General features: G+C 41.1%; 3 protein-coding genes and 1 long non-coding RNA gene across 6 annotated transcripts; 2 read left to right on the forward strand and 2 right to left on the reverse strand.

Moving 5' to 3' along the window:
• Positions 1-3,489: 3,489 nt before the first annotated feature.
• On the reverse strand, positions 3,490-5,876 carry LOC141008089 (uncharacterized). Of its 3 annotated transcripts, none has more exons than XR_012180052.1 (4): positions 5,541-5,876; positions 4,624-4,752; positions 4,391-4,529; positions 3,490-4,241 (listed from the first exon to the last, which is right to left on the reverse strand). It is a non-coding gene; the product is annotated as an uncharacterized lncRNA (long non-coding RNA). The 3 variants fall into 3 exon arrangements; XR_012180053.1 differs by having other exon boundaries at positions 3,490-3,996; positions 4,094-4,241; positions 4,391-4,752; XR_012180051.1 differs by having other exon boundaries at positions 4,391-4,752.
• Positions 5,877-9,559: 3,683 nt separating this feature from the next.
• Positions 9,560-25,530, reverse strand: tmbim4 (transmembrane BAX inhibitor motif containing 4). Its single transcript, XM_073480289.1, has 7 exons — positions 25,365-25,530; positions 24,652-24,760; positions 20,183-20,288; positions 19,132-19,165; positions 18,925-19,042; positions 17,505-17,550; positions 9,560-11,894 (listed from the first exon to the last, which is right to left on the reverse strand). Exons 1-7 carry the CDS (start codon positions 25,453-25,455, stop codon positions 11,688-11,690), a joined length of 711 nt encoding a protein of 236 aa, XP_073336390.1. The 5' UTR covers positions 25,456-25,530; the 3' UTR covers positions 9,560-11,687.
• A 2,832-nt stretch (positions 25,531-28,362) lies between these two features.
• Positions 28,363-30,826, forward strand: b2m (beta-2-microglobulin). The gene is made up of 3 exons (XM_073480292.1): positions 28,363-28,511; positions 29,656-29,928; positions 30,303-30,826. The coding sequence occupies exons 1-3, from the start codon at positions 28,448-28,450 to the stop codon at positions 30,314-30,316; spliced, it is 351 nt and encodes a 116-aa protein (XP_073336393.1). The 5' UTR covers positions 28,363-28,447; the 3' UTR covers positions 30,317-30,826.
• A 3,793-nt stretch (positions 30,827-34,619) lies between these two features.
• LOC141008246 (beta-2-microglobulin-like) lies at positions 34,620-43,213 on the forward strand. The gene is made up of 4 exons (XM_073480509.1): positions 34,620-34,894; positions 39,829-40,101; positions 41,580-41,612; positions 41,726-43,213. Exons 1-3 carry the CDS (start codon positions 34,825-34,827, stop codon positions 41,591-41,593), a joined length of 357 nt encoding a protein of 118 aa, XP_073336610.1. The 5' UTR covers positions 34,620-34,824; the 3' UTR covers positions 41,594-41,612; positions 41,726-43,213.
• The last annotated feature ends 19,222 nt before the right edge of the window (positions 43,214-62,435 follow it).

Below are 62,435 nucleotides of genomic sequence, written 5' to 3' on the forward strand. Positions count from 1 at the left end.
AAAAAAGTCAGTGCATTGGTCTTTTCGATTTGCTTCAGTAGTTGTAGTATATTTTTACCTCATATTTAAGGAGCCATTATTTTGTTAAACCTGATCATTTCCTGTAAGGCAATTACCAAAAACTTCAAAAATATATTTGCAATATTATTTCATTTGTGTATGGTTGGTAATTTAGTGAAATGTATAACTGCTCAAAAGTATAAAGAACTATTGCAGTCATAAAAATAACATAATAAATAAATGTGTAAAATATAATTGTATTAATCATTAAACATTCATTATTTCACTGTTAACAAACAATGAAATGCTTTATAAACCCTTCATTAAGCAGTACAAACTCAGAAATATTTAACTTTTTCATAATTGAATAAACAAGCTGTTCTCAGAGGAAAATAAGGTCCCCAGAACAGTTTGAAGCTAGAAAGGTGGCAGGGTCCAGCAAATATAAACAAAGTAAAACAGTATGAAACTGAGTTGTTCTTTAAGGACAGTTTGTTTAGGCGTAAAAAAAATAAATCTTTCTTTTCTGATTAAAATTTCTTCCCCAAAACTACATAGACGACAAACCTTTAAGGGGTCCCAATAATTCTGGAATCTGCTCAATCTTTTTGTCTAGATTCTGACTTTCACATAAGTTTGTATAATATGCTGCAAATGCATCTGCAATTTCTGTTGGTTGTGATACTAATTGATTGGATATGGGATATGTGGGAATCTAGGTCATGAGTGTACACAGGGTCATGATTAGCGGCCAGTTGACAGGAAGTGATAAAAAGTTTGCCGGGCTCAGTAGAGACCCCTTTTACTTTTGCTCAGCGCACCTTTTTGTGGTGGAATCTCCCTCTTGTACCGGGGAATAGCCAGAGGAAAGCATTCCGCCCTTCAAGAGGGAAACTGGAACTGACGTTTATGACTGTCGTAACCACCAGTAAGCTACTGTGGTTAAAGAGACCAGGAAATACTGCCATGGAACTCTCCCTCCTGCATTTCTGTGCTGGGAGTGTGTCCATTCAGGCGAAGGTCCAGGCCAGCAACTGATTTCTATTGTGATTTTACCTTTTTAGATTTTAAGTGTGTGAGCCTTGACCCTATTTCACTGCTATTGGTCTTCAAGAGTTAACTGTAGTAGGCCAGGTTTTAATTGCTATTTACCTACCTTGTGTTATATTTGTTGGATGATAACCTCCCAGCTGACATCAGACAATCTGGCTCTATTTACACCTTTAAATATAAACTCAAAACCTACTTCTTTGACTTAGCCTTTAATTAGTCCTTGACTTTGATTGCTAGCTTCTTCAGTGGGTCGGTCTCAGTCTCAATGAGTTACCTATAGAATTAGAATTTACATTGTCCTGCTGACGAGAAACAATCTGCTTATTCTGATTAACATTGCATTTTTCTAACTTTTGTTTTAGTTTTCTGTCCCCACAAGCTGCAAGCTGTGTCGCTCTCTCACTCTCTATAGCTTCCTCCTCCTCCTCCTCTTCCTCCTCTTCCTCCTCCTCTCTTTTCATTCAGGCTCCCTTCTGATGGACCACGGGCCCCTGGGAACATCTTCCTCTCCTGGCTCCTGCTGTCCCACGTATTGATGGCTCTGGATCATCATACCCTGGGCTCCACTGGATCATTGCTCTCCTCTGTTTTACTATCTCCTTATATCTGTATTTCTGTAAAATTTGATGCCTCATCACTCTGATCTCTCTGTTTTACTGCTAATTATCTTGTGTGGCCTGCCCTCTTACAGGTCACCATGGTGGAGAGGATGTCGTGTGGCTTGGGCACCACTTGGCGATGCCTCGTCCTGCTCAGTCATCTCCTGCATCCACACCCTTGACATATATTACAATTTGTATCAGATATTCTGTCAATGCAACTTGTAAACTGTGATTTTGTTGTTCATTTCTGTACATGCAAAATCTGTTGCATGTCTCTCCATCCTGGGAGAGGGATCCCTCCTCTGTAGCTCTTCCTGAGGTTTCTTCCATCTTTTTTCCCCCCTGTTAAAAGGTTTTATTTTTCCTGGCAAGTTTTTCCTCACTCAAATCAAGAGTCTAAGGACAGAGGATGTTGTTCACTGTACAGATTGTAAAGCCCATTGAGGCAATGTGATTGTGATTTTGGGCTATATAAATAAAATTGATTTGATTTGATTTGATGATAATTTAATTTAATGAAGGTCTTTCTTCCTCTTTTCTGTACAGCAACAGCCTGCGTCCATACACGGCCTCCTCCCTGTGGTGGGACTGCAGTGGGTGACATTTTGGTGTGTATACATAACTCTGACACAGCATGATATTAGAGCAGCATAAGCATAAGATTGTAAAGATTGTGTTGTGCATGCTTCTTTTGGTGCTGGGCCTGCTGTCTCCCATGGGCCCTCTTGGTGGTGTGTGTGCAAGGGCAGGCCCGACCTTCCTACTCGAGGATAGTGAATTCTATTTTCTACCATCCTAGTATTTATAGTCTTGTGTATCTACCTGATGCCTCTAGTATTTAAATTGGGGTTTAATTTAACATATATATATATATATATACAGTCAAGCCCAAAATTATTCATACCCCTGGCAAATTTTGACTTAAACTTACTTTTATTCAACCAGCAAGTTTGTTTTTTTTTGACCGGAAATGACACAGGCTTCTCCCAAAAGATAATAAGACAATGTACAAGAGGCATCATTGTGGAAAAAAATATTTCTCAGCTTTTATTTGCATTTGAACAAAAAGTGGCATGTCCAAAATTATTCATACCCTTTGCAAACTGTCACAGTCTATGGGAAAATCCAAAGTTCTATACCATTCCAAATAGTCCAGGCTGTTCTAAAGCATCCTAATTACCCTGATTTATTGGGAACAGCTGTTTTAATCAACTCAACAGGTGAAAAACAGCAGCTCTCTGCAGTTGGTTTGTGGACAGTCATGGCTAAGACAAAGGAGCTCACTGAGGACCTGCGGCTGCGCATTGTGGCTGCTCACAAGTCAGGACAGGACTATAAGACCAATCTAACTGTTTTCAAGTTCCAGTGGCTACAGTGCAAAGTATTATTAAAAAATACAAGATGTTCCGCACTGTCGAAAATCTCAGAGGACGTGGTCGGAAGCCAAAACTGACACCTGTGCTGGCCAGGAGGATAGTGAGAGAGGTGAAAAAGAATCCAAGGACCACCACCAAGGCCATCCTGGTGAATCTGGGCTCTGCTGGTGGCAACGCCTCAAGGCAGACAGTCCAACGGACACTGCACACTGCTGGGTTCCACGGACACAGACCAAGGAGGATGCCACTTCTCCAGATAAGGCACACAAAAGCCCGCTTGACCTTTGCAAATGATCATCTGGACAAAGAAGAAGACTTCTGGTCTTCGGTTTTATGGTCAGATGAAACAAAAATTGAATTGTTTGGCCACAATGATGTATCCTTCATTTGGCGTAAAAAAGGAGAAGCCTTCAACCCTAAGAACACCATCCCCACTGTCAAACATGGTGGTGGGAACCTAATGCTTTGGGGGTGTTTTTCAGCCAATGGACCAGGGAACCTAATCACAGTAAACGGCACTATGAAAAAAGAGCAATACTTCAAGATTCTCAACAACATCAGGCAGTCTGCAGAGAAACTTGGCCTTGGGCACCAGTGGACATTTCAGCACAACAATGACCCAAAACACACAGCAAAAGTGGTGAAGAAATGCAGTTTTGCAGTGGCCCAGCCAGAGTCCCGACTTGAATCCAATTGAGAATCTGTGGAGGGAGCTAAAGATCAGGGTGATTGCAAGGAGACTCTCCCACCTGAAAGGGTTGGAGCTCATCGCTAAAGATGAATGGGCAAAAATACCAGTGGGGACATGCAAAAAGCTGGTCAGCATTTGCATTTGCAAGCGACAGAAAAACAAGCCCAAAGTCGCTTATAACAAGCAGACTTGGCAACACTGCTAGTGATGTGCGGTCTTCGGGGGGAAATTTACTCTTGTTTACTTCTGACCACATCCTTTGAATTACACGATTCTGTGTAGGTTAAAAGATTACAAGGACATTGTCATGCTGCAGTCCCCCGAATACAAACAAGCATCAATTGTATTTTTATTTATGATGTGTATTTTACCCTGGTAGATGGAGTTTGGAGGTATGGCTGCCTTTCTTTGTGGTGGAGGTATGCAGAGCTATGCCAGCTTCTCCTGGATATACAGGGTCAGGAAAAATCCCTTCCATAGTCCACTTGGTCCCATATCCTGTAGGACATCCCAGCTGGTCTGAAGATAATACACAAACAGAAGGAAAACTTTCAACTCAAATAGAATTACTAATTCTGTTATTTTGACATTACAGATACATGTAACCCTCTAACATCTGTAATGTTGCAGTAAAGCATGTTTTTTTTATTTCTTTTTTTTTTCCTCACCTGTCGCTTCATCATAAAATACAATGTTGTTTTTGATGGGCATGGTGGAGTGCCCAACAATCTTCTTACCAACTTTTCATTTTGGTCAATGTGGAGCTTGTGACCCATGTACAGGCACCGGGTTAAGGTTTCTGGGACCCTGTAGAAAATTGTAAAAACTCAATCATCCCTCATTGGTATGAATAAATTCTCAATATTTTTATGATGAAATGCACAGACGCTGCATATGATACCTGCTGCCCTGCTGCATGATAAGGGTGATGAATGGTCCATAGGACTTTCCCCACTCTGCCCTCAGAAGCTTTGACCCCTTTTGCCGCAAGATAGCCAGTCATCATTTTTCTTCCATACGAAGACCCAGTCTGAGGAAAGGATTTTATTTATGATGTTATTGAAATGAATTCATATGTGTTTAAATGTCCAAATACTGTGCATGTTGATCGATTACACATTACATAATCATGTGTCATAGTAGAAGACTAAGACCTATTGTACTTGCAAAGGGGAGAGCCAGTAAACACAGACTGTCTGTCTGTCTGTCTGTCTGTCTGTCTGTCTGTCTGTCTGTCTATCTATCTATTCAGTGCATCTTATACCAGAGTATTTCTGTGGAGGCTATGTGACAATAAAAACACTATGTTATGCCCTGGTTGCACAAATGTCAGTGGAAGACTTGTGTCTTTATTTGTAATTATTTGTCTCATACACGAAAATACAATAACACTGGGCACAAGTATGTTTACCTGCTCTTACTGCTTATTATGAGGAAAAAATCATGTTGAGATGTAAGACACCCCTTTATGTACACCGGCACCCCTTTAAGTTGCCTTACACTTTTGGTGACGACACATTGCACTTTCGCTCACTACTGGTTCTATCTACTGTCAATCAACAGGCTATAAGTCTATAAGAAAACCGGACCCTTGCCCCTCCCCCTGTATGTATAAACAATGGATGTTGCATTTGCATATGTCCTTATGATTATGATAATTACTTTTTTTAATGGCATAGGAGGCAACGATGTCGGCAACGATGCCGTAGCCCATGTGTCAGTGTTTATGTTCCAAAGTAAATAAACAGAACACTGTGAAGAATGTATCATCCTTTATTGCATAACCACTCAATCTTTCTGTGACAATGACTGACCTACCTAGTTTCGCCTTCCAGACGGCTGTCAGGGCAGAAATCCTTCGCACCCAGTCCCTGCTCAGAGCACCACCGCTGCACATTCCTCTCAGAAAAGCCTCGTAGGAGGCCAAAGTGGTCAGTCAGTGCTGCGGCTATGCTGCCACAGGACATCCCACTTGACCTCCTGGCTGTAATAAATTCAGAATATTCATTAGCCTCACGAACAACACTGGTCTAAGGATCAGATCAAGTGTTTTGGCGGCATACGGTGCCTTTCGGTTCATTAAAAAAAGACCTACGGCAAAATCTGAAATGAAAAATATCATTATTATCATGTTATCATAATTCCTAATTTCCATTCATGAGCACAGCACCTACAATCAGTTAATGAGTCGTTTCCCATTTTTTCAGTTTCTGGTTTTAAAACAAAAAACGGGATAGGAGACCTTTTCTGTTTTCCGTTTTCTGATTTTGAAGCCAAATATGGGAAACAAGTCGTTTTCTGTTTTTCATGTTTTAACTTCAAAACGGAAATCGAATGGACGCAAAGTACACAGACCTGCCTTTTCTCTGGGTCCGGAATAAAGAAATACACACTATTATTTCAAGTCTTTTGTCACTACATTTGGTAAGTACATGTAAAAAAAAAAAGAAAAGAAAATGTGCACTTTTTGATATAGTTGGTAACTTACAGTTGGAGTAAGTGTGGCACAAACTAGTCAGGTTCAGATTAATATAAACAGTTATTTCATGGATGTACTGTAAGTTTAGAGGGTTCTGATTATTTGTTTGTATGTGTTTATGTGGGTGAATAGGAAAGAAAGTGTAAAATTAAGCAAGAATTTCGGGGTACAGTGTCAATCATTGCTAGTGTTATTGTCAGTCAGCAGCACCTGTGGATCGTCAGTAGGTGTCAGTATTGCTACACGAGTGAATCAACAAGACAATCACATTTTTCAAAACTGATAGCTGACAACCGGAACAACCTCAAAATCCTATTCACAACAATTGACCATCTTATTAACCCTGTTTTTATGAAGTCTAGCAGTGAGTCGTCCATTTCTAAATGTGAAGATTTTGCAGATCACTTCAGAAGTAAAATAGATGATATTAGATCACTTTTATCCAAAGACCAGAATTTCAATTTTATCACTACAGAATCTTTGCTTTTACATGAGGAAACACTAGAGAAGTTTGTCCTGGTTGATGCTGAGATGCTTGGCAAAGTATGTTCCCAACTATAACCAGCAACCTGCATTTTAGATCCCATTATTAAAACATTTTATAGCTCTTTTAAGGATGAGTTACTTAACATTGTAAATTACTCTCTTCAGATGGGTGTTTTTCCTACAGCACTTAAGACTGCCACAGTGAAACCCCTTCTGAAGAGAAACAATTTAGATCCCTCCATACTTAATAATTACAGACCAGTATCCAATCTACCATTTTTAAGCAAAATTTTTGAGAAACTTGTTTTTAATCAGTTAAATGATTTTATGATAACCCGTAAAATCTATGAAATGTACCAATCAGGTTTTAGGACAAACCATAGTACTGAGACCGCACTAGTTAAAATTGTAAATGACCTCAGGTTAAATCTGGACAGGACAAAACCATCTATTTTAGTACTTCTTGATTTAAGTGCAGCCTTTGATGCAGTAGACCATTCAATTCTTTTAGACAGACTTCACAACCAGGTTGGAATCTCTGGTACTGTTTTTAACTGGTTTAAATCTTATCTCACTGACAGAACATTTTTCGTGAGTATGGAGGGATACTCATCAAAGAGCTACAAAATTATCTGTGGTGTCCCCCAAAGCTCAATTTTAGGTCCAACACTTTTTAACCTATACATGCTGCCACTTGGGAATGTCATGAGGAAGCACGGCATCAACTTCCACAGTTATGCTGATGACACACAGCTGTATATCGCCTTGTCTCCTGATGACCCAGGGCCAATCGATGCCCTTTTTAACTGTATTTTAGATATCAAGTCATGGATGGCAAAACATTTTCTTCAGCTCAACCAGGACAAATCCGAGGTCTTATTTATTGGTTCTGAAGCTGAGTTATTTTTGATTCAGCCCTCAGTTTTAACCCACACATCAGAAACATAACTAAGACAGCTTTTTATCATCTAAAAAACATTGCCAGAGTGAGACCGTTCCTTTCCAAAGCCAGTACAGAGACATTAATGCATGCTTTTATCACCTGCCGCATTGATTATTGCAACGCTCTACTTTCTGGTCTCCCAAAAAAGAACTTAGCTCAGTTACAACTACTCCAAAACTCTGCAGCACGGGTGTTGACTAAGACCAGAAAGAGAGCACACATCACACCCATTTTAAAGTCTCTGCACTGGCTACCTGTCCATCCAACCATTCCAAAAGTTAGAACAAAAACTCACGGCGAGGTCGCCTTTCAATACCGCGGTCCACGTTTGGGGAACAGCCTTCCAGAGGACCTGAGGGCACTGGAGAATGTTGATACTTTTAAGAGCAACCTTAAGACCTTACTTTTTAGGCTGGCTTTTAGGTGAATTCTATTTATTTATTTATTGGTTTTTATCCTGCTTAAACCTGGTTTTATTCGATTTATCTATTCACTTTCTATTCATTTATTTATTTTAATTATCTTGTTTTATCTTGTTTTACTTTATTTATGATTATTTTTTATTTTTTCGCTTATAAACAGTTATAGACTTTTAAACCTTTTTTAGTATTTTATCATTCTTAGTTAGTTTTAGAGTTTTATTATTTTATCTTTATTTTATTTATTTTACTGCCTCTAGTGTCTCCTCAGTGAAATACATCGACGATAGCGTTTCCTCAGTTCCGCAATACCTGTTGTTAGTGCCCTGTTTCATTTATCACTATTTAGTTATTTATTATTACTCACTTTTTAATTTTCCTCTTGGGTTTTAAGTAGCTGGGTGTGGGTGTGGGGGTGTATGTGTGTGTGTGTGTGTGTGTGTGTGCGTGTGTGCGTGCGTGCGTGTGGTGGGGTGGGTTGGGGGGGTGGAGGGGGGGCTGTTGTTTTAATTGTTGCTGCTGCTGTTTTTAATTTCTGTAAAGCACTTTGCTCTACATTACCATGTATGAAAAGCGCTCTACAAATAAAGTTTGATTGATTGATTGATTACTGTTTTTCACAGGAAACACGTAACTATGCACCTTGTGCCACAGCTTGGCACGGGCTTCATTGAATGTCGTTGTTGAAATTAATGTTTATCTCTTTGCAGACTCTCGTTTCCATTGATTCTTCCATACTTCTTCATGAACATTGTGCATAGCAAACCAAATAATTACCGGAGTCATTCCTCCAGCCCAAGCAATGCACTGTGTCACTGTCTTGTGAAGGTTATCCAGCAGCATAATCACCTGGTTAAAGAATCCAATCACCGTCTTTCTTGTATCTTAATTTTCTTTTTCTTGTACCTGGCTTACTCCAAACACAGCTGCAACAGTGAAGCGTTTTTGTCTTTTCTGCCACATTATTTCCTCTTTCATTTTGAAGATTTCTTCTCTATTTTCTTTCACGGTTTCTGTATTGACTTCCATCTGACTGAGCTGGCGAATCTCCTAATCAGGACTTGATTCACATCAAAAATTGCCTAATTTGTAATCTCACCTAGCTGCTTACTTTTGTCTTTATATTTGCTTTTTGGGGGTTGGGACAGGGCAATGATGTGTGCTCATGGTATATTACACATTTAAACTACTTTTAATCAGAGCCTGCAAAGGTGTTGGCGCTTACTCTGCCGCAGCTTAACCATATGCATTTCCTAAATTAATGCTATATCTTGTGTTCAACGACAACACTACATCTGATAATCACTTAATTAAAAACTATAAACTATGTTATAAAACTATCAAACTCAATCAAGAAAATAAAACACCTGAACAATAGCAAAGACAGACCAATTAATCAACAGAACAAAATGACAGAAAGACCTAGCAGCTGTTATTTGAATGCAAAACCAATAGTCAATTTTGAACTTGCAGTACTTATTTTTTATAAAAAGAAAAACATTACATGTAGTCTTTTTTATTACACATTTATTAAGAACAGTTTAACAGTACACCAGACACCATAAAAGTATGTACAACCACAGATATTAATAAGCCCAGACATGCATTTTAACTTTATTTAAATTAACATCTTCTTGCTATTGAACACCATTAACAGATGTGGGACATCAGAGGAGTTCAGTGATACTAAGGAGGGCAGCTCACTGATGGAATACAAACTATTATTTTTGACAACATTGAAAACAACAATAATTCAGTCTGAGAGAGTTACTGCTGGAAAAATACATTGAAAACATACTACCAACTTAATCTGTTACAGTGTCCACTAATGCCTAAAATCATGCCCTACCAGCTCACTGTTTCTGTTAGTTAATGTTGTTTTAACAAGCACAAAACTTGTCCAGACCAGGGCATGTGTGCCCCACAATTCCCTCAAGTGTATTGTACCAAACTGGTGAACCTGGGCAATACCACTATAAGGCTGTGTAAACAAATAAAACAGAATGTGATAATTTGCCAATTCTTCTTGACATACACATTGAGGAGGCAAAACAGTAGAAAGAAAATATATTTAATGTTTTACCTAATCAACCTTATTATTTTTGTAAATACTATATGCTTATTCTGAATTTGCTGCCAGCAAAACAAACATTCCATAGATAAACGGGTTAATTGGTCTCATAATAGGTGATAGTATCATGACTGGGTATGAAAGGCTCTTGTTCACAAGCAAGGATGGGGCGAAGTTCACCACTTTGTGAAAGATATTGTCAACAAACCCCATGAAAAGATAAAAAACAAGCCTGATATATGTAATTACTCCAATAGAGCTCCATTGTAGTTTATTTTTGACTAAATCTCACATTCACTGTCCTGCCTGAAATACTCCCTCGGATTAATCTGATGGAAAGTGTCGGGTTGGGACCAAAAACGAGACGCCCTAAAAACTCGGTATTTCGCCCGGTTGTGAGTCGTTTGGCAGGATGTAGCAGCACACACTTCAGCAAGCTTTGTGACCGCCTCAGCCCGTGCACGTTGTTTTTCAATATATTGTGCATCTATGAGCATGGGATATTCTGTGTTGTAAGACCATTTAGGTGGTTTATCATAAGTTTTCTGGTGGAAAGCTGTTTGGAAAGGTAGGTCTTAAGGTGATATAGTATGAAAATGTTTCATTACGTGGTATTTAGAATGATGAGCTGATCAAGTGGATTGTGGAGTTCACATCCTTCATGTACACTTTTTTATGGTGTTTTACTATTAGACTTAGTGAATGTAGTTCCACTTTTCAGTTGCAGTTTGGTTAGGTTTAGGCAATGGAAATAATCGTTCAGGTTAAGAAAATGATAATGGCCTGGATTAGAATAATAAGCAAATGTTCACTTGTGGTTTCACTTGGAAGAGGAGCTGCTATGATCACCAAAAATACAAATCACCTCTGGATGAAGTTACAAGTGACGAGACACTCGTCTTGAGCCAACGAAAAGTGAATCAGGCAAACAACAATGTGTGTGGCGCAGGACGTAAGGCACTGCCCTTGGGCAAAATACCACGTTTTTAGGTAGTCCTGACAGAAAACATATGGTAAGCTTAAATTAGGCTATTTGGGGGTGCAAGGGGGCACGATATCAAATCAGGTAGTTAACTCCCTGAGCTGTGTCATAACATGACGAATATATTTTGTTTTGATATATATCTTAATACAACAGCAATCTGGTACAAACAAAAGTTGAGTGAAATAAACACAAGCATGGAGTATATGTACATGTAGTACCTATAAAGAGAGTTCACCAAGCTCAGATAGGTTTTTTTCAATATTGGACTGGTGTACCTGGTATACCGGCCAGTCAAAGCGCTTTACAACACTTGTTACATTCACCACAAGCACATTCATACAGGATAAACCACTTCCTAACGAAAGCGCCCTGTGATATTTCTATGCTTAGGCATTCACACATCCACCATGTCTTGCCCAAGGACACTTCGACATGCAGCTAAAGCCACTTCTAAGGCCATTAACACTCACATGAACACAGGGTAATCAATACAAAGTAATTTCTGAGGGTTTCCAGTGGGGCTATTACGATTGACAACAGCTGCTATAGCGGAATAGAGAAATTTAAATTGGTATTGGCGCTTCAGTGTTTCTTCAAGGAGTCGAGGAGACGCAGAGTGTGCAGGAAAAGGTTTACAATGTCCAGGTAGAGGTTGATGGAGGCCAGGATGTGTTCCTCAGGAGAGAGCTGTTTCATAAGCAGGTTGGTGTCATAGATGATGAAACCGCAGAAGATGAGAGCCCCGGCACCAGCCAGGACCAGCTCTGTGCTGTCATTGTTGAAGAAGAACTGTAGACAGACCAGAGTCAGCATGATGCAAGATAAAGACGAAGGCCTCTCTTTACAGTTTTACTGTTGTGTGTAATGTGCACAGTGTTTTGGTGTCAGATAAACCTGGAGACTCATGAATCTGTAACTCACATCTAGGGGTGCAACAGTACATATCAGTACGGACGCAAAGGTCCGGTACATGCAGTCAAATGACAAATACGTCTATCTGACTGTCATATGGCTAGAGTACATATCAGTGGGAGAGACAATAACTGGTCTGATCCACACTCCAATCCAGTAAGTGGCCCCAATGCCCCTTAAAACTGCTTTCCAGCTGCCATAACACAACAAAAGCAGCAGCAGAAGAAATGAAATTAAGAAGACTGTGGGTACATCCTATTTCACATAAATTGCATCCATGTTTCCCTCACTTGCAACGTTTCCTTGCATCTTAGTCCCTCCCACCAAGGATTTGGGGAGAGGTGTGAGGAAACCATGGGAGGAGAGAGAAAAGGAAGAAGCATGTTTAAAAGAGAAATTGGGACATCCTTTCCTCTGAAGCGTCACATGAAGCGACGTCCATTTCTGATGATAGCTGCAGCTGATCATAGCTGATCCAGCTCTGTTGACTTTAACAGCTTTAGAGACTTTAGATGAATTTGTCTGTACACAGCCCCTTGCCAGATTTAAACATTAGCTAGGCCTACATTTGTTGTGATAAAAGCAAACGTGTGTCTTGCAGGTTATAGTGTAATCAGTTATTTAAGTTATAGGCAACATAGTTTAGGCCTACACTTGGAAATAAGACTGTGATTAACTTGGATTTACAGATGGGTTAAAATAAAGATATGATTTCTTTTGCAATTATCCTATGAGTCTGCAATATTTTACCTGCTGACTGTGTCCTAGATTATAACTAATCCAATACTCTTTACCAGTTTAAATTTATTTAAAGTGGAAGGCAAACAGTTTTGCTGGATGATCACCTTTTTTTTTTCAAAGGCTCGTCTCTGGAGAAACTCTAAAAGCTTGGATCTGCTTTGCTGTCCAGTATTGCGGTTTGTGCAAGTTCAGCTCTTATTTCATTGGCACAATTTTACTCAATTTCACTCTTTTCACATATTAGTAGGGATATTATGCACCTGCTGAAATCCTGGTTATTATTTTTCCTGCAAACCAAGCTTCTGTTACACACATTAAATTTCCTCTAGCTTTGTATTGTGAACCCACAACCATAAAGTTCAAACTGTGCTTGTGATTTTCTCTGTTGCACACCTGCTCATGAATAACAAGTATTCTGTACTGTGACCTTTGTCTGCTCAGAGGCACAGTAACCATTATAACTTGCAGAAAGCATTTATATTATTTATTCATTATTTGCCTCTGCATTCATTGATATTCTGATTGTGAATGAATCATTTAATAACACTGAAGACTATTTTAAGAGAGAGCTAGTGGTGGTTTGGATGAGGACAGTATGTCAGCATTGTTTGACAGTTATATGTGAGTAGAGTATGCTGAACACACTCACAGACAGCATAATCCAGATATGTCAATGCTGAGGCAAAAAATAAATAAATGAATAAACACAACAACATCCCTGCTGTGTTAAAGCAGCCTCTAGATGTGAAAGCAGACAGGGCCAAAGACATTAACAAATTAATTAGCATTTACCTTATGTTTACATTTGTTTTTTCGGCCCTGCATAACAATATGACTTATGTTAGAGTATATGTTCACTATTTACTGCTTAATACACTAATAAGCAAGGTGGCATCTTTTGGTTTTTGTGCTCTGCACCTATGGAACAAGTTTCGTGAATACCTGAGGTCTGCTAATCATCATCTTATTTAAAGGTCCCATATTATGAAAAAATCACTTTTTCTGGGATTTGGGGTGTTATTTTGGGTCTATGGTGCTGCCACACGCATAAAAACTTTGAAAAAAGACCATCTGTGCTTTTTTGAGTGAGATACAGATTTCTGACGGTGTCTTGCCTGCAGTTTCCAGATGAGCGAGTCAAATTCGGCGACGGTCACCGATGTCATTGACCGATCATTTGAATATTCCCACCCACAGTGTCCACCCACCAGGTACAGCATTACCATCTCAGAGATCCGCCATTACGGTATCGAAAGCACCATGTCAAAGCGCAACGAGAGGTGTTCTATTGTTGGTTGTAAAAATCAACATAAGTGCCTATATTCTGTCCCAGCTACAGAAGAACAGAAGAGACAGTGGTTGCATTTTATTTTTAACAACAACGTGCCGGCTACAGTTCCTGTAAGTTTGTTTGTGTTGGCTAACCACTTCACATCGGACTGCTTCAGTAACGCGGGTCAGTACAAAGCTGGCTTTGCCTCGACACTGACCCTCGTAAAAGGATCAGTCCCAACCATACGGGACCCAGCAACTGCACCCGAGCCACAGGTAAGTGTCGCCACGTTTTCATAGTATTTACAGTTGCCTACGAGTAGGGCTGTGTATCGACCCTCTGTACTTTTTGAGCACCGACCGAATCACGTCCGTAGCAGCTCATTTTATATACGATCAACCAGGAGAAATACCTGTTTCTTCCGTTCAACCAATCCAAAATGTAATAAAGCCTCTGATTGTCTCATTATTTAATTACCTATCTATCTATCTATCTATCTATCTATCTATCTATCTATCTATCTATCTATCTAGCCAGCCTTATAGGCAGGGATGGAGCGGACTCGAGCAGCACGTGCACGGAGTGCTTCTCAGTGCACGTGCTGCTCGAAAGGTGAGGATTCGGTGTGAATAATAATAATAATATCGCAGAAACGTTCAAAAGTGTGGCTGCACTTTACTAGAGAGGGGGCAGCACCTGCTTATGCACGGTGTAAACCTAAGAGCGGAAAGTTGCCATGCGTGGAGAAACACGTTGCCAACTTCAGAAGTTAGCCCAAGCCCAGGTAACGTTGCACCAGCCGCCGCATCCATGGTCTCCACTGCCCCAGACCCAAGCTCATCTACCCGAGAGTGCAGCAGCTGCACCTGTAAGACCTAAACCTGCAAACTGATATTCTTACTTTATTAGCATAATAAGCCTAATACTTGATGAATGATGAGTCTTTTGTTTGTATATTCAGCTCCCACAAAAGAGGCACAAACTCTCTGCTCTGGGGGAGCTATTTGAGGATGAAGACCGGGCCCTGACAGAAAGCATGGTGGACAGCAGCACAAGTGCCATCACCCCCAGTGAGAACGTCTAGAGAGAAATGGATTTGTACAGAAGCCTCCCTGCTGTACTATCTTCAGTGGACCCAGTGACATGGTGGTGGGAAAAGAGGGACCTGATGCCAGTGCTTGCAAACACTGCCCCTAAATATCTGTGTGTACAGGCATCCTCTACACCCTCTGAGCATATGTTTTCCACAGCTGGGGATACCATAAGCACCGAGCGTGCATCTTTTTCACCTGAGAAAGTAGACATGCTTCTCTTTTTAAAAAATTATTAAGTCTGCTTTTTTCTTAGTCCACAGACCATCACTCCCTCCCAATGGGTAGTTTAATGTTAATGTTCTTGCAAAGTTGGTCTATCAGCAGTTCACAAATTTACCAACAGATGGTGGGGCTTTAAGTCTCTTAATCTTGTTTATTATTTGATACGATTTTTCTTTTTCTGAGACATCCGCCAGGAGGCCAGTTTTTGGCGACAGGTGCTGGATATTTATTTAAATCACAATTGTTTTTAATTTTATACTGTATTTTATTTATACAACTTTTTGTGAGCCATCCACCAGGAGGCCAGTTTTTGGCGACAGGTTTTTCATTTAATATTGTATTTTATTTATACTGAATTGTATTTAAACAGAGTTCTTAGTACAGCTGTTTGAGTTAAGATAACATTAAACACAACACTGAAGCATTTAAGAAGTTTTGGCTTATTTTGTTGAATGAAAAAAAAAGGGTTATTGAAAAACAGTCATCCAAGTAAGGTATCGAAAAAAGTACCGTTTTGGTATCGGTATCGAATCCCAGGTATCGGTATCGGCACCGGTATCAAAAAATTTCAAACGATACCCAGCCCTACCTACGAGTATGGTGAAGTCAGCTTGAAATTGGCTAACTAGTTAGCTCCGCTTCGGTCCGCTATGCAATGGCGTTTGAAGCGAGTTTAATGTTAATAATATTACGAGGGCGCTTGGTTGTCACAGTAAAAAGTCTGGAAATATGTGCAGACTGGAGACAGCGACTATGCGAACAGTTTCCAAGAGTTTGGAGACTGTGTTGGAGACAAACACAGCTTTCGCTAGCTGTTTTTAGATGTTACCTGTTGCAGGTCAGTGGGGGATGGGAGCCGGGTGGTTGTGTTGGGGAGATCTGCTGCAGCTGCAGAGTCTGTATTTTTCTGAGCCTCTCCTTCTGGGTCCGATTCTGGGTCAAACTGGTATGGTTGAACGACAGCATCTCGGCGAGCCATAGCGATACATCCACCGTAAACATTAGCGCATGCTACCACTAGCGTAAGCGGCATCCTCTCCCTGAGAGGGGCGTGTAGCAGGACGGAGCTCATTAGCATTAAAGGTGCAGGCACAGAAACAGCCTGCTCTCAGTAGAGCTCACTTGAGCAACTTTTAGACAGCTGAAAATCAGGACCACGGATGGGTTTGGGGCAATACATTTCAAATACAGTGTTGTTGGACCTCTGACAGCTGTGTGAAATTGATGAAAAACAGTATAATATGGGACCTTTAAATCAGGGCTTAAAAACACAACAGCTCACTTTAGCTTTAAAACATGTTAGATACACAACCTATTCATTATCTGCAAATACTCATTTGCTTGCTTTTGTTATTATCTTTTTCAGACAATTTAAAAAAAATCTAAATTAATGAAAAGAAACCTAGCCTTATGCATTTGGGATTTTTTGTCACTTTTTTTTGTACCAAAAATGGTACCAAACAGTGACCCCCCGTAGCGATGTACCTACCAAGCCGCGACATCTTTGTACGGTTACACCCCTACTCACACCTGACTTCCTGGATCACATTTTACCTGTGGCAACAGGCCTGCAGTTACACAGCCCCTTAAGTGCTGTTTTCTGTCTGAATTAGGTCTGCACCATATTGGAAAGAACTGATATAGGGATATTTAAATTTTCTGCACCATAAATTGCAAAAAAAACCAACAAAAAAACAAGACAGGTCGTTCCTCCAGATTCAAAAATGATGCAGACGATTTTGAAGGGGAGTGCATTTTATCATACAACCAAAGATCCTGTTTTGTTTGATAAATTGATCAAGAATGATTGTGGTTGACTTTGTATGCAGCGTGTGCATGTCATTCACAAACACAAAATTCACAGCAACAAACTCAGTATAGCCAAGAACCCTTAAAACAGAATAAATATGTAATATAAGACAGACTTCTCTTGTAGATTAGTCATGGAAAAATGAGAACTATGCAGGTTTTACATTTGTATCAGACATTAAAAAAAAAGTTGTAGCATGACATCACATTATTCAATATGACTACTGCACATTCCTAGTCTGAATGCACACTTCCTCGTTTTTTTTACATCTCTCTTCCTTTCACTTATTCTAATGGGTTTTTTTTTCTTTCATAAAACAAACACATTAATGCCAGGCACATACTTACCCTCATGAAGCTTGCAATTACTAGGATCCACAGGCAGGCGAACAGTCTGGAGGGACAAAACAGATCAGATACTATAATATCCCTTTCATACTGGACAAAAAAAAACACTCTGACATCTGATTTTTGTATTCAATGGGAAAAAGTACAAACGCAGTTTATTCCATCTTAAAATGACTATTCAGAAGTCACGGATCTGATGCAATGACATGAATTTAAGCTAAAGTGTAATTCCACATTAAAATGAGTCCAGGTCTTGGGGAGTACTTCTACATATGTGAGATAACAGAGTAAAAACTTAATTGGCTCCAGAGGAAGCTGCATGTAATTTGATAAACTGCCTCAAGTGATGTCACTCAGAAGCTAATTTGCACTGTGGGTAATGTAGACACCAGGTTTTGAAAATGAGTCCACTGGTCTATTGCACCCCTGTAAAACTGTTGGACTCATTATGGAGAGCTTAAAAACAAATAATTTAAAACCCATACTAGCTGCCTTATTCTACATATTCTTCTCCCTTCCTAAAACCTGGTGCCTGCATTACCCCACAATACATTTTAGCCACTGAGTGACATCACTGGAGGGAGTTTACCAGTGTAGCGACTTCAACGAACAAAGGAGCCGCTGAGAGACTGAGGTTGGGGGTGATTGTATGACGCGCTTCCTAAAAGAAGTCACTGATATCCGAAAATAAGTTTAACTTTTTATTAACGAAAAACAATAATCAACTCATGATGAAGTGCACCAAAGTAATTACAGTGATCAAAGAAAAATAGCGGTCAACAAAAAATACGGCGACCCAGCTCACCCTCTCTCTCTCACACTGACAATGAGAAATGAAACAGGTGACTATATTAACTAATATCCCCGCCTATATCTTGTGACCCGCTATCCCCCTACTCAATATAACCACATAATAAAATATCATAACCAAAGCAAACACCAAAAGATAACAATATCCCTTCACCTTATTACTAATAGAAAAAAAAACATCTACTAATTCATTCATGGCTCCTACAACCAGATTACATGCAACTCTCAGCCAGCTGCCTGATCAGTACTGTGCAAGTACAACTCTCAACAGAGAAGCACTCCTTAACTACTTCCACCAACAGCTCCAACAATGAATGATGTGGCTAATTCAGAATGTTCTTGATTAAGAATTGACTTTTTTAAAACAAGTTCTGATGTCTTTTTGGATGCAGTCTGATGAGTTATGATTTGCTGCTTTCTACTGTTTTCTGGCACGTTCATGACTTAGTACATGACACACCAGGAAAAAAAATAGAAATGCAAACTCGTCCACAGGCAATGGGAAAGTGCAAAAATGGTACAAATCTGATGGTGGCTTCCTCTGAAATGAAAGAATACAACAGTTTTGATAAAAACTCTCAGCAGTGAGCAGCAGCTAGGACACACTCACCCTGCTCCCATTTTGCTGAAGTCTCTCTTGGACTGGAAGGTGTAGGCTGTCAGTCCAACAAACACAGCACAGGTCAGGAACAGGGCTTGCAGTACAGTGGAATATTCATAGAAGGTCACTGTAGAGAGAAAAAACTCTACAGTCAGGACAATATGCAAACAGGGTCAAAGGACGGTAATGAAAGACTCTTAATTAAAACATACTTACAAGCTGTGGCCACAGAAACTGCTTCCAGTAGAGTCTGAAAACAACACACAACAGTGTCACTTAAATGCTAAAAAGCTAGCTGCTATTATTAAATAACCAGTTACTGTAAAGATTACAGTCACTGAGCCACAAATACAGCATGAACAAATGAAAATGGTTAATATGGAAATACATTTAAGGGGTAAATATTAGGGCTGTGCATTAATGCAAATTCCTCTTAGTGCTGTTATCTTTTTTATGTTTGGTTAATGCACACACGTTCCGCCCGCTCCATAGTTTGGGAAATCAGCAAGTAATGCAGCAGTAATGATGTGGATGGCAAAAAAACCTCCTTGAGCAGAAATGGATAAAGAAAAAGGGTCTTTTGAATAGCAAGTTCAGCTTCAAAGCCCTGCCAGATGGTTCTCTCAGCAAGAACAAAGTTATTTGCATTTACTGTCGATGTGAACTGATGTTACCACCGGAGTAGTCAAGTCTCAAATACCACTTGCTGGCCAAGCACACAGCTGGACAATGCCTGGACAACTCTACATGTGACAAACTTTCAACAGTGATAGCTAAATGGGTGGCTACAGCTTGCAGGCCGATTAACATTGTTTAGTTAAACTTTACAAGTGTAAATTTGGACACTACATTGTGTAAGTATTACTATGGAATGTTACATTCAGGTCAGTATGCTCATCTGTTGTTGCTTGTTGGGCTTGACTTTGCCATGTTATGCTTTCAGCATATTTTTTGAGCCTGTCGTACGTTTGAAGTTATTCTGGAGAATATTCTGGACAGTATTTGTCATCGTTTTGGAATGTTGCACTAATACCAAACCTACATTTGCATAAAGCAAGCATATTTGTCCACTCCTATGTTGATAAGAGTATTAACTTGATTAACTTGAAAAATATCCCTTTAAAGGTACATTTAGAACAGATAAAAAATGTGCAATTAATATGCGACTAATCACTAAACAGCTCATCTAAATGTAATGTTCCATAACACTAAGCCTGTGAGATAAAACAATGAACTATTTAATAGGCTGGAAACAACAGAGGCTTACAAATACTAGCAGCAGGTAGAAATTGACTGGATGTTGGTGTCTGTAAATGGCCAGGAACAGCAGAAGAACCAGGGAGCCCAGAGCCGAAACCAAAACCACAGCAGGACTGAGGAAGAAATCAGATAGTCAGATAGAACCATACATACAAAAACACATACCTACATACTTTACTTGGTCATGGCAATGGCAGCACATGCAGATGGAGTGGCCGGTAGCTACATTTCACTACATTTTTGTTTTTTAACAAAAAATTTTGGCTTTGTTGCTAAAACTCATTTTACTTATGGCAGAAATAAATTCATCAGCATCTGAGAATAAAGTGTGGGCTTTAGATTAAAAGCAGCAGACTTTGAGATGAACACTGCCACCAGCGTCTTTCAACCTTCCATCCTCACCAGCTGGAGTGCCCCGGGGAGGACAGGAAAAAGGTCGGGATGAATGGGAGGAACCATGTTAATCCATCTTGAATTTAATGCTGCTCCTGGCTTATGTCTGGTTGCAAGGAATTTTGGTGTTTTGTCTTGTTTTGTTTACAAACTCTGTCTTCTGCTTTGATACCCGGAGCTCTTTCACCAGAGAAGAGCTCATGAACATCAGGGGAACAACTCCAGTGGACTTATTTTACGACATTTCTCTGTTTAACAGTGGAATTATTGGACATTCAGTCAAAGGTGCGCTCACCTTTACTCATGCAGTTAAACGCCTGAGGAGAGGAAGACGTGCTGGAGTGCTTGTGTGTCTCCACAAGCGCGAGCACCGGACTTCCTATCCTATCCTTCCTATCCAACGTGCGCTCCGCACTGTGCAATAAACTTGACGAACTGCAGCTACTGGTGGGGAGACTTTTCTTCATCTTCCATTCTGTGTTTCACGGAGATGTGGCTGTGTGGATCGAAACCAGACTCTAGGCTGCAGCTGGCAGGCTTCCAACTCTTCAGAGTGGAACTCTCCCGCAAAGCAAAAGGTGGGAGAATTTGTTTCATATCAACAGTGGCTAGTGGGAACGATGGGACAGTGATCCTGCAGCACTGTTCTCCTGTTCTGGAATCATTTTGCATTAACTGTAAACCCTTCTACCCTTCTTACAGTCCACCGCAGGCCAACATGCAGGACGTGCAGCATGTGTCCAGATACTGTGCGTGGAGCAGACACACTGTGACTTCAACAAAGGACAGCTCAACCAAGAACTTCCCAAATACAGTTTATTAAATGGCCGACAAGAGAGGGGAATGTTTTGGATCACTGTTACACCACAGTCAGCGGTGCTCATCATGTTGTCCCCTGCACTGCACTGTGCCACTCTGACCACATCATGGTCCACTTAATTATCAGAATCAGAAATACTTTATTATCCCCGAGGGGAAATTGTTTACGTTACAGCTGCTCCCATTCAAAGTTCAGAATATGTAGAGATAATAATAATAATAATAATAATAATAATAATAATAATAATAATAATAATAATAATATATAAACAAGAACAACAAAAACAAAACAAAAATAAAAGAAATGTACACTCCACTAGAATAAATATACATATATACAGAGCAATAAATAATGTCAAAGTTGAAAACTCAGAGTGAGGAATTGAACAGTTTGATGGCCACAGGCAGGAATGATTTCCTGTAGCGCTCTGTGGTGCATCTTGGAGGGATCAGTCTAGTGCTGAATGTACTCCTGTGGCTGAACACCACGTCATGGAGTGGATGGGAACCATTGTCCAAGATGACATGTAACTTGGACAGCATCCTCCTCTCTGACACCACCGTCAGAGAGTCCAGCTCCACTTCCACAACGTCACTGGCCTTGTGGATCAGTCTGTTCAGTCTTTTTGCGTCCGCTACCCTCATCCTGCTGCCCCAGCACACAACAAAACAGAGTATAGCACTGGCCACCACAGACTCATAAAACATCCTGAGAATAGTCCGGCAGATGTTGAATGACCTCAGTCGTCTCAGAAAATAGAGATGACTTTCTCTTCCTGTAGAGGGTGTTAGTGTTCTTAACCCAGTCCAGTTTATTATCAATGTCCACACTGACCCCCTGGATGGAAATAGGGGTCAACGGCACCTTGGTCCTCCTCAGGTTCACAACCAGTTCATTGGTCTTTGTCACATTGAGCTGTAGATGGTTCCGCTCACACCATGTGACAAAGTTGTCCACAACAGTCCTGTACTCATCCTCAGCACCTTCACTGACACATCCAACTATTGCTGAGTCATCCGAGAACTTCTGGAGATGACAGGTCTCTGTGCAGTAGTTGAAGTCCGTGGTGTAGAGGGTGAAGAGGAAGGGAGAGAGGACAGTCCCCTGTGAGGCCCCGGTGTTGCTGACCACTCTATATGATACACAGTGTTGTAAGCGCACATACTGTGGTCTGCCAGTCAGATAGTCAATAATCCAGGTCACAAGGGGGGAATCCACCTGCATTGCTGTCAGCTTCTCACCCAGTAGAGCCGGACGGATGGTGTTGAATGCACTGGAGAAGTCAAAAAACATGACTCTCACAGTGCTCGCTGGCTTGTCCAGGTGGGCATAGACACGGTTAAGCAGGTATATGATGGCATCCTCAACTCCTAATTTGGGCTGATAGGCAAACTGTAGGGGGTCCAAGAGTGGTTAGAGCAAGGGCCAGAGCTGCTCCAAGACGAGTCTCTCCAGGGTCTTCATGATGTGGGAGGTCAGTGCCACAGGTCTGTAGTCCTTGAAGCCACAGGGACGCGTTGTCTTCGGCAAAGGGGCTGTAGGCTGTGTCCTTCACATTAGCATACAGCAAGTCCAGGGTCCTCTCCTCTCTTGTAGGACAGTTCACATACTGTGTGAAGTTGGGCAGCACTGTATCCATGGTGACGTGGTTGAAGTCACCCGAGATAGCAACAAATGCACTTTGCTCTTGGATTCCGCTGCTTTATTCCTACCCTGCAGCCTCTGTGTGTCCTTCACCATATCTCTTCGGGGATGTCTGTTGATCTAGATACCATGCTGGCTGGTGATCGCCAAAGCTGCAATTTTTGCAGCGCTCCTGACTGACCCAGGATCTGTTGTGTCAACTATTTTACACATACATGCCGTCTCCCTACCATCCTGTCAAGCTCACCAATCAAAAGCGGCATGCTACTCGTGGACAGGTCACGCTAACCAATCAGTATTAACCTGCTCCTTAACGTGTTCTGAAATGGCGTCAGCTGTACCAGAAGCAGAGTTAGGGGATTTAATCCCCAAGAAAAACAGCACGTCGGTCATTTGGGAGTATCTCGGGTTTGAGGCTGCAGACGTGCACCAGAAACAGGTACTGTGCAAAACCTGTCGCGCTAAAATTGCAACATCCAGCGGAAACACAACCAATTTATACCGGCACTTGAAAAATCACCACAGGCATTTGCATGACGAGTGCATGATGAAAAAGTCCGGTTGGTAAAAAGGCTGGTAAAAATGATACTCAGGCCCACTGTAGCAAACAGACTACAATTACAGCAACCTTTGCCAGTGTAACTCTGTATATAAATATCTAATATATAATATCCATTAATAAATACATTTGGAAGCAATTTTTAACTTTAGTTTTCATCCTTGCATTAGAGTAATAGCATTTGATATTTTAATGTTACTGTACATTGTGAATATTGCACTGAAGCTTGATTTGAAGGAAATCGTGAATCAAATCGAAATCGCAATATCTGCCAGAAAAATCGCAATTAGATCTTTTCCTAAAATCGTTCAGCCCTATCCTATGGCATGTCTGTGTTGACCTGTCTGTCCATCAAGCACACCTCCTTCATAAAAATCCTAACAGTGCTAGCACCAGGCAGGTAATGGCAAGAGGCCAAGAAACCATGATGAGGATATTTTATAAATCAGCAGTGGAGGAATATTTTGGATGCTGAAGAAACAAAACAGGCATCACACTAAGCAGACTCCTAACTTGTTGGTCTTCCTGTGGTAATATTAGCTGCTCTGTTTCAACAATGTAAGGCTGAAATTCAACTGTGGTGTATTGTCGGGAGATGCAGTTACTTAAATCAGTTTGTTAGCCAGAAGGCGAATTTATGCTACATAAAATGTCATAGCCATTAGTTAATAATGATGTCTAACTAAAAAAATGTTTTGTCTGCTTGACAGTTAATATTGAAAGTCTGCATTGCAAAGACTATACCCATTTCTAAATCCCCTCTAAATCACATCTTGGTTAGACATTGAGAAAACTCACAATACGGTTATGTAACTGGACACAACAAAGTTTCTCCGGGATTTAAGCTGTTAAATTTCTAATTTTGACAATCTAATAGGTGACAACACATTAGATACAGTTGTAAGGACTGTGGCTGTTGGTTGTTGTTGGCGGGTTTTCATGATGAAAAGGTTCATGGTTCCCTAAGCTTCTACTGTTAAGTGGGCCATGAGGCTGTCCTTTCTTATCTTGACATATAGTTGTTCACATCTTGGTTAGATAATAACATGACCATCCTCACCTGGCATGGACAAATTCCTTGATGGTCTGAGAGAACATGAAGAGGGCAGAGGTGGCTGTGGTTAGAATTATTTGCAGGCTCAGAAGTGTGTACACCTTCCTTAGGAAGTCTGATCAACAAAGACAGCAGCAAAGGGACAGCATTACAGTAGCTTAGTCACCAGCCTTATCTGTACACTTTCTTCAAACACAGTCAACGAATTGTGTTTATGTGTGAGAAAATACCATCAGCTTGCTTTAACTTAACAGATCATTCAATCTGGACCAGAGATGACGGTTACTTATATGTTTGAACATGTGGTAACAGCTCAATATGTTGCAGTAATGGTAATGCTGCGTTTTGACCAATGTGAGCTGCAGCTCGTTAAAGTAATCGGTAACACTACAGGTGGGACTTCAAGCTATCAACATCATGTAACAATGCTTTTTATAGTACTTGTGTATAACCATTTATCAGTGCTAACAACGTTGACACCGCAATGATTTCGCTAACTATAGGTTAACCTTATTTAGCCAGTGCTAACCAGCCAGCTGGAAACCAAAGTGATCAATGGCTATTAACAATGGCTATAATATCAACAGTATATTGGCTGTAGTCTATATTATCTTTCTACAGTAACTGTCGTATATTAGTGTTAACTAACTAGCGATAACAGCTGACGTGGCTAGAGGCAGGGTGCTGTTGCACTACAACCCGTACATTACTTGACTTACCCATACGTATCTGGACACTGGCTGAAGCAACATTTGTGCCATAGTTGAAGTCGTCTTCAATAGAAGACCTGGGGTATTTTTCACTACTCATCGTTGGACTGTGTCGGTTTCTCAGTTTGAGCTACAGACGGTAGTTGCTGCGGGTCCTGAAGAATACGGAAGCACTGACGTTACGCGGCTGCGCAATAAAGCTATGGACAGGTTTTTTTTTGTTTTTGTTTTTTGCTATGTAACCTATGGGCTGCGGCTGCGCTGCTTTTTCCAATAATCTTTATTAATTATGTTGCGATGCTGAAAACGGCATAAGATGAAGATATGAATATTAAATCATTATTTGCTTTCTAATCAGGTCAAGATAGTTGTAATATATTGCTCAATTCTTTTTAATTAGAAATAGAAAAATCAGGAGATGAATTTACATTCGTGTATGTAAAACTAAGTTTATATGTTCTGAAAATAAGCTATTCTCACAATTTACTATATCATAATTTTAAGGTGAGTTGGCTTTTCATGAAATAAAGCATAAATACATTAACATGCCTCCTTGGTGAACTTGCTGAAACACCTCACAGTCTGTAAGTATAGAGACGAAGGTTGTGTCCAAAATGACCCATTACTCCCCATTCACTACGTTGGGAGTTCAATATAGAGGACTATAGTGAGCTCACTGGTCAAATGAAAACACTTTGGGACAACTTTTGGTCATTTTTTCCCTCCAGCACAATGTATGTTGGTAAATCCCATTAATGGACTTCATTACATTTTCCCCATTGGAAGGTCACCCTAGAGGGCACTTTACCATTTTGTTTACATTCATGAACCAAACCCAGAAGTATATCACTTGATTTGTCTACCTATAATATCCACATGTTTGAATGTAAAGTAAACTTTTTTCTTTATCACTCGAAATGTGGCATATAAAAGGAATTAATCAGTAACTGACGGCCACTGTCAAAGGTCTTTAATCCAACTAGCCATGTTTTCACAGTGAAATGCACTAGAAAGTGCAAGTTTTATCTACTATAAGGGCATCCAAAAAGGTTCTTTTGCTGTGTTTTTTAATTTTTTTATTTCAAACACACAGTGGGTCCATCAGTGGCCTGAACCATAACATACATAATTTGAAAACCTGCATACTGTAATGGGAAACTGTCTGGCAATGGTCTCCAAAAATTGAGTGTACATGCACATCCAAACCAAAAAGGGGAAGGTGCTGAGTCGAATATGTAAGCAAAAAATTAAAAGAGAGACAGATTGTAAGCTGCAGGGCTCCAATATTATTTAATTCACCAAGTTTTTATTTTTTTATTTATTATACTTAAAGAACAATGACAAATGGGCCAAATTAAATTATTTAATCCACCAAAGCAATGGTGTTTCGAGCAAACCTCGAGCAAATGTCCAGGAAGGAGACTAGTGAGGGAGGCCACCTGACTACTCTGAAGAAGTTTTGCAAAAAAGAATGGAGTAAAATTGCAGTGTCCATATGTGCAAGCCTGATTGAGACCTATGCACACAGACTCAGTGCTGTGATTGCAGCCAAATGTGCATTTACTAAAAACTGACTTGAAGAGGGTGAATACTTTTGCAATCACTTATTTTATATTATATATATTTAATTAATTGATTAATTGCAGAAATCTGTTTTCACTTTAACATTAGACCTTTTTTTGTAAATTCTTGTCTTAAAAGCCAAATTATATGAGTTCCTGTCAGTCAGTTTCCTATATAAGCTTATGCTGAGCTTAAAATAAAATAAGTCAATAAAATAAGTTAGTCAACACTGTTTCAATAAGCTCCACGCTGCACAATGTACTAATTGAGTTGGGTGAAGTGGAGGTTTGCTCTTGCGTTCGGAGGAAAAACTCAGCTGCCCTCATTACCCCTTGTATAGGAATATGAAGGACTCAATATCCATAGTGACCAGAATGAAACTGTCATTGCTGGGTGTGACGGCTTGTAACGTTTTGATAAAGTCCATGGAGTCTTTAGTGGGTAGGGATGTGACACAAGGCTGATGAAAATAGTCTAGAGGATATATTTTCGGCTAAGGAGCCTATAGAGTGGTGAAGGGATGATGTATTTTTGTAAGCTAACCTGTAAATTAGCATTGCCCTGGTTCTCTCGACAGAAAGCCTAAGGGATTTTTGAGCTAGTCACAAAAACGTGAGGAACATCGAGAATGCTGTCAAAAACAATTTTTCCATGTTCAGAGCAGTATGCTGTGTTAAGCTGAGCCACACTTGACTATTCAAAGAAATGTCTTTGACCTGATAACGTGTGATTTTGCCCACTCCTCATACAGCAACTGGAGGTCTTAATACTTCTTTTGCTCATTAATTTAAGTCAGTGAGGGTTTAGTGAGCAGGGCCTATGATAGACTGTTCTTGGCCTAAGAGTATTGTAAGTAAATCATGCTGCATGTAGGATGCAGACTGTTGCTCTTAGACTGCTGTTATCAAAAGTTGTTCAGCAGCTTTTTGATTATGTGACATTATTATGATTTTTATTTCATGTTTTAATTTTAGAACATACCAAACTTAAAGGACAATGAACAGTTACCCATATTTAAATAGATAAACACACAACAAAACACACAAAATGGTTATACAAAATAAATATATAAAAATGCAAGCAAGAAAGATTTAAAGTTGTGAAAATAAGGAAAATGGATGGTGACAAAAGGAGCAAAAGTAAGGAATGCCAGATAATAAAAGAGGGATCCTTCCTTTATTTTTTAAATCTTGCCTTAGAGAGAAAAAGGCAAACTAGCAGAGGGACTGAGATTGATTTCTAATAGTCTCTGAACTTTGGGACTGAAATACATACTTCCTGTCTTGGGGTCTCGATGTGTTAGGATCATTACAAAAGAAAGCTCAAACCTGTTTGGTCATATTTTACCTAGTAACTGTCTGATTGAAATAAATGATTGGCTGGTTTCATGTAGTGGGCAGTCCTAGAGCACTTTATTTATTTGCTGTGCTCTTCGCTTTCACTTCATTTTTGGTCTTTGAAGAAACTCGGTGCACGCGTCGCTGTGTCATTTCAACTGCTGTGAAAGAGGAAAAGAAGAATTGATCAACATGAGGATTGTTTTGTGTCTGGCAGCGCTGGCAGCTGTCTACTGTTCAGACGACGCCAAATACAGTAAGTAGTCCAACATTCACCTTCTGTAACTTAAAACGTGACGTTTTTTACTGAAGAGTTGCCAGAAACGGCATCTCAAGTAAAAATGGCCTTCATCCTTGATAGCTGCAAGTAAATTATATCACAGATTGGACTATAATGTTTATGTATTTTGTTTTTCAAATGGGATATGTTTGGACTGTAATGATTAATACTTTTTTTTTTTTTTAAAGCATGTTATTTTTTATGTACACAAATACACAAAATAAATAGATTAATTAGGCTGTAAGTTTTCAAACGGCATTATGGCCGGCAATAAGGTGTACATCTGTGATAAGTTGCTTTGTCTCTGTTAGAAAGTCTCTGTTAGAAACATTATGTGAAGTTTGTCATGATTCGACGGAATTCCCCAGTCTAAATTCAGTTTCGATTTTCTTAAACACCAACTCTGCTTTGACAGCGCCCTCAACTGGCTTCAGTACAGTACATACAGATACTGATGAGTGCTCTAACAATTTCTGCAGCAGCATTAAGTCTGGAGGGTGAATATTTAAATTATTGGTGACATAACTCCATTATAATAAGTTCCAAAGGAATAGTTACTGTGGAAGACATAACGTATGTTTTATGAGAGAGATTAAGATTGGAGCATTTACTCAATTGCTCAGTTGGTTGTGATTAGTTATTTTTATTTTTCCTTTCTCCTTTTGGAGTTGGTATTTCCTGATATGTCCTAGGATAAAGTTGTCAAGAGAAGTATTTCCAGAGTGAGCCTCCAGAACAGTTTAGTGATCCTCGTCACAGTCTCTATTAGTGCGGAACTCAGCCAGAGGATTGAACAGCAATCTTCCAAAACATATTGATGTTTTGATGATGGTGGTAGTGAGCATTGTGTAACACATCGCTCCAAAACAAAAGCAAAGCAATTAATTAAAACATGTTAACTATAACAAATCAATGTTATTTTCTTTTTGAGTTTCTGTACCACCAACAACCTCAGTTTTATTTTGGCAGAATCAGTCACTCGTAAAAACTGCTGTTGCTGTGACACTGTCCTCTACAGGCTGCTGCTTATACAAATTTTGAAAAGTGTTTTTTTTATTTTCTCCAATAGGCTGCACAAATTATAAGTTTGACATAATTTCTTTCTCCATGTTGCCTCTAGCTCCACCCAAGGTTCAGGTGTACACCGCTGGCCCAGCACAGTTTGGTGAGAAAAACACCCTGATTTGCCATGTGAGTGGCTTCCACCCCCCTGACATCACTATTCAGCTGATGAAGGAAGGAGAGGAACTCTCCAATGCCAACCAGACTGACCTGGCCTTCAAACCAGACTGGCACTTCCATCTGACCAAGAACGTGGCCTTCACACCCACGCGTGGACAAAAGTACAGCTGCAAGGTCACTCATGGGAGGAACATGAAAGAGTATGCTTGGGGTGAGTTGGGTTCAGCCAAATGTGTGTGTAATGTTCTCTTAACCAAGGAGTGCCATAAACATGAAACTGCAAAAGAGACATTCAGAGAGTACATACGTTTGCCACAGCCCAAAAATGACTTGATATTATTTTATTGATGAGGATTTTTTGATTCAGGTCTGAAGCAAAATACATATGGTAAAAAAATATAGACAACATGTATCAAGTCATTTGCACTTGGCTAAGTATCCAGGCTAAGTACACAGATAATCAAATGCAACCTGAAGAATATCAATGTATATGGAGAAATCATTTAGTTGTAAATGCAAATATTGCTCCAACACCTTTAATGAGACTGATAAACACTTCTCTGTGCTTTTTCTTTTCTTTTACAGTGCCAAACATGTAACTCAGCGGGCCTCAGCTATAGTGGTGTCATCTCTTCACATCTCCAATCAACAAGATCAGAGTTTCTCCCGACCACTTCACTATTATTTTCACAAAACCAAATATCTATATCACATTAAGGGGACTTTTCACTTACTTTTTTAATATGAAAGAATGCATTGGCTGCAGGTCATTAGTCACTGGTATGCTTAGATTTCTTAGATAACCTAGAATACTTGCAACCTATTTTCCAGCCTTTGAAATGAAAATTGTGTTCGTATAAACTGATTTGATAAAATGGTGTTGTTTGATCATCCTATTTGTTTCTGTACACAAATTGTTTTTTGTTTTTTTTAATGACTTAAAAAGCTTATTTTAGCTAAGTGAGGTGATCAAATGGTAATTGGTCAGATTAATATATAATGAAAGGGGTGTTCTTTTGGATTACATAGAAGTGTGTTCATACATTTTGATTTGCTATTCAAGGTATTTGTTAATGCTCTCTACTAAATAAATGCCTTGTATTTCCCAATGTCTTAACTTCTTTTAACATAAACATCTGCATTTGATACTTTAATTATAGTCATACTGATCAATATGTTATCTGCATGGCTTTATGAAGTAGAAAATAGGTTAACATTTAAGCATTCCATTTAAGGTGAACAAAGGTGTCACATGATGTCAAGTGTAGACATTTAAGTCAGATACACCGAATTTGCCATTTCAGTTTTTACTGTCTGAGACACATTTGACCTGTGTTTAATATATGGTGCACCCGCTAAAAAATCGCCTATTGGCCCCATCCTCACTGGCAAGGCCATAGACATATATACATAGACGCCTCATTGAGCGGGTTGTTCCGCTGCTGCGATACATCGACGTCGCCACCACCATATTGGAGGAAGCAGCTCTGCCCTGTGAACTAATACAAGTGAATGGAGTGAACTTTAGAAAGCTCCTTCTACAAAGTGCTATAAGTTAATGTCTCTCATTTACACATTCACACACGTACGAATATATTTAGGAAACAGATAGGAACCAAAAACAACGTCTGTAACGTCCTCTGATGATTATAAACGTTAACTACTCCTGATATGTTCAGTTTACAGGTGGGCACCAAACCACCGGATGTACTTTTATGTGTTTACAGCTGCAAATGTATGTAACGCTGCTACTGTGATGAAAAATGATGGTTAAATATTGAGTCTGTGTCTATATAACCAGATCCTGACACGTAAATGTGACATCTGAGGGAATAAAAAGCACCAACGTTGTTTTTACACAGTGATTTCTGATAATCTAAGTAATAAAATTAACAATCATGGAGACAAATAATTAAAGAGTCCGCAAATCAAGATAAGAAACCGCAACTGGCAGTGAGCCTGCTTTCTTTTCTTTTAGCAGTGAAGTGATAAACTCCATGACAGAACATTATAAAATATGATATTGTATAAAATAACATTACATGGTAAAAAAAAAAAAGTAAAGTTGCAGTGGGCTACTTTTATAAATATGCACTATATATATAGTTTGTATTATTATTATCATTATTATCGTTATCATTGTTATTATTACTATTTTTCTGCATATTCTTGACTTTGAATGGGAGCAACTGTAACGCAAGCAATTTCCCGCCGGGGATTAATGAAGTATTTCTGATTCTGATTAATATATTATGCAGTCAGTTGTCCATATTTAAGTTGACAGTGTGGTAGACAGATGTCACATTTACATGTCAGGATCTGGTTATTATAGACACAGATTCAATATTTAACCGTCATGTATCATCACAGTAGCAGCGTTACATACGTTGGCAGCTGTAAACACATAAAAACATTATACAAATACATCCGGTGGTTTGGTGCCCACCTGTAAACTGAACATATCAGGAGTAGTTAACGTTTATAATCATCAGAGGACGTTACAGACGTTGTTTTTGGTTCCTATCTGTTTCCTGAATATATTCGTACGTGTGTGAATGTGTAAATGAGAGACATTAACTTATAGCACTTTGTAAGAGGAGCTTTGTAAAGTTCACTCCATTCACTTGTATTAGTTCACGGGGCAGATCTGCCTACTCCAATATGGCGGCGACGTCGACGTACGGTCCAGCGCTCAATGAGGCGTCTATTGTATATTCTATGGGCAAGGCAGCCCGTCTGTGAGCTTTATCAGAAGCTTTACGTTGTACGTCACTGACGTCACGTCACGAATGCGACGGAAACAGTTGTAACAAGAAAACAACAATACCCACCCATTGTGAAAGAAGCGGCTTTAAAACGGTGGGTAAATTGTTTTGAGCGTCACAGGCCCCGCGAAATGACTCGTTTCACTATCATAATTTGAGTTATCGGTCCATTAACATTTGGAAAATGTAGAAGAGCCACATGATTCAATTGTTTTATCCCCCATCAGGTTAGCCGGGCGCTAAACCGGAAGGTAGCCGGCTCGGTCTGCGATCCAGGGACTTTCATAGGAACGTTTGCTTCAGCTGATAGGTTTCACTCTAGTCTATAAGCTCGTTCGAGATGAGCCAGGCCTGCGGAGAATCGATCACCGGCGACCACCGCACAATGCATGCCGGTTAGATTTGTGTCCGACTTGATCCCGACTTGCTCTGACGTCATGCACGCGCCGGCAACGATAACCTCACGAGATCAAGGCGGCCGCAGTTGCTCTCCACCGACTGCAAGACTTCAGGGCATGATGGGAAACGCCTGGCTGTCGCCTGATCAAAGAGCTGATTGGCTCTTAGTTAGGACTACAAACACTACGTTTTGTCGAAAATCCTAATTTTCTGTGTAATTGTTATTTTAATGCTAGATTATATGAATCTCATGTTGTGCAATGAAGGTTTAATCTGTTAGGCTAACAAACATATTGTGTGTGGTTGATGATGATGATGATAATAATAATAATAATAATAATAATTATTATAATAATAATAAAGGTTATTTATATAACACTTATCAAAACGAGCAATCAGTACTTTACAAGGCAGACAAAAAGAACAAAGGATAGAATACAATGCCATATTCCCACATATATACTGTATATAATTACAAATATAAATACATCAATAAATAAAGATTATAAGAAACCTTTGCTGCTCGTCCTCCCCATGTGTAGCCTATATATGCAGCTGTGAGAACGTTTGGACTCACAGCTGCAAAAAATAAAATAAATATGACTTCCAAGGGCTAACATCTGCCCAGTCGTTCTGATTCTCACCTCAATCACAACAGTGGCATCGTTAAACAAATAAAAAGTTATGATTGACACATTTAGACCACAGTGAAAAGTAGTTATCATTATAGAAAAATCCACTTTGTATGACCTCAAAACCGTGAACCTAAAAAGTATGATCAATTCATTGGTACAAAGTTTGTATTTCTATTTGTTACATTTGTGAGATTATTATGTGGATTCCAGTCCATCTTCATGGAAAAGTAGGGGGATCTCTTCTGCTTCAATTTCATCAGCGATCAAGAACGCATGCGCAATTTATTCAGCCACCCGAACGTGTTCTGCAAACTACAGGTAGCCTACAGGTGGATCTAACAGGATGTAAATATTTCTGTGACTTCCCGTATATTCTTTGACGGCGGCTGGAAACTGTCACCACTCTGTTCTGGAGTAATTCAAACCCGAGGTTTGGGGTGATAAAAAAAAGCGTGTCTACTGCAGAGGCAATTGACGCGGGGTATGCCGACTTTACACACACCCATTGCACACGAAAGCCCGATCTTAACAGGTTTAAGTGGGATTTTTGACCAGTGGAAAAGGGATATTATTTATCCAAAAAGTAAAGAATCAGCAAGGAAACGTTTTTTTATATCACTTCTATCATATAAAGAGACAATATTGAAAATACACAACATTGTTACAGCCTAGCTTAGTAGTACAATATCAAACACTACTTCCACAGCAAAATATGTGATTCAGCAGCACCTGATAACATTTTCGTCTGCCGTTATGACCATGTCTATCTAAAGTAACTTTGCTTTTTATATAACAACACATCCTATCAAGTAGGCCTAGGCCTGTCATCACAAGTTGTATGAGTAAGGAATAACAAAGAGGAGGCCTAATAATAATGAATTACACAAAACTATCACATAGGGCCAAAGCTCTCACAAGTCCCAACTCGAAGGCAGATAAAATAAGCATGAGGTGATTATTATTTTAAACTACGCAACAGAGAACAACATGACGGACTGTACTCTTCATAGCAACAGCTCCTCTGGATTTTTCACTGGTGGAATTAAGTGACCGCCCTCGGAAGCACTGTGAAACTTGATATGTGGGCGGGGTTATCAGCGTTCCCCTCGTTGCCTGATTCGTTTAGAAGCGTTGACACCGCCCGAGCGTCTCGCTCAGGTCTCGGTGTAGGCTGTACTTGTAAACACTCCTGATGAACGCAACATATTTTTACTTTCGTTTTTGATCGCGAGGCAGTTTTATCGTTTCTAACCTGAACATATCTTCAATAACTTCACCAGTGTTCAGAGATCAACTAAAGGTGAAATCATGAAGGGATCCGTCTTCGCAGTTGTTGTCGGACTGCTCTGTCTTCAGTGGGGTTCAATGGCCAAAGAATGTAAGTAGTCCACGATACTTATTTATGTATTTACAAATGGCGAGGTGTTCTTACATCGTAGGCCTCGACATGACAAGTCGCCTACAACTAAGAGCCTCAAAATTCACAGTAGATTCGGTGTAAAACTTGGGCTTCACCAAATATGTAGAAAGTTCCCCTGGAAATAAAGTTAACACATTTTTAGAAAGGTGGTTTTCACGAGAATTAAGACGTAGCCTACAGTTTAAAGGTTAAGTTAATGTCTCACTAGAAGCGGTGACGTCGTAAATAAAAAGCCTACTAGGCCAAGCTGTGTGACGCATATTTAAAATTTTTTTTATTAAAATTAAAACCCATGTATGCATAAAAATATTGTCTCATACCCTTACCTTTTTCCTTCTGCACAGTATTCTAAAAATTAAATACAAGAGGAATATAAAATAAAACAGAAGGACTGTTTTAAAGATGTTGTATATCCACATATTGCCTTGCATTTTTAACCTTATTAAAATAGACACAGGTATCGCCCTATGGGCCTATATATGGACAGATGCATACATATATACATACCTACACGGTATATACGTACAACTGTACACACTTCCACATAGGCCTGGAAATCTTTAGGCGGTATGCCACTTTTAAGGTGGACTGGAAAATTCCAATAAGAAGCTGTGAATCGGACGCCAACTTCAGCGTCGTCTTTACTGTGGTGGAAATATCTGCATGTGTTTTGCCAGTTTCAAATAAGTCTTTATTATATTAGCGTATGGTCCCAGTGCGACCATGGTGTTGATTTATTGACTTACAATCACCAGGTGATTCTGGTTATCCAGGCTTTCTTTCACACTGAACTGTTGGTGGGTGAATTTGCTGACTCACAATCACTGCGTGATTCTGGTTATTCAGGCTGTCAATCACACTGAACTGTTGGTAGGTGGATTTGCTGCAAGCTATCAAGTGCAACTAACACCAAGACGTCAACAACATATGGGTCATACAAATCGGACAAATTAAATTTCAAAATCAAGTTCGGCCGTGGACCGTTTTTTCATTTCCCTTTTTTTGATATTAGCATAAAATCTAGATATTGAAAACACGTTATTTGTTTTTTGTTATCAGATTCATAAACAAATAAAGTTTGTACATCTGAGCTACATTTCAGCATTTTTGCGATTCCAAGTTCTGGTATTCTAAACCTCACCAATTGCTTATTTTTCCATGGTTTGTGTTAAAATGTGTCCTGAACATCCAAGAGACCCTCAGGAAACTTGGCAGCATTCCTTTATATAGTTGTTGCTGAATGGTTAAAGTTATCAAATTAATAACAGGAAGTCATTGTTTTAACCAGATGGAAGAATCTGTCATTTTCAAAATTCATATCTCCACTGTTATTCACTTTCTTTCAACCAAATGTTGGTTCTGTGTAGTATTAATGTAGTTCTGTCACATCTAGAAATTATTTTGTCCTACAAAAAACATGAGTGCCACAGGTCTTGCTAAATATAGGTTCAGAGCTGGAAAAACACACTTTTTGGATTATTTTGACTGTAGATTTTCCCAAGAAGGATTATTGTATAATTTTTGTTGGTCTTTGTATGGCTTTATTGATAGAATAGCTTCAGAGATGACAGGAAACAGGATGAGGGGAGGGGGGTTGACATGCAGCAAAGGGCCCCAGGCCGAGACGCGAACCCGGGGCCGCTGCAGCGAGGACAAAGCCTCTGTACATGGGACGCCCGTTCTACCAATTTATCATTTTTTGAAATTAGCTAGTTTTTCACACTTTTCACTGACTGTAATGTTACGTTCAGTGGTTTTATTTCATCAGTAGATATTTGTACTATGTTGACTTCAAGGTTTTTTATCTGTCTAATACCTACTGAGCCTGTTTTTCATTGGGTTCTGGAAATTTGCAAGTAACAGCTTGTAATGGCTTGGTTTGTTGCATATAGCTGTTCTGTGGGTCTGGACAAAATATTAATCTTAATTCCTAAACTCAATACACATATTCTCTTAACTATATTTTGACATCAACAATTTAGCCAAACTTTAAAAAAAAAAATCAACTTCTCCATAGGCTGCCTTGTGACAGTTGGCTTCTGCTTCTAGGATTTTCCAAGTGAGCAGGGCTCTATGATCTCACTATCACGTCAAACTGCTTAATGATGGAATAAATTCTGATTGCACTTTTTAAATAATTGTTATCTACAATCCATTTTGTAGTAATCCACCCAAACCTGTTTTAGGTGGGATTATCTCAGACTTTCTGTATTGTTTCATTGAAACTTGGTCATGTTAGAAATTAGCTCAGAGAGAGTTTATAATTATGATATAATATATGTGCATTCAGCTAAGGAACTAAGATTAATATTTTGTCTAGACACACAGAACAGAATGACATCACCTATATGCAATATAGGTAATGTCAACCAAGCAATTACAAGCTGTAACTTGCAAATTTCCAGAACCCAATGAAAAACAAGCTACATAGGTATCAGACAGATAGAAAACATTGAAGTCAACACAGTAAAAATATCTACAGAAGAAGTAAAACCAATAAATGATATATTACAAGCAGTGAAAAGTGCAAAAAAATAGCTAACTTTAAAAAATCATAAACAATGAAGGAGTAGGGATGGATATATTTATACTCTATATAAAATAGATATCAACACTTTCACGTACAACGGTTTCAAGGAAATTAAAATAATCCTTGCGAAAATCTACAGTCAAAATAAAGTTTTTTCAGCAAGATCTATGGCACTCAATTTTTTTTTCAGGACCAAATTACGTATAGATGTGATAGAACTATATAAGTGATTGGTGAGGTTTAGAATACACAAAAATGTTGAAATTTAGCTCAGAGGGCCAAACTTCAAATATGTATAACTTGAAAAGTATTTGGGGTACAGCTATATGATTGTACAAGGTCCCATGAATTTGAAGCTTGACATGAAGTTTTTCGAGAAAATGCATGGCTTGAACTGGGAGGCCGCATTAAATGCCAAACCAGTTTGGATAAAGTCATCAGCCGTTATCAATCAGAATCACTCAGAAGAAGTTAAAAGGCCATGCTACAAAGCAAATTTGACACACTTTTCTATAATCACCTAAATTGATTGCAGATTTGGTCACATTTTCAAAAATCCTATAATAAATTCATAATTGAACCAAACCTCTTGAATGTTTTTGTGACAAAGTAGTATGTGTTCTACTCATTTCGTCACAAAAAAATGAGAGTTGTAGAAATCATTGGAACTCAAGACTGCTATGGTATACAAGGTGCATCTCAAAAATTAGAATATCGTGGAAAATTTCATGTTTTTCTGTAATTTAATTCAAAAAGTGAAACTCTAATATATTCTGGATTCATTACACAAAGTGAAATATTTCAAGTAGGGGTGTAAAAATAAACCGATATGAATCGGAAATCGGTTTTAAAGTTAAAGATACGACTACACCGATGTACGGACCTCTCGATCGATCTAAATGTACTGCCGACCGGTGGCCCGTTCTAAGCTCAGTGCGAGACTTCCGCGAGATGTGGAACAGAAACGTTAGTGTAGCCTTGCCAAGCGAAAGCAACATGACCAACAATGGCGACAAGACTTAATGTACCGTCAGATCTAAAATCAAAAGAGTGGAAGAGATTTGAATTTTACAGTAAGTAAGTCAGACAGTAAGTTGGACAAAAAGCAGGCCTGCTGTAAGCTCTCTAGAACAGAGTACAGTGGTAGCACGACAAATTAGCGTTCACTTGGTGAGACAGCATGGTGAAACCTGTGCAGATGACGAGGATGCCAGTAAAGCTAGAACTAGCAAGAACACGCAAGACAAAGACACAGAGATTAAACACTTTTTCCAGCCACAATTTAGCCACAACTCGGCGAGGTCTAAGGTAATCACGATATTTATAGCCCATTTTATTGCTAAGGACTTAGGACATGTCTGCTTTTGAAAGTGTTGCTATCATAAGCTGTATTCTGTGACTGCTGGTAGTACTGCACACTGTTAACGGTCATTGTCTACTGAAATTATGTACTGAATTGAACCATACTGCAGACTGTTTACTGTCTACTGGCAGTTTCTGCACAGTGCACACTGTTAAGTTAATCCAGCTTTTGAGTTTGTTATCAGTAGTAAACATTTGTCTGATTGTTAATCATAGGTGTGATTTTATACACAGATTATTACTAGGAACAGGGGATACAGACAGTCAGGGACATCCAGTTCAGAGAGGTCCAATGCAGACAGATCCAGCTCAGAGAGACCCTGCTTATGGAGATCCAGACAACAGGATAGTTGTTCCTCAGATCAGTTTCCTTGTGTAACACTGGGAAGAAAGAGGAGGAAACTCTTTATTTCCTCCACAGTGAATACCAAGGAAGAATTGATATGGTAAGGGTGGTGGGTCCAGTGGCCCCCAATGTTCTCCAAATGCCTCCTGGGGTGCCATTACCCCCCCCCCCGAGACACACTGAATCAGAGAGGACCAAGCACAGAACCATAAGGGATGCCTTGGGAGGGAGGAGTGGTGGAGGATGTGCAGTAGTTGATGTTGATGAACTGTCCATTTGTCTGTCCTTAGTCAGAAGAGGGCAGTGCCTGTGATATTGAGGGAGCATTCCAGGTGGGAAAGAATGATGTGGTTAATAGTGTTGACAGCTGCAGTAAAGGTCAGAATCGTTGGTGACTTTGCTGTGATCGGAAACCAGACTGGAATGGTTCAAACAGATCAATGGACATGATGTGGGCTTTCCATGCATTTATAAAAAACCTTATTATGATCATTCTGGTTGCTAACAGGCCTACAAATTTTAGGTCATGGTATTGTAGTTTAATAGTAGAAGGGGCAGAAAGTTGAATTTAAGTTGAATTAGTTTTTCTAGTTCTGCTATATTTTAATCAAATTGTTTATGTAAATGTGTCAAAGATGTTCTGTTTCTTGGTAGCTCCACCAAAGGTTCAGGTGTACAGCCGTGCACCGGGAGAGTTTGGGAAAGCCAACACCCTCATCTGTCATGTGAGCGGCTTCCACCCACCAGAAATCACCATTGAGTTGCTCAAGAATGGAAATGAGATGCCTGGAGCCAACCAGACTGACCTGGCCTTCGAGGAGAACTGGCACTACCACCTGAGCAGACATTTGCGCTTTACTCCAAGCAAAGAGGACGTGTATGCCTGCAAAGTGACTCACATGGGAAAGTCAAATATGTTCGTTTGGGGTATGTGTCTGTCTCTCTGTGTACTGTCCTTTATTGGCATGACAATCAATACAGTATTCCTGAATCAGATTGTACAAGGTTTACAATGCAAGTATAATAATTTCAAATAAGAAATTACTATACTCGACGAAGACAAATGATTTACATATACATTTTTTTTACACATTACTACACTATATAACTCAAAACTCAAACAAATTCAACTAAACTGCAGTTTACTGTTTAATTCTTCATGTTCCTCTGAACGGAAACTCTTAGTCCTGCTGTGTGTTAATAGCATTGGAATTTGCGTGACCTACCAGCCACGGTGGTGGGTAAATAAAAGTACTTCAACAGAGTGATATGTAACAGACAACAATGTAGATTAAATGGTGAGTCTTCTGCTTGTTCGCTTAAAACACTTGAGCTGAGCCAGGCTGCTCTATAGGTTTATTTACCGAAGGGCACCACCTCTCCCTCAATGCAAAGTGGGTGTCAATGTTTACAACTTAAACTAGAGGGTGAAGCAGAACAAAACGAGAGAAAAAAAACACAATGAAAGGGAGTTGTGGCACTGCAATCAGGTGAACTTGTGTTCTCTCTTCTCTAAGTTCAGCTCAGTTCTTCATAATAAAAGTCCCCTGTTATTTTGTAATTGAAAAAAGCTTTCAAATTCTGGCCCTTTATATGCAAACCAGGTAAATGGGGGTGTGTTCAGAGCCATTTAAAGTCAACTGTGGGGATGGTCACCTGCAAAATTTGAGAATGATTGAGATGTGATTTGGGGTTTTATAAAAATCAGATGAAAAGACTGCCTATGCATGTTTCCTGTTTCCAGATTTCTACACCTGAATAAACAGTTAGATATTTGGCCCCAGACGTCCTGAAAAATTTGGAAAAACTATTAACAGCTAGCCTAAAGTGAGGGCGTTGTTATGAGAACAGAGGGATATTAAACCATCCACCGTGACCACGACCATCCCCCAACTCCAACTCAACAGACAATAGAGAAACTTTAAACCACAAAGATTTAGTAAGAAGCTACAAAATTCCTGGCAGCTGAACACAGGGACTTTTAAAATGCCTGTCTCTCATGTTTAAGTGTGTTGCTAGATTCAACTCATGTCTAAATAGGACATGAGTTGAATCTCGCAACACATGCTTGTTTGAAGGGGAGATGGGTCATCACACAGTTGGGAGATTTCAACGCCAGCCTGCTTATGGTGCAGCCAAAAGGACTAGTGTTTTGGCTTCATGTGCCGCTGATCAAAAAATGGTGCTCTGCCTGATGTGTCCAGTTCTCATCACACATCCCCTGTCACAATAGAAATTGATCCACAAATGCATAAATGTGACTTTATTTGTGGTGAAAGTTATATTTCTTTAAAAAAAAGAAAAGCTGAGGTTGGTAAGACTGAAAAGACAGTTTTGAGTTCAGGTGCAAATTGATAGAACAGGTTCTCATCATGTTTTTTTTCTTCAATTATTTCTCTCTACAGAAGCAGATATGTAAGTTCTGTGCCTTGCTTCAGGTATGTACCACATTCATTCTCAATATAGTTTTCCCAATTCAGTAAACAAGTAGTTTGTGCGGCAACTGGTTGAGTGTTGATAACAATGTTATCCTTTTGTTTAATAATCACAGGTCTGCGTCGTCCGAAGAAATTAAGATTGAAGTTTCATCTATAATCTTGGTCTTCATTCCCAAGATTTGAGCATCAGCAAATGAGAGAAAAGATTGTGATTTTGTATCAGAAATTCAAAATGGCAATAAAACTTCAATAAATGATTGTTGACCACCAGAGAGCAAAAAGACTTACAATTTCACAGAAACAAGCCTGTGACTTGTAGATTTCATGGGTTCATTAAGAAAATTGTTCTTTAAAAAGGGCTCAATTAATGCTACCACCCCCCTCACACTCAAACTTTAGTTTCTGTTTAGCCTCTGTACTGTTTGACCCATAGTACATATGTTTTACTTTCGGTCATAAACCTGCTTGCTCCGACTGCAAACAATTTCAGAAAGAATGAAAAATATGAAATCAATTTGTTAAAAAACATATGAATTAACTTTAAAATTTGGGACTCATCATTTGATTCAATATTCAAATAAAAAATATTGTTTCATGGAGCTTTAAGATAACTATTTATACTGATGATTGGAAATGAAAATGTTGGTATTCTTTGTGTGTTTGATACTTAATCTATTAAAGACTAATTGTAGCTGTTATCACTAGTTGATTAATGTAAATGATCTTGTTCTTTAACACCTTGAGCACCTTTTATCTTGTGAAATATTGAGAAGATTGTGTTTATTATCCAGTTGACATTTACAGTTGTAGTATGACACCAAAACCTGAGCACTGGCTTATGCCGTTTCTGAAGTAGTTGGTCTTAGTTTGACTCATAAGTATACTCATATTAAGTAGGAGGTTCAGAATAAATTGACCATCATCATGGGTATTTGTCAGAATGCAGGAGAGCCAGGAAACTCTGGCATTTAAATCTTCAAAAGGTTTATTTCTCCCAAGAAGTCATGAAATAAGTTAGGGTGCAGAAAAACACACGACTATTGCACCTCATTTACTTTACTTTAAGCGTTTTAGAGTCACATGCACTGCCCCCTAGGAATCTTCAGTCTTGCTAGTTGATTTTGATGCTGAGACAACCACTGCATAGAATAACAATTCGACTTCTGACAATTAGATTTTTTCTATCGGATCCTCAAACTTTGTGATAATTTCCAGGTTTATGTGACAATATGAGATTTTCAACGTGGTGTAAGACCCCACTGTATACACCCCGGAATTCTGTCTGTTGTGTTTTTGTTTTTTTTTAAACAAAAGCAATAGAAAGCACCAACAACATAGCAATGGTAATATTGTTTTCATCCTCACGTTAAAAGTTCAACAGCAGGTAAACACTGCCCATCAAGTTTGACTGCGGTTGAATCAACCATGTTAACAGTGTCCACCTTTCCTTGTCCTGCTAGAGCCATGTGCTCTGTCATCTTAGAACACAGTCCACCCGTTGAGTGCAACAGTATGATCCGGAATGTTGTAGTGGAGACATGTAAAGATGTGTTGAATAGTCTGTGTTGTGCCTTTCAGCAATAAACCCAGCTTTATCCTCAGTCTCTGTCTTTAACCTGCATAATTCATAATCAATCACTTCAATTTGCTCAATAAAATACCTTCAACTTTATTTGCAACATGCCATGCCCATTCGTCAAACCTTATAGAAACTGTATAATATGTAGGCACACATCTTACGTGTTCCATGCCTCTCCTTTGAGATATAAATTGAGGCCTTGTTTCTCTGCAAGATAAACATTCTTTTTCTAGCATAGCTGACCCTGTGACCCTTTGTACCAGGAGTTGCCATCTAGTCTCCGACTATATCTTTCTGGACAGAGAAACTTTATTTTCTTAATAATAATGGCGGCACTCTACAGCCCTGCTATTTCCCCTATCGCACACATCTGGAAAGACCCTCGTAAGTTGTAAAATTGGATTTATAACTTCCCCCTCCCCCCCAGGCACTCACTTTTCTTTAAATGATCAAGTTAGGTTTAATTGATCACAGTCGAATCCACAGATGCAAAACACCAGAGACTGAGGAACTTTTCTTTTGAAAATGATACGTTATAATTGAATGTCCTTTGTATCTGTAAATGAGACTAAAAGACTGCTATCATTTTATTCCCCCTGAACATCTCCCTCTTTGAATTCTCTCATCTCTCATGCTAAGGAAACACACAAACACACCCAGATAGAATCTCTGATCTCTGATTTATGATCGCACTTTAGAAACACACAGACCTCGGTGATAAAAACTCCCCTCACATTCCTTAGAGTTTCTTCTCTCTTCCTAATCTTAACAAAGTTATAATAACTATTAAGCCAGAATCTAATCTCCTTGAAAATAACATATTATTAATCAGGAAGTAACGTTCATAATGATCATAATTGATCCTACTGTCACTTCTCTGTGATGACAAATAACTGAGATAAATTACATATGCAAAATCGCCCTGTATTCTATGGATCCACAGCGCTCTCCAGTGGTGAGCCCTGGTAAGATTTGTATCCAATGTGGTCTTTTTCTAGCTCATTTATGCATAAAGTATATTCCCTGTTATAATAGTATTAGACTAGAACTAAAAGGGAATTGTGTAGTAATTATCTCTATTGTATAATCAAATGTGTTTAAGTGTTTAACCAAGTACTATTATTTTTGAATGTTAATGATTCATGTGATTTGTGTTTAAGACAGCCCACATTAAGCCATGGTGGCATTCTGGGAAAGGTGAAACACGATTTAAAACATTAAAATGTTAGTTGAGTTTTAGTTTCTGTGAGTTATCAGACTTGTTACCTCCTCCAGTGCAAGGACTGGCAGCCCTGCCCCTGGGGCAGGCCCTATCAGAGTTGACAAAACTGAGGGTCATCTCTCTCTGACTCTACTCTGCTTTAAACTCTTCTTTTTTTATTTTACTTCACCGGCTCTTTTCTACTTCACGTTTTACTCGCTTCAAGACATCACTCTTAAGAGAGTTGCTCGCTTGTTATTTCTTGCTACTTTATATTTTTCACTGCATTGATCGAGTCCTTCAACTTTCGTTAAGTTTCTTCCAGAACAATGTTCTGTTTTAATTTGTCTTACCAAGTTAAGTACTGTAACCTGACTCAAGGAAAGTGAACTTTAATTTCAAATTCTCTCGTCCACTTAGGACTCAGTCTTTCAAGAATGGCACAGGAAGGGAATCGTACGCTTTAAAAATGCGTTCATAGACAACAGCTTGGCATCTTTTCAGCAGTTGGGCGAAAAATTCAGTCTTCCTAAATCAATTTTTTTTAGGTATCTTCAAGCAAGGTATTTTGTTCTCTCAGCTCTATATGGCATGATGTTGGATCTTAGGTGTGCCCCCACAGATAAGATTAGAACAGCATGGGAGGAGGACTTAGGTCTCTCTTTATCAGAAGACACTTGGGCTTCTATACTCAAACGGGTTAATTCAATCTCCTTCTGTGCACGTCACTGCTTAATTCAGTTGATACACAGGGCTCATATTTCAAAAGCAAAATTATCTACCATGTACCTGATATCAGCCCAAACTGTGTTAAATGCAAATCCGCAGAAGCTTCTCTCATACACATGTACTCGTTCTGCTCGTGCCTTAACGAATATTACAGGGAAATCTTTCACACACTTACTCAGGTCTTGGACATCAGATTAGAACCAAACCCACTGATTGCTCTGTTTGGCATCATGGAAGGGGAGGAGGAGCTAACTACAGAAAAACAATGCGCCTTATCCTTTGCCTCCCTTCTAGCTCAACGAGTGATTCTGCTCAGATGGAGGGAGGCCTCCCCTCCCACTCACGCACAATGGCTGGAAAATATGTCCTGCTTAAAACTGGAGAAAATTAGATACTTCAGCAATCAAATGGGAAATTCAAGAAAGTGTGGGGTCCTTTCCTAAACGCAATCCAGACCCTGTAAAGGCCTGACCATTGGGTGCAGTGAGCCTGTGCCAGTGAGCTTGCACTATGTCTAGTACTCTGGCAGAGACTGGGGAGGGATTTTTTTATAGGTTGTTGTTTCTGTATTTTTGCATTTCTCTTTGTGTGTGTTCTGTCACCCTTTTTTTTCTTTTTCTTTTTCCCCCGTTCATACCTGTCTAACTAATGCTTATCTGAGAATATTAGTGCTAACTGCTGTTGATATACGTCAATGTTCATTCCACAATTCTGTAATGATCATTCAGCACTGCACTGTTGAAAATTCCTTCAATAAAAAAAGATTTTGATTAAAGTTAACCAAGGATAACTCAATCGGCTGACGAAGTATCCTTCAGTTATTTTAGCCAAGAAATTAAATTAGTTTATCAGTCAGAGCCGAAGAATCACCACTCAAAGCAGCGGATCGAGATCATCCTTGTCTTCATCATCACCATCGTCATCAAGACTTTACGATTAAGAAACCGTGTGAGCGGTTTCCAATGAAAGAAAGACCCTTGCCAGGCAAAACCGGCTCTGCCTTTCCCGGGTACCCACAACAAACATGAGCGGTGCCACCCGCTGGGTATTGAATCGAAACTGTAAGCTTGCGGTTGAGCAACAGCCAAGACCGTTGAAGACGACCACCCCCACCCCTGCTGACTACAACAATGCTCAGACAAGTAGGCTTACCCATTCCTCCTGCTTATGAAATATGAGTTGGTGTCCTTTGGCTCTGAATTAGTGTCTTTGAGTTTAGGAGAAATTTGGTTAGGGCTCTGTTAGCATTAAATTATTCTCTTAATATTTAACTGCTTTCACCCTACCTGCAATTTCACCATCTGCCCATATTTCATTCATAAACTCATTACATTAGCCATTACAGACTCAGCATCTTTCTGTTACCTGTTAATCTTGTCATTTGTTTAATTTGCCATCTCATTTATTTACTGTGAACTATTTAGCCAAATAAATATATTTAACCGTATGTCGTTGTCTGTGCAGGTTTGTTTTAATGTGGAGAACCAATGGTAACTGTGTGTAGAAGTCACTACTTCAGTTATGAGATTGAATAAATTGATCTGAAATTGATTAGAATTGATTGCTGTTGATTTAAGTTAACCTTGTCTAGTCGAATTTGATTAATTTCCTCTGGATTAGTCAAAGAGATAAAAGAACAGAGGTGGTGCCCCTATTCACGAGTGCTTTATTAATCTCAAGTGATTAATAAATTAAATTATAAGTGGTGTTTCTCCTACAAATATGCTGATTAATTTATACACTCTACCATTTACCATTACTGAGTGCCAGTTGCTTCATTACAAGTTCGCTATAAAGGCAGACATCCTAAAATATAAATGGAAAGTATCATCCTTGTCAGGGCAGATTTAGAAATTGTTTAGTGGAGGGCCAAATGCAAACACAGGCTTGGGGCCCTCGGCATCCCTTGTTCTCCAACTTTTCAATTGTTTTAATCCAAGAAAGACCATGACTTTGTTTTGTTTTATGTCAGTCATTCTTTGTTTTCTGTTTCATTTATAAGAATCACCCTCTTTTCTTGTTTCACGTTTCACTTCCTACCTTTGTGTGTTTCCCGCCTGTGTGATGTCTCCTCCCCAATGCCTTAAACCCAGAAAGCTCACGGACATATGCTGCATTCCATCGTACTTGGAACTCAGAAATAACAAACTCTGATACAGGAAAGCACAATGAAATGGTCATCAAAGTCGGAATTACAAGTTAGAATTTTGGACACAATCAACCAAGCCTGACTTAAACAACATGTGACATCACAGCAGTATGGCGGCACACACGCTGTACATATTTTTTTGATAATTTATTAATTGATGTAGTGTTTGTGTTGTGAAACGTGTTGTAACAGCTTTGAGTATGCAGAAAAGTGCTATATAAGTCCAATGTATTATTATTATTATTATTATTCCATTTTCACTCAGTCGATTTGTGCTTAGATTGTGGAGTTAGCTGGCAGGCTTTGCGTTGCAGCTGCTGGTGCTAACTGATCTGGAATACTAGCAGGACCTTGTGTCGCTGCACTAAGGAGAAGTTCTTTGGGCCTGCTGGAAATGTAGCTTGCAGCTCTCAGCAGCTGTTAGGCCCAGAAGAATCCAGGAGAAGAGAACTTGAGGGCAGGCAGCCCCGTGGGGAGAGAGGTGGAGAAGAGAGGGAACAAAGGAAGGAGCTGGAGTTTTGACCATCTGATCAGAGGGGTGTCTGTCACCCTGACCAATAGTTGCTCAAAGCTGAATTTGCACCTAGGTGTGAAGGTGTGAATTCTGGGAAACTGAGTTCAGTTCAGAGCCCATTTTGAAATCCACAGTGGTCCCAACAGGAGTACAAGAAAAGAAAGTAATTGTTCACTCTGTATTTTTTCTCTATTTTTGCGAATTAGTGTGTTTGGTACAGACCCCAACAAATGTCACATCATTATGATTTTAATATTTTTTTCAGTGAAATTGAAAATGTTGATCCGAAAAATGATTTTAACCATATTGTGCACCCTATCTAAAACCCCCATTGTCAAAGTAACTCCAGTTACTACACATTCTGTGCAGAGGCTGACAGAGAAATTAACTGGCACACAGAGAGACAGCTATGAAGTATTAGACTCAAACATTGTGACCACAAATGCTATCAGTGGTACCAAATAATTAACATTTGGTATCGGGATCAAGATTGATATGAAAACAAAACCGTTCATATGTATGCATTTTATTAATCAAAATAAAAAACAGTTTCAATTGTTCATTTTCCTTTACTTCAGACAAGAAGAGCACCTGGATTTTAACTATAAGAATTGGTTGTAATCAAAACTCAACGTCAGACTGTCATCGAATGCTTTTCATTTTATTCAAACTGGTCAAAAAAATTTCACTACCATTAAAACAGGGAAAAAATAAATGCTCTTGTCTGGAGTAAAAGTGGATGTTTTTAAATACACATTTACCTATAGTTGACATTAGGGCGGGTGTCTAACATGTTGTCTGTGCTGAATTTATGAACTGGAGATTTCTCAGAGACTCAAAAAATTCAAAAGTTAAGACATTAAGTTCCATGATAAATTGTTAATTTAGCAGCATCAAATACACCAAGCTTATAGTACACCTTAAAATGAAATTACCTCTCTCCGTCTCCCAGTGATAGCAAGCCTACTTTTACTATTGTAACATTACCCCATTAATGACATTTAACTTGGGTGGCGGCTGCTTGCTAATCTCCACAACACGTTAGTGCACTTACTGTAATGTTATATTTAAAAAAGTTGGCTAAATATTACAAATATTGTATATTACTGTTACAACACCCATGACACGCTTTCTCGATTGCAATATTAGTGGAATTTGTCCATTTCAAGTTTTAAACTCGACAGACAGATCACCATTAACTGATGAGGAAGATCAATTGCCAACATTAACTTTGCTATATTAGTTAGCTAACAAACAAACGCTAGCCAGCTCTTATATGATGGAAAAGATGTTATTTCACCTGAAAAGTTGAAAGTGTTAAACATTCTTAAAAGAAAAAGTGTTTTGAGAGTATGGCTTTCTAATAACTTCCTAATAATTGATTGAATCCCACCATATTAATGAACAGACAGTGTTCCATGAACTGGAAGCAATGCTGAACTGTTTCAACAGCATGGATATAACAATGAAAATCTGGATACAGCATTGGAGTTGGAGCCCCCTTCATTCCTGTGAAAGCTGCATAGTAGTGGATGAAGCCAAAAAAGCTCAACTTCCCAGGAATAAAATTACCCATATCTCATCATGGTGCTCTGAGCAGGCGCATTTTCTGCAGCAGAAGTTTTGCAAAGGATATTCTCACAAAATTCTGTATCTTAAACTACAGCTTATACAACAAAAAGACTTCTATGTTCTCCTAACAGCCTAATCTTCATGATACCTTGGCATTGAATCGTCACTGACCAGAGGTTCAACTTTTCAACAGCTAACTTAAGTCTGCCTATACAGCTAGCTAAGATCTCCACCAGGAGTGAGGCAACTTGCCACTGTGAAGGCATGGCAATAAAGAAAAAAGGCGTTAATGAAGCTCAATCCTACACCCCTATGCCTGTAAAGCTGTAACTGGATGGCAATGTGAAGCCATCCCAAATACCCCAACCAAAGGCCAAACTGCCAAAAAGTCGAAGAACAAGTTCATAACTGCTGTAATGGAACCAACCCTGTGCAAAATCCCATAATACAAATTCCTACAATACAAAAATCAACAAGAGAGCAGATCAACTCGAAGGGATGCTCAAAAAAACAAAACAAATCTGTGGAAATTGAGACCATGAGTGAGGCTCTTAACTCTATTCACAAAGATGTTATGGAGTTAAGGAACGATAGCGATACACTGGCAGAAATTATGTCTATGTCTGTATGCTGTAGCTGAAATCCCAACAGAAAATGTGAAAGACAAAGGCAAAGAAATTTGCAGTGATTCTAGAGGGAGGGAAAGAATAAGTGGCACTAGGGGTGGATATCGCACACCTTTTTGGTCGACTTAAATTACCAGACAAAAACATGAAACCACATCCAATCATCATGAGGTTTGTATCAAGATCAGTGAGGGATCTTATATGGAAGCATGCTAAGCAAAGTGACATTTTTAAAAGTCAAGGATACAGCTTCAAGGAGGATCTAACTGCCAGTGATAAAGCAGCAAGTTTACTGTGGCCAAAGGTGGAAAAGGCAAGAAAGGAGGGCAAAACTGTCTAGTTCAGTGAGCCAGGGCATTCACTGATGGTAAAGATGTACTCTTTTTTTATATTACAAAGGCAAAAGTGTCGATTTTCAAATTATTTAATGCTCCTGTTAGTAAGATTGTTGATTTTTGAGTCTCATTCCCAATTCGTGAAATACTGTCACAGCCAGCTACATTCCCAAAGTGTCAGCATTTGACTAGTCGCGAAACCCAAAGTGTCAGTATTACTATCTTACTAACAGGAGCTTTAAGAAACACGTGCATGTTCAACTAATTCATCTTTTTGGAAAAAACAGAGGGGTGCGGAGATGTAGTAAGTTTTGGAATCAAACCTGTGCTATTGGTACTTACGGTCACTTTTGTACCCATTCTGTTGTAGTTTGCTTTTTGTGGTGTTTTCCTGTGTTTTTGGTGTTCTCTGTGCTTGTGGTGTTTCAGAGGTGCTGTGAGTGGCTGGGCGGGGTTACATCTCCTCTGGCGCGGCTGACGTCTACTCTCACCTGCAGCGCATCAGTGTCTGCTGAAAAGCCCTGGTGATCTCGTGCTCGCTGCCAGATGACTTTGCCAGTTGTAATGGTACTTGATAGCAGCTCTGGAGAATCTCTTGTTGAGAATTTATTTGTGTTATTTGTTGTTTTGCCTTGTATTAATCCTGCCTTCTCCACTCGATCCTCTTCTGAGCCTCCCCAGCGTTATCCTTAACAGACCATTTACTCTACGTCAGGGTACCCAGTCAGTGGCAGAGTATTCAGTCGATTTCAGCATCCTAGCAGCAGAAGGTGGCTGGAATGGAATTAAAAAAAGGACTCTCAGAGAGTCTTCAGGATGAGGTAGCTACCCATGACCAACCAGCTACTCTAGAGGAGCTTATTTCTCTGGTTATACGTTTAGACAACCGTATAGTCACTTGACTCTGGTGCAGATGACAGTTTTGGTGGAGCAGGCCCATATCCCAGTGGTGGCCCTAGAACCCCCTAAGACTGTAAATGCTCTCGAGGCTGATTGCTAGCTGTGGTAACTCACAGTACTTTCCCTCTCACTTAAATAATCTCTGGCAACCACCATGAGCAAGTACAGTTGTTCATCACTCCCTCTCCATCTTCACCTGTTGTACTCCCTAGTACCTCCCTGGCTTAGACGTCACAACCATCACACTGACTGGGCATCAGCCACCATCACCAGTTGGAGCGCTTTTTTGCCATTCCTGCTACTTCCAGTCCACCACTTCATTCAAGGTACCCTATCTCCCAGCTCACACTCCTCCTGATTTGACACTTGTGACCAGTGTTGGGAGTAACGCGTTACAAAAGTAATGCAATTACTGTAATGCATTACTTTTTGCTGTAACGCGGTAATGTAAGGCATTACAGAAACAAAATTGGTAATATTTTACTCGGTACAAATTTCAGTAACGCGCGTTACAATGCATTTTAAAGTTGTGAGTTGTTTTTATACAAATTCGCCAACACCGCGAGATTAGTAGAGGAGAAAAAAATCTGCGCAAATGTTTACTTCCTGTTAGTGCTAGAGAACTAGCCTACTGATTGAGGAGAATATAACTGCAGGACCGTCTCACTGCCCAAGTTTAAGCTGCGCTGGGTAAAAGAGGAAACCAGAAGAGACCACACCACTTTCCTCCTTACAAAGGAGTGCCGCTCCCTACCAATGGGGGAGCCTGCAGCCCTGATGCCTGATGCCGCTGTCGCTCCAAGTGAGGAGGACTTTTTCTCCTTTGATGAACAGGTCAATGTCTTGGCTGATGCACCCATGTCAGTGGAAACAGAGGTAACGTCTTACTTGAATTCTGCCCCTGTGATGGAAAGCCTCCATCTGTTTCCAAGAATTAAAAAAATCGCACTCCACAATGCACCAACACCATCCAGCGCACCAGTAGAAAGACTTTTCAGTCTCGGGAGTCTTGTGCTCACTCCAAAACGCAACCGTCTTGGTGATGGACGCTTTCAGCGCCTTCTCCTGATGCGCAGATATTTCAGTGAAGTATGTGGTGGAATAGGTTAGCTCCCCACCATAGAACCTTAAGCAGGCTATATCAATTTTACCAGCCTTGTTTGGCTGCATGCTACGTCTGTTTGTATATTATTTAAGTCTGACTGAAATGATTGAACTGTGTTTCCTCTGAGGGCCAGTTGGCCTAAGCACTTAAATTTAATTTGAAGCACTTCAGTTCATTTTTTGTCACTTTGAAATGTGGCTGGGTAACCCCATATAGCTAATAGTCTAGCTAGGCTCTAGCTCTATTGATTTCAATATGAATATGCCTGAAGTTATAGTATCTCTTATCACAATATGCATTGCGCAATGAGCCATAACTGCAGCCATTATATTGTACTGTTGTTAGCCATAAGCCTAGCCCAGTCATTATGCCATACCACATCACCTCCTACTGGATGTGTAATGAGCTACACTGAACGCAATCAGATATATTTATAACGCCAAATCCATATTTCCAGTTATTTTGGTGAAAGTAACTTAAAAGTAATGCAATAGTAGTGTAATGCCTTACAATTCAAAGACAGTAATATTATAATGTAACGAATTACTTTGAAATGACAGTAACAAGTAATAAATAATGCATTACGTTTTTGAAGTAACTTGCCCAACACTGCTTGTAACTACCACAGCCTTGCCCAGGTCTTCAGTAAAAAGGGGGACAGCCTTCCATTCCAACACCTCCATTGCTAAACTCCTCCACTCCGAAACACCGCTGTTCCAACCCTCCCCCAAAAACACCACTGTTCCGACTTTCAAGTTCAAATTACTTCCCAATAGGGTTAGGGTTAGGGCTAGGTTTAGGGTTTCCCTAATAGCCTTTTCGGAATAGCGGGGTCTTTAGAAAAAATGGGAAACCCCGCCATTACGAAGAATGGAAGTCTATTTTCGGAACAGCAGGGTTTCGGAAAGGCGGGGTGTAACCAGTAAAAAGTTAGCCTTGTCCCTGCCTCCACATCGACAATACGACTGTGCTACAGAGTTCCTCCCTGGTGCCCCCCTTCCCTCCAACTGTCTGTACAACATTTCACGACCTGAAAGAGAGGCCATGGAGGGGTACATTAATGACTGTCTGGCAACCAGGTTAATCAGGCCTTCTTCATCCCCCCCTGGAACGGGTTTCGTTTTTGTAGGGGAGAAGGACAAGACTCTTCATAGACCCCTGCATAGATAATTGAGCTCTCAATGATATCAGTCAAGAACATATATCTACTAACCAATATAAACTACCCCTCTCCCCAAGGCAATATTCATCTGACCCTGTAGTAATTACAACATTGAAGATTCTGGCACAGTTTTCGTAGATTTCACAGATTTATCTGCTCTAACTCCTATTCATAATAATCACCTCCTCCATCCTGCAGAGTCCATGCTGTGTGTGTTTTCAGAGGACGAGAGCATCGTCGACAGACTGAATTATTTTCTTGTCAACTGTGTTAGGAGAAACCTGTTGTGTTCTTGTAGAGGCAATCTTTGTTTTTGGTAATAAAACCTGAAGGAAGTGTTATTTATGTGTGTGCAGCACCTGGTATAAAGACTTGCCTTGTTTTGCCACTGGTAGGTTTGCTCTCAGTCTTCTGAATTGTTGGTTAGGTTTAAAGGCAACTATAGCATTACCGGTGATGGTAGCTTAGTTTGCCCCTAACTGACAGTGTTTGCCGGTCACGTAGCATAAAGCTGCGGTGTGTTGTGTTGGTTGTCTTTCAGTGGGTATGGCAGCTTTTGATTTGGATGCGTTTGTGGACAATCCTACAATCAGTCTTGGTTGGTTCAGGTGTTTTTGAATTACCGGTAGCTGTTGATTCTCCGGGCTTGGTGGATGGGGCTATGGTAGCGGGGTTGGCCCTTGGTGGGGCTGTGGGCCACTCTTACACTCCGGTGGGGGAGGCAATCAAACAGCAGGTGGTTACGCCAGTCATTAAGGTAAGGAGTAATGGGGATGAGGGAAAGCCCTCTACGTTGCCACAGTTTGATCCCATTTCAGTGGAGTCAACTCCTGGTTCTAAGATGGATGCTCGTGTAAAAGTCTGTTTAGCTCGTTTTCAGTTGAAAAAAGAGGAGCAAGAGTGGGAATTTCAGCTCCGGAGGGAGTTGGAATTTAGAAGATTGGAGGTGGATACAGCTATTACGATGCATCAGCAGGTAAATGCTGATCCACCTGCCACAGTTCCTGCTGGTGCACGGCTCTCGTCGGATTCCGCTGGCACTTTTGATGTGAGCAGGCACATTTCTCTTGTGCCTGTTTTTTGTGAGTCTGAGGTCGAGTCTTACTTCAGTGTGTTTGAGCGCATTGCTGTGGCTTTGCACTGGCCGAAAGATGTATGGGCTATTCTCTTGCAGTGTAAGTTAGCTGGTAAGGTTCAAGAGGCTTGTTCTTCAGTCTGTGGAACATGGTCTGGTCTATGAAAAGGTTAAAGGTGTTTATATTAAGAGCATATGAGCTAGTGCCGGAGGCTTATAGATAGCGTTTCCGAGGCCTCAGGAAATCTCTGAACCAGACTCATGCTGACTTTGCCAGGGAGAATAGTATCCTCTATGACAGATGGTGTTCGGCCTGTAAGGCGGATGACTTGGCTCAGTTTAAAAACTGAGTCGGAGCGTACTGTGGTTTATCTAAATGAGAAACGGGTAACCACTCTCCAGCAAGCTGCTACTTTGGCAGATGAGTTTGTGTCAACTCACAAGTGTTTTTGTCAAGAGTGATTCCTCCCATCGTGAGCCTTATCAGAGAACAGGGGAAGTGCAGGTCACACGTCCAGCTGATTCTTCATCGAGTCATAGAGGTGAGAAAGTCTGTTTCTTTTGCCGGAGGTCCGGTCACAGAATTGCTGATTGCGTGATGTGGAAGCGTTAACGGCAGCTTGACCATCGAGAAGGAGACCCTGGTCATGCTGCTTGCCCCGCAGCACTTTGAGGTATATGTGGGTTCAAGTCCATCACCGGTAACTGTGTACACCAACCACAACCCTCTGGTTGTCCTGGCCAAGATGTACAGCCACGACCAGTGGTTGATGTGTTGGGCCCTGCTCATACAAGGTTTCAACATTGAAATCAAACATAAGAGGGGATCTGACAACGTGGTTGCTGACAGGCTCTCTCGTGGGTGAGATGGTTACGACTTTATGGTGATGGTTGACTTGGTGGCAGTGTTAGTTTTTTTTCTGTGAAATTTATCTAGGCACTGGTGTGATTATTAATTATAGGGTGATGTAAATTCCTTCCTCATATCATCAAACAGTGGTTTGTTCTTGAAGGGGTTGTTATGGCCTAAGGGCCGCCAGTGGTTGTGTGTGGGTGTGGCTGTTCTCCTCTGTGCTTCTGTGTCCTCCAGGTGCTGCCCTCCCGCGCTGGAGCAGGTAATTGTGCGTGGCTGTCTCCAGTTACTAATCAGGGCAAGATTTAAGCTGGGGCCAGAGTTGTGGCTGTGGCCAGTGGGTCATCCAGCAGAGTCCATGCTGTGTGTTTTCAGAAGACGAGAGCAGCGTCAACAGACTGAATTGTTTTCCTGTGTTTTTGTCGACTGCGTTAAAAGAAACTGGTTGTGTAGTGCAACCGGCTTCCCAGTTTTTTAAAGGGAAGTTAGTTTTCAGTTTGTATTATAATTTTGTGTTCTTGGAGAGGCAATCTTTTGTTTTTTGGTAATAAAACCTGAAGCCTGATTTGGTAGTTTTTATTTTGTAATATTACTTCCCAGGGGACGTAACAATCCCTCAATCCCACCTGTCCCGCTATTTCCAAGTACAACATTTTGCTAAATCTTACAACCCCAATTTTCCTAATTTAATGTTAGACTCAGCATATGAGGCAATCCTGAACACACCACCAAAGGTAAAGGGATTTGTATCCCAAATATATCAAATTATCAACTCAATTACTGAGACTAACTGTGGAGGGGGCGTGGTGCATCGGCTGCAGGAGAGAGGTGTGGGGAGGGCTCAGGAGAGCAGCGCCAGGTGAGAGTGATTGGCACACCGGTTTCCTGTTGGGCTAATCACTCTCTCCTTTAAAACACAGTAGCGTGCTGGACCTGGGAGGAGGACGAGTGAGCCACACACGACGGATGCTCCTGGCGGTCGGCAGCAAAGGACGCCTGTGATCGACCCAGAGAGAGCTATTGTGTGGCCCGAGTAGTGAGAAATAAAAAAGCATAAAAATCATCACTCCGTGTGTCTATTCCCTGCCGAGAAACCCACAGTGGCATCAGACCACGCCACATTGGCGCCCAACGTGATTCGGCAGGCGAACGCAGAGACGGGGGATGACGGAACCGCAGCAACCAATTATGGCGCTGGCGCAGATGCTGGCAGAAGTAGCGGCCATGAACCGAGACCAGGCCGTGCTCAGCAGGCAGCAGCTGGCAGCGCTTCAGGGCCAGGCCGAGAAACAGACCCAGCTGTTAGAGGTGATGGTGAATCGGGCGGGGGCAGCGGCACCGGCCCCCTCGCTCGTTGGGTTGGCACTCCATAAAATGTCGGAGCAGGACGACCCACAGACATTTCTGGGGATGTTTGAGGAGACGGCGAAGGCATGCGGCTGGCCGGAGGCGGAGTGGGCCGTGCGACTGCTCCCCCTTCTGTCGGGGGACGCTCAAACTGCGGCGCTCGGCCTGCCTGCCCCCTCCCGACAGTACGCGAACATAAAGAGGGCCATCCTGGACCGACTGGGATTCTCCGCGGAGGACCATCGCCGCAGGTTTCGGGGAGCCAGGCTCGGACCTGCAGAGCGGCCGTTCGTCTTCGCGCAGCAGCTGAAGGACGCGGCAACGCGATGGCTGCAGCCCGGGGATTCCGCCGGCGAGGTCCGGCTGGTAGACCAGATCGTCCTGGAGCAGTTCACGGAGGGGCTTCCAGCTGCCACCTCGGACTGGGTGCACTGCCACCGCCCGGTGGACCTGACAACGGCCATCACACTGGCGGAGGACCATCTGGCCGTGCTCTCCAGAGCCCGGGCACATGAGGATCGGCCAGCCGCTCCCGCCCGTCCCACGCCGGCACCCCGGAGAAGACCTGCGCCCGACACACACACACACACGCACACACCCGCTCGACCCTCTCCTCCTCCCCGATCTAATCCCCCTTCCCCTCTTTTTCCTTCCCAGGTTCCAGCCGCTACAGGGGCTGCTCTCAGCCCACAGAGGGTTCCTCAGGCGGCAGGGCAGGAGTGCTGGAGGTGTGGACAGCCCGGACACTTCCGCCGTGAATGCCCACTTATGGAGGTCGGTCAAGTGATTCGGGTTGTCGGCCCTCCAGCACCCTCCCCCGGTCCAGGAGGGACGTACAGCGTTCCGGTAAGGATTCAGGGGGGTACATATCAGGCGATGGTGGACTCGGGCTGCATGCAGTCTATAGTTCGCCAGAGTCTGATTCGACCCGGGGCTCTGATAGAGGCTGGATGGGTGGATATTAGGTGTGTGCATGGGGATATTCACAGATACCCTGTAGTACCAGTGGAAATTCGGTTTAAGGGTAAAAAGCATAGTGTGAAGGCTGCGGTTAGCTCCCGCCTAACGCACCCCCTGATTCTGGGTACTGATTGGCCGGGGTTTGATAAGCTAGTGGGGCAGTGTGTGGGGGTGCGCTCACGGCCGACAGGGACATGGGATATGTGCGCTGTGCTCAGCGGTGACGCGAGGTTGTCCGACACTGCAGACGGGGAGGGGGAGCCAGCGGAGCCTTCTCAGGAGGCTCCGCAGGTTCCTGTGTTTGACTCCATGGAAGATTTTCCACTCGAGCAGTCTCGTGATGATACTCTACGCTTTGCCTTCGACCAAGTGATAAAAATTGATGGTCACACGGTGCGCCCTGACACAGCGTTAACATATCCACACTTTTCTTTACGTAGGGACAGACTTTACAGAGTGAGCCGTGACACTCAGACAGGAGAAATAATGACCCAGTTGTTGGTACCGAAAAGCCGCCGGGAAATGGTCTTCCAGGCGGCTCATTATAACCCGATGGCTGGACATATGGGGTGTGAAAAGACACTTAACCGTGTAATGGCCCGATTCTATTGGCCTGGTATTTGGGCGGACGTGCGCCGCTGGTGTGCGTCTTGTCCCGAATGCCAGTTGGTTAACCAACCGGCCACCCCGAGAGCGCCTTTGCGCCCATTACCACTGATTGAGGTCCCTTTTGACCATATTGGGATGGACCTCATCGGGCCATTTCACCGGAGTGCACGTGGATATCGCTTTGTGTTAGTTCTTGTGGATTACGCAACACGATATCCAGAGGCAGTGCCGCTGCGCACCATCTCTGCAAAGAGTGTGGCGCAGGCGCTGGTTCAAGTTATCTCCCGAGTCGGGATCCCGAAAGAGATCCTGACTGACCAAGGCACCCAATTTATGTCACGAACACTGAGAGAACTGTACGGATTATTGGGCATCAAGTCAATTCGGACCAGTGTTTACCACCCTCAAACTGACGGCCTCGTTGAGCGCCTGAATAAGACGTTGAAGTCCATGATCCGTAAATTTGTTCACGATGATAGTAGCAATTGGGATAAGTGGCTAGATCCTCTGTTGTTTGCAGTACGCGAGGTACCCCAGGCCTCCACGGGATTTTCTCCCTTTGAACTGCTGTTTGGCAGGAGACCACGCGGGGTTTTGGACCTGGTTAAAGAAAGCTGGGAGGAAGGTCCAAGCCCCAGTAAAAACGAAGTTCAATACGTCCTGGACCTGAGAGCAAAACTCCACACACTAGGACAGTTATCACGTGAGAATTTGCTCCGGGCCCAGGAACGTCAGCAGCGGCTGTACAACAGAGGATCTAGGTTAAGACAATTCTCACCGGGAGATAAAGTGCTTGTATTGCTCCCATCTTCCAACTCCAAATTACTCGCCAAGTGGCAAGGGCCCTTTGTAGTCACACGGCGAGTGGGTGAGGTTGACTATGAGCTTGTGCGATCTGACCGGGGAGGGGCTACACAGATTTATAACCTCAACCTCCTTAAAGCTTGGAGAGAGGCGGAGTCTGTTTCCCTGGTGACGGCAGTGGCAGAGAGAGATGAGTTGGGGCCGGAGGTACCAAAATCGACCAATCCTGCCTCGCTCCTATGTGAAAACCATCTCTCGCCGTCCCAGAGAGCAGACATTGCCAGGTTGCAGCAGCGTTACGCTGATGTGTTCTCCCCCCTGCCAGGACGCACAAGCCTTATTCAACACCACGTGCAGACTCACCCGGGCGTGACAGTGCGTTCACGGCCCTATCGTTTGCCTGAACACAAGAGAAAAGTGGTCCAGGCAGAATTGAAAGCCATGTTGGAGATGGGGGTAATAGAAGAGTCCAACAGTGCCTGGTGTAGCCCCATCGTTCTTGTAACCAAGAAAGATGGGTCTATCCGGTTCTGTGTGGACTATCGTAAGGTGAATGATGTTTCACGGTTTGACGCCTATCCTATGCCCCGGGTCGACGAACTCCTGGACCGCCTGGGCACTGCTCGTTTTTTCACGACGCTGGATTTGACCAAAGGCTACTGGCAGATTCCCTTATCTCCAGAGTCTAAGGAGAAAACGGCCTTCTCCACTCCGTACGGTTTGTACCAATTTGTTACACTTCCATTCGGGTTGTTCGGGGCCCCAGCCACGTTTCAACGCCTCATGGACCGGGTGCTGCGTCCGCATGCTGTATATGCTGCCGCCTACCTGGATGACGTCATCATCCATAGTAACACCTGGGCGGAGCATGTGCAGCAGGTGGCCGCGGTGCTCGAGTCACTGAGGCAGGCGGGGCTCACGGCCAACCCGAAGAAGTGTGCAGTTGGACGGAGGGAGGTACGGTATCTGGGGTACCACTTGGGCGGCGGGCAGGTGCGTCCTCAGGTAGATAAGACAGCAGCGATTGCAGCCTGCCCAAGGCCCAAGACCAAAAAAGAGGTGCGGCGGTTTTTGGGGCTGGCCGGCTATTACCGGCGATTTATTCCCAACTTCGCGGAGCTGACCAGCCCCTTGACTGACCTCACCCGAAAGGGTGCCTCAGATCCGGTCCAGTGGACGGAGCAGTGCCAGGTGTCGTTTGAGAGGGTTAAGCAGGCCCTCTGTGGGGAGCCTCTTCTCCACACCCCTGACTTCTCTCTCCCTTTTGTCCTGCAGACTGATGCGTCGGGCAGAGGGCTGGGGGCCGTTCTGTCCCAGCAGGTGCGGGGCTTCGACCGCCCAGTGCTGTACATCAGCCGCAAGCTGTCCGAGAGGGAGGCCAGGTACAGCACGGTGGAGAGGGAGTGCCTGGCCATCCGGTGGGCGGTCGATGCTCTGCGGTACTACCTGCTGGGGCGCCCATTCACCCTCTGCTCGGACCACGCTCCCCTCCAGTGGCTCCACCGCATGAAGGATGCCAACGCCCGGATCACCCGGTGGTATCTGGCTCTGCAGCCGTTTAAGTTCACGGTGATCCATAGGCCGGGGGTGCAGATGGCTGTGGCCGACTTCCTTTCCCGCTCTCATGAGGAGGGTGGGGGGGGAGTGGGTTAGGCCGGACGGCTCCCCGGCCTAAGTCGGGCCCTAATTAGGGTCAATAAAAGTTAATCGTGTGCACGGTTAAGTATATTACAATTCAAGGTACTGCAGGTACTACACTACAACTCAAAACTTTCAAAAATGTACTAAAATGTAGTGGATATCTGCAGTAGATGTCATAATTCACCAGCAGATCTTACACACATGTTTTGGTTCTGCCCATAATTGACAAATTACTAGGATACAGTATTCAAAGATTTTCAAGAGTCCCTCAATCTAACCCTTCAACCCAGCACCTGGATGTGCATCTTTGGTGTTCAGGGTGATGGAGATCAAACTTTAAAAAATAAACACAAATATAATTGCTTTCTCAACCGTTTTGGCAGGTAGGAGAATCCTAATTGATTGAAGTCACCCCATCCCCAAAATTCTTCTGTGGTTGAGAGATCTGGTGTTGGAGAGAAAATTGGAGAAAATAAGTTTTTGTTGGGGGGCCATCCTGAGAAATTCAAATCCACTTGGTATCCGATCATACAATACTTTGATAAATTGAAGACTCTATAGATTTATAACTCTTTTCTGTTACCTTGGGCTCCTTTTTAGCCCATTATTTGCTTATCTGTTTTGTTTTGGTTTTGTTTTTTCATTTTTCTTTAATACCGTCCCTCCCTCCTTTATTTACTTTGCGTATACTTCTTGAGTTGGTAATACTGTAAAGTGCTTTTTGACAATTGAGGCAGGCTGATTGTGGGGGAGAAAATGGGAAATTACATGCACAGTGTATGATTGCCATCTTTGTGTTTTTGAGAATAAACATCATATACTAAAACATTCTTTATAGTGTACTCTTTGTCAAAAATGAATAAAAATTCTGTCTCAATCAAAAGTGAATGAAGAACTTGTAAATTCCTATTAGCAGCATTTGTGCTCATCAAATATTTTTTTTTCAATTTAACATAGCTGAAAACTACACTACATAACAAAACTCAAACTAATATGCTGCTAAAATTATACTTTACTATAAATGAGCAGGAGCACAACCCAGCATAAATATCACAATTAAAGTCTTTGCTACCAGTGGCATCGTTGCACACAACCAAGAGCTGAAGTCTGCTCCTTGGTCTGCCTGCTGAGATACATGCAGTGAAGATGCATAGAACTGCTTTTCCTCCAGGTGCTCCCACTTCAGTGGTAATGAGCAGCCTGCTCTCTGAGCTGGTAGAGCATCATGGGAACTGTAGTTTTGTTTTCTGTTTCCACTGTTTTTTCATCTCAACAGTGTTCCCAATTCCACTGTAACATATCTTTATCCTCCATCGGCAGCTTCTCAACGCAAATTCAAGCTGGCATTGCAGTTCTGACACCAGCCTATAATATATATAATAAACTTTGAATCCTTCATTCTCACCCAACAATTGCAGCTCTTCGTACTCCTTCAGATGCGACTTGAAATAAATTAAAGCTAGCAATTCAGTTTTGTGTCAGCTTTTCAACAAGCCTTAAAATATTCCACATCATTTATAGTCCAGATGATATGCAACAAATTCGAGGTGAATTGTTCACTTTTTCACAAAAGCCTGAAACCTCCCAACTCACAAAAGCATGTACACTTGTACAGTTTGGAGCCCTGAACATTTTCAGAGATGGAGCTATCTCCAAATACCA

Source organism: Pagrus major, chromosome 14, assembly GCF_040436345.1.
Source record: "Pagrus major chromosome 14, Pma_NU_1.0".
Taxonomy (NCBI): domain Eukaryota; kingdom Metazoa; phylum Chordata; class Actinopteri; order Spariformes; family Sparidae; genus Pagrus; species Pagrus major.

Excerpts from the sequence above, each read along its gene's own strand:
- tmbim4 (XM_073480289.1), bottom strand. The coding sequence starts at position 25,455 with ATGAGTAGTGAAAAATACCCCAGGTCTTCTATTGAAGACGACTTCAAC. Across the intron at positions 19,166-20,182 it reads TCTACCTGCTGCTAGTATTT|ACTCTACTGGAAGCAGTTTC; the intron begins GTAAGCCTCTGT and ends TGTTGTTTTCAG. Across the intron at positions 17,551-18,924 it reads TTCAGCAAAATGGGAGCAGG|ACTGTTCGCCTGCCTGTGGA; the intron begins GTGAGTGTGTCC and ends TTGTCCCTCCAG.
- LOC141008246 (XM_073480509.1), top strand. The coding sequence starts at position 34,825 with ATGAAGGGATCCGTCTTCGCAGTTGTTGTCGGACTGCTCTGTCTTCAG. Across the intron at positions 34,895-39,828 it reads GGGTTCAATGGCCAAAGAAT|CTCCACCAAAGGTTCAGGTG; the intron begins GTAAGTAGTCCA and ends GTTTCTTGGTAG.
- b2m (XM_073480292.1), top strand. The coding sequence starts at position 28,448 with ATGAGGATTGTTTTGTGTCTGGCAGCGCTGGCAGCTGTCTACTGTTCA. Across the intron at positions 28,512-29,655 it reads TTCAGACGACGCCAAATACA|CTCCACCCAAGGTTCAGGTG; the intron begins GTAAGTAGTCCA and ends TGTTGCCTCTAG.